The sequence below is a fragment of the Engraulis encrasicolus genome, chromosome 16 (genome assembly GCF_034702125.1).
Source record: "Engraulis encrasicolus isolate BLACKSEA-1 chromosome 16, IST_EnEncr_1.0, whole genome shotgun sequence".
Lineage (NCBI taxonomy): Eukaryota > Metazoa > Chordata > Actinopteri > Clupeiformes > Engraulidae > Engraulis > Engraulis encrasicolus.
In genome coordinates, this window is record NC_085872.1 from 11212637 (window position 1) to 11284177 (window position 71541).

At 45.1% G+C, this 71541-nt stretch overlaps 5 protein-coding genes across 13 annotated transcripts in view; 2 read left to right on the plus strand and 3 right to left on the minus strand.

Moving 5' to 3' along the window:
• LOC134466280 (probable inactive protein kinase DDB_G0270444) overlaps nt 1-161 on the plus strand; it is a 5102-nt gene extending 4941 nt beyond the window's left edge. For all 8 annotated transcript variants that reach the window (XR_010038260.1, XR_010038262.1, XR_010038257.1 and 5 more), the window contains one exon: nt 1-161. This exon is cut by the window's left edge and continues 154 nt beyond it. The gene's annotated coding sequence lies outside the window, so the exon portion shown is untranslated.
• A 7238-nt stretch (nt 162-7399) lies between these two features.
• dhrs12lb (dehydrogenase/reductase (SDR family) member 12-like b) lies at nt 7400-17427 on the minus strand. The gene is made up of 10 exons (XM_063220182.1): nt 17349-17427; nt 15771-15904; nt 15411-15493; nt 14976-15071; nt 14253-14334; nt 14056-14117; nt 11846-11950; nt 11057-11147; nt 10074-10211; nt 7400-8867 (listed from the first exon to the last, which is right to left on the minus strand). The coding sequence occupies exons 1-10, from the start codon at nt 17402-17404 to the stop codon at nt 8671-8673; spliced, it is 1044 nt and encodes a 347-aa protein (XP_063076252.1). The 5' UTR covers nt 17405-17427; the 3' UTR covers nt 7400-8670.
• Nucleotides 17428-18158: 731 nt separating this feature from the next.
• ap1s3b (adaptor related protein complex 1 subunit sigma 3b) lies at nt 18159-38865 on the plus strand. Its single transcript, XM_063220184.1, has 5 exons — nt 18159-18290; nt 21657-21835; nt 23977-24085; nt 25756-25893; nt 37918-38865. Exons 1-5 carry the CDS (start codon nt 18288-18290, stop codon nt 37951-37953), a joined length of 465 nt encoding a protein of 154 aa, XP_063076254.1. The 5' UTR covers nt 18159-18287; the 3' UTR covers nt 37954-38865.
• A 568-nt stretch (nt 38866-39433) lies between these two features.
• Nucleotides 39434-42028, minus strand: scg2b (secretogranin II b). Of its 2 annotated transcripts, none has more exons than XM_063220185.1 (2): nt 41933-42028; nt 39434-41315 (listed from the first exon to the last, which is right to left on the minus strand). In XM_063220185.1, the coding sequence occupies exon 2, from the start codon at nt 41308-41310 to the stop codon at nt 39619-39621; it is 1692 nt and encodes a 563-aa protein (XP_063076255.1). In that variant the 5' UTR covers nt 41311-41315; nt 41933-42028; the 3' UTR covers nt 39434-39618. The 2 variants fall into 2 exon arrangements, with proteins under 2 accessions (XP_063076255.1, XP_063076256.1); XM_063220186.1 differs by lacking the exon at nt 41933-42028 and adding an exon at nt 41498-41592.
• A 24417-nt stretch (nt 42029-66445) lies between these two features.
• Nucleotides 66446-71541, minus strand: part of acsl3b (acyl-CoA synthetase long chain family member 3b) — a 34184-nt gene continuing 29088 nt past the window's right edge. The window contains exons 13-15 of the mRNA XM_063218587.1: nt 70938-71052; nt 70536-70693; nt 66446-68228 (exon numbers count right to left, since the gene is read on the minus strand). Of these exons, the coding sequence (XP_063074657.1) occupies nt 68071-68228; nt 70536-70693; nt 70938-71052 (431 nt within the window). The 3' untranslated portion in view covers nt 66446-68070. The remainder of the gene's footprint in view (nt 68229-70535; nt 70694-70937; nt 71053-71541) is intronic.

A 71541-nucleotide genomic window follows, 5' to 3' on the forward strand; every position in this document is an offset into this window, starting at 1 on the left:
TTGTGCCTTTATGAGCCATTTGAGGATTTTTTTGTTTGTTTGTTTGTTTGTTTGTTTTGGTAACCTACCCAAAGAAAATGGTCAAAGTGCACTTGTCAAAACTCTATGTAGCAGGGTTAACCAAGAATATTGAAATTGCAGTAAACATTAACATACTGATACATGAATGTAGTTCTCTCTGACTCAATCGCTGGCTAAAGAGTACCACTTTATAAAGATTAGTATCAGCTGGAAAACCCAAGATATTAAGTCACAACCTCTACCAATCAATACTTCCATCTACAAGTAGGAAAAAGTTGTGCCAAGTGTACAATCCGGATCCAGGATTAAAAAAAAAAGATTTTTCACCATTGCGGGAGAGGGCGAATTTTGTTCATAGTTCTGTTCCAGTTCATAACTCCACAAAAACAAGGCAGAAAGACAAGACAAGACGTGCGTGTATGCATGTGTGCACGTATGTGTTCATCTTAGACTAATGGACACAGCAGTGTAAGAGATGTGAATTCCCAAGGGGTTATGTGGAGTTCACCTTTACAATCTCTGTATCAGGGAATAAAGAGAAGAGGAACTACACAGTAGAGAATAGTTCTACCATGAAATACTCACTAGACCAAATGAAATATAAGGTATTTATTGACAACACCGAAGTATGCAGTAGTGATTCTCTTAGGCTCCCGCTTGCTTTGAATAATTCTAATGAAGAGCGCGCATATCCTGCCGATAGATGAGGGAGGGGGTGAGAGCCTACCCCCCCTAGAGATGGCCTATCCACCACAGACTACAGAGTGAACCATCGACCCAGACCTCGATGACTGGAGCAGACAACCGCCGCATTACTCGTGGTGTCAAGGCAAGAGAGAAGATGTCGAACGGCGTTTGAAGCAGTTGAGTCCCATCGCATCGCCTCCTCAAGGGGAATGGATCTACAGGCAATGGAGGCTGAAGGGGAGGAAGTGGGGACGTTGACACCAGCGTACACTAGTCAGCAGAAGAGCAGAGATAGACAGAAGGTCTTTGAGCGTGCAGGCATCCTATTTTCTATCGGTAAATGAATGATAATGTGAGAGAGCCAGTATGCCTGAGAACTAGAGCAGTGATTGGTTAGTTAATGCAAGTGAGTAATCGAGCTAAATACCGTCTCATCTTCCTGGAAGAACTTAACGCCATAGCTTACATTGGGTCACCAACAGTGCAGATCAGAAACGTCTATGATCCTGCAAAAACGCATTCAAAAATAAATTTCATATTATATATCAGTGTGAACCGGTTACAGGGCAGTCATGGGTAAGCGGTTAGGATGTCAGACTTGTAGCCCAAAGGTTGCCGGTTTGGTGTGTGTGTGTGTGTGTGTGTGTGTGGGGTGTGTGTGTGGGGGGGGTTGAATAATTAACCAAAGCTCTTCCCCATGACTGAGATACCCTGAACATGGTACCATCCAGTCTCACAGCTCCTTTGGGGCATCATTAGGTGCAGCCCCCTTGCATGGGTGAGGTCCATGCAATTACATTGTGTGCAGTGAGCACTGTGTGCTGTGTCTAGGGTTAGGGTTAGGCTTGTGCAGTTGGAGTTTCAGATGGGGTTTCACTTCAAGTGTGCAGTCTCTGATTGTTGTTTTTGCATGTGAAGTTCCTGTTCTGTGCATGGGAAGTTGCTGTTCTGTGCAGAAAGCATAAAGACAGAAGACAGAAGCGAACACGAGGCCTTCACTTCATACTGTAGTTAGTTCAAAGGGATGTCATTGTTTCATGTTTCATAACACCTACATCCCATGTGTGTGTAGGATGGGTATGTTTTTTTTTATTAGTCATCTAAATCATCCTCCTCTCTAGTTTCTAAAGACGCATTTTGCACACCCCCCCCCCCCACACACACACACACACACAAACACTATCCACTCCATTGACACACACACAGGCACGAGCGCATGCACGCACACGTACACGCACACCATCCACTCTAGGTCTTGACATGACTTGAGTCTTAACACACACACAGGCACAAACGCGTGCACACACACACACACACACACACCATCTTCTCCAGGCCTTGACACACAAGTCATGTCAAGTGCGTCTTGACTGATTCTGATTCCCACTTACAAATGAAACAATTTTCTGCTCGAGTGGCCTAAAGACTTGTCGCAAGGTGGCAGATTTCTTAACCAAGCTGAATTGTAAATGAGACATTTTGTGTCACCTACTGGGTGCATAATCCTGTCGGCGGAACAGGCTCATTATCTGTGAGTGTTGTCATCGAATTATGTGAGAACACGCTGCTCTGTTGTCCACTGTGCCCCTTTGCAGATAACAGTACAGTACTGTCAGGCTTATATTACAGTTAACACTAGCTGAAGGCTGATACTGGCTCTAGTAACTCAACAGGGGTTTTATCATTGATTACCGACTCTGTGTGTGTGTGTGTGTGTGTGTGTGTGTGCATGCGTGTGTGTGTGTGTGTGTGTGTGTGTGTGTGTGTGTGTGTGTGTGTGTGCATGCGTGTGTGTGTGTGTGTGTGTGTGTGGTGGCAAGTGGTCGTGTGTGTGGTGGCAAGTGGCCGTGTGTGTGTGTGGTGGCAAGTGGTCGTGTGTGTGTGTGTGTTTGTGGTGGCAAGTGGCCGTGTGTGTGTGTGGGTGGGTGGTGTGTGTGGCAAGTGTGTGTGTGTGTGTGTGTGTGTGTGTGTGTGTGTGTGTTTGTGGTGGCAAGTGGCCGTGTGTGTGTGTGTGCACGCGTGTGCCTCCTAATGAGATGTTCACTCCATTGCACACCAGATGGTGCTGTATGGCAGTGTCTTATTCTCCACCAACCCTATTGAACCGTAAAACAAATCTGTAAAATCTGTAATAATTGGGAAGTCATGGCAAAGCGGTTAGGGCATCAGACTTGTTGCCCAAAGTTTGGCGGTCCGACTCCAGACCCACCGGGTTGGTGGGAGGAGTAGGCCTAATGACTGACAATGTGTGCTGTGGAGTGCTGTGTCACAATGACAATGGGAGTTGGAATTTCCCAGGCTTTTTTTCACGTTTATGATCTTATTTTAGTGCTGGGGCAGTAGAGGTTTAAGATCCAAAAACAAGGGTACAAAGGCGGGGAACCGTGAACTGGCCTACTCAGAATTCTATCAAAGTCTGTATTACAAGAGGACCCAAAATAAGAAGACAATGCAAGGCAAGAAAGCTGTCTTAATTCCATCTTGCTTTAACTTAGTTTGTGAAACGCACTATCAGCACACTATCAAATCCTTCACTAAGGATGAAGTGTATTAGGGTGGCTGCGGTGGCACTTGCGGCAGGATGTGATGGATGGCTGAGTTTGGTGTGAGCTCTACATTAATGAGTATGGGAGACGGGGCTAATTTATCACAGATTAAATGAAAGGTCAGAGCCGTCACCCTGGGGGCGCGGGCTGCAGGGTACCCCATGGCCCACCTAACATCAACCATGATTAAACTCCTTCTCTTCTCTTCTCTTCTCTTCTCTTCTCTTCTCTTCTCTTCTCTTCTCTTCTCTTCTCTTCTCTTCTCTTCTCTTCTCTCCCTTTCAGTCTGTACAGTATCACCATCTCTCTCTAACCTCCACTCTTCTCTTCTTTCTCTCTCTCTCTCTCCATGCTCTTTTAGTCTGTACTGTATCACTAGCTGCAACATGATCTCCAAAAATTCAGTGCTCCTGGACACGGATGTTAAGGACACAAAATCCGTGTCCAGGAACACGGATTTTGCCCAAATTCCGTGCTCCTGGACACGGAATTGTTTTCCGTGCTCCTGGACACGGAATTCTTTTCCGTGCTCCTGGACACGGAATTGTTTTCTATAGGCCATTTCCACAGTCTTGTGTTTTCTCAGGATTTTTCTAATTTCAAATATTTTGTCTAAAAAAAACATTTCTTACTGACAATTTAGGGTTAGGGATTGTTTTGGTCTGGGCACAGCTAGTTTTCTTTCATTCATTGTATGAGTTTGATAGCCTAGCAACCAACAGGAAAAGGTATTTCTCAAAAATATGTCTTGAATGACAGGTTAAGGTTAGGGAATGTTTTGGTCAGGGCACAACTTAAATTGCTATAGCATTATTTTGTTTAGGATTAGCATTTGGTATGTATTTTCTAATGAGTTAACACAGTGCTGTGGTAATAGCCTATAGAAAGCACTTACGTGTGCCCATTACGGAAAACAATTCCATGTCCAGGAGCACGGAAAACAATTCCGTGTCCAGGAACACGGAATTTTGGCAAAATCCGTGCTCCTGGACACGGATTTCGTGTCCTTAACATCCGTGTCCAGGAGCACGGAATTTTTGGAGATCAGGCTGCTCTCTCTCTCTAACCTCATACCAATCAATCTCTTTCCATCTCAATTTTTACTTCTCTGTCCTGTTCCCTCTCTGTCTCTGTTGCTCTTTTCTCTCCTATTTCCCATTCTCCACTCTCACTGCTCCACTCTCTTAAGTCAATTCAACTCAATTCAATTCAATTATGCTTTATTGGCACGACGAATAAGACATCCATATTGCCAAAGCAGTCATACAAATCATTAGAAGAATCAAAAAAAGAACAGAAAGAAGCCATAGATAGGGCTGAGCATACAAATTATCATACAGTATACATCATCAATGATGGGAGCTTAGGGACTTGAAAGATGATAGTTCTGCAGGTCTAGATAATGTGTACAACAGATCAAACAAAACCAACAACACTCTGTACTGTGAACATTTCTGTGATTTGAACAAAGTATTTGTCCAACAGATGGCAGGTCTCTTGGCCTCATCTCACCTACACCTCACCCTGTCACACTTTCTCTCCCCTCCTCTATCTCCCATTTCTCCCTCACACACATGTTCATGCTCACACAACACACTCTATCTGTCTATCTGACTCCACCTCCGCTGTCTCTCTTACTATTCAAGCTCTCACTCATTTGGTTGCTCACTTTAATATAGGCCTATCTCTAGAGTACAAGTACCTCTCTTTAGGTGTGTGTGTGTGTGTGTGTGTGTGTGTGTGTGTGTGTGTGTGTGTGTGTGTGTGTGTGTGTGTGTGTGTGTGTGTGGTTGGCTGCTAGACGGTTTGAGTATTTCATCAGATGGGCCTTGCTCAAACCCCAAGCACCGCACCCTGATTATCAAGGAGACAGTGAGGAAAGAGGTATGGATCAACTCAGAGATGACACCGGCCCAGGACTGAGCCTGCTTCTCTACAAAGTTATCCGCCCTCTCTCTCTCTCTCTCTCTCCCTCACTCTGTCTCTGTTTCTCGCTTTCTCGCCTACTTTGTCTTTCTATCCCTCTCTCTACTACCATCTTTATCTAGCTCTCTCTTTCTCATTCCCTCCTGCCTTCTTACAGTTTCTCTCTCTCTCTCTCTCTCTCTCTCTCTCTCTCTCTCTCTCTCTCTCTCTCCTTCACTTTCTCTCTCGCTCTCTCTCCCTCTCTCTCTCTCTCTCTCTCTCTCTCTCTCTCTCTCTCTCTCTCTCTGGGCTGAGGCGTGCTGTTTGTTTGGATGGCATCCTCTCCTGCACGTCACGACTGCTCTGCTGCCCCCTACTGGGAGAGCGATGAAGTCCATATGGCAGCTCCTCAAGGGGGGCCTCACAGCAGCTGGCTGGACTGGACTGCCTGAGGTGTGTGTGTGTGTGTGTGTGTGTGTGTGTGTGTGTGTGTGTGCGCGCGCCCGTGTGTGCGTGCGTGTGCGTGTGAATGCGCGTGTGTGTACACATGCGTGCGTGCGCGTGTGATGCGTGCATGTAGGTGTGTGCGCCCGTGTGAGTGTGCGTGTGTGTGCGCGCGTGCGAATGCGCGTGTCTGTACACATGCACGCGTGTGCGCGTGTGATGCGTGCGTGTAGGTGTGTGTGTGTGTGAGTGAGAGTTGTATCTGAGAGTTGTATCTGAGAGTTGTATCTGAGGCTGTATTAAAACTTGTATAAACATTAGCAGTGTACATAACACAAGAGGAGGTATTGCTACTGTACATTCCCTTCCGAATGTGACCATACCAGAACCTTGAAAGTCACCTTGCCGTTTCCATTTCTCACCCCTCTCCTTTTGTCACACAGTATTGACCTTCTTTTAACTAACTTTGAGAACTCCAGTGTCCTGGAATACTTGCTATGCTCGTGCAGTCGTGCAGTGCAGGGATTCTTGTGTTAGTTGAATCAATTCAGTTGTATTGGTTGATCAGTTCGTGTCTTGGTGTACCAAACCCTTCTCATAACAGAGAAGAGTATGGTACATTTAAAGAAGTTTAAGACACAGACAGACAGACAGACAGACACACACACACACACACACACACACACACAAATGAGCTATTAGTGGCTCTCCATTGATGTCCTGTCCTGTAAGCAGTGCTCTCTTGGAGCGGCTTCATTAACTGATGAATGGCCAGCTGGGGCAACCCAGCTCTCACTCTCCATGTAGAGCAGTCGTCATACGGGACATATTGAGAGCAGCATTTGAGGCGTAATATTTTAGGCCACCTACTGAAGTGTAGATGGGAAGTGACTAATTGTTGTCTTTGATTCTTGGCAGGTTACCCAGCGGAGGTTGGCCAGCCCCCAGCCGGCTGTGGGTGTGTGCATGCGTCCCCAGTCTCCGGGGGTACAGAGGAATATATTTAAAGATGGTTAGTGATGGAATGCATGCAAGGTAGGCCCACATGTACCTATGTGAGAATAACAAAGTGAATGCTTATTGATCATAGCATACTGGACGCAATGGAGGGTAAAGCAGGAATGAGTTATAATCCAACTAACATTAAATTGTACGGTAATAATACACCTAATATTAGAAATATATTTAAAATGTGTTTTTTTCCCCTCGTGTGCCCCTCTTCTCCCGTGTGTGTGTACATGAGTGTGAGTGTATTCCTTTGTGTCTGGGAACAAGATCATTGTGGCACAACAGCCACATTTACAAAAAATGCTCAATAGCACATCGTATTTCCTGTTTGCCTTGCCTAAGCTACTATAATTATCAGTGTCAAGAGAAAACTGGGTGGGTGTACCAACAGATGACGACAGTCATGATGGGCGTGTTATTCCTCAGTGGTTAAATATATTACAAAAAAGACAACATCTCTTACAAGCCATGGGTGTAGCTGAGTCAGTCATGTAGAAATAGAGAATAATAATTTGTTGCAAGACTCGTCTTCTCTTCAGAGGGAACCGTTTTGCATAACCAAATTAACTCTACTCAACCGTAACCCTCTGACTATAACACTGTGCACTTACTTTGACCTGCTTGCACTCAGTAGATCCTCCACAATTGATATATTGCTGCACTTTGTTTGTTCTACATTACTTATATACTGCTATACTCTGTATTCACTCACACTGTGTACTTAATTAACTCTGGACGATGAGAGAGTGTGATTACGCAGGAAATATGTCAACAGTCAACACAATAGACAGGAGGTGGAGTGGTCAGTTGTCTTTATTGGAAGAAATGAGTCAATCAGTGATGAAGGTCATTATAATTGCAGTACTATAAGCAGCTATGTCCAGGTCAATGGGTCAGCTTATGGCCTTCAATATAAAACGTGTTGAAATGAATAAATAAATATATAAATAAATACATAAATACATAAGTAGCCTGGAAAATTCCGGAAATATGTCCAAATAGTGTCGAAACAGTGTTGTCCTTGCTCTCTGTAGTGGTATAACTTAAAAGTCAGAAATTAGCAGACATGTTAACATTTTGTAACTACTGGATGTTTTTGTAGGCCCCCGGTTATGCTAACATTGGCATCCTTATGTCATATTATAATGGAACTGTAACTTTGTTAACTTCAATGACGACAGTTATCCATAGGCACACATATAAAACCTATAGTCTCTCTGAATTGGCCAGCATATGTGCAGCGATAGCTTTGCTACAGAGGCATAAGTCATCATCTGTGTGTGAATAAAAGTGCTATTATTACATTATTAGTACATTGCATATTATTGCATATATACTGATGCTGCCAATCCACCTTATTATCACGCCCACTAACCTCACCCATTCTAATGTTTTTCGTGCTACCACAACATTTCCAGTCTGCTCATTCCTGTTACGCTGCCCTTGGCCCCTCTGACTGATTTAGCACTAGCCAATGCTACCCAATTAGTAATGGTGCCTCCCTTTTAAACATGCGTAATAAGGTGGATACTGTATCTGTCAGAGTTGTATGAAGTAGAAGTAGACATACTCTTATAGAGGTAATTAAACATGGTTTGTACTTTGTAATATCACTAGGGATGCACCGATACCACTTTTTTGAAAACCAATACAAGTACGAGTACATTCATGTGTGTACTTGCCGATACCGAGTACCGATACCGATACCTTTTACCACAAAAATACAATGAAAATAAATGCATGGCCTTGTTTTTTTCCACCTGTGATATTTTTATTGTCCATTTCCATGTAGATTTAAATGTTAGTATATGTATGAGGTGGCACTTTTTTCCATGCTGATTTCAAGTCCACAGAACATGACAAGATTTTGCATTGTTTAATTGAGTAATAGTTGTACTCATAGCTGGTATCGGCAAGAGCTTGACGAGTACGAGTACGAGTATGATGAGCAGTATCGGTATCGGTGCATCCCTAAATATCACACCACTAGTGTTGTTATTACATCTGTTAGAGTACTTCTACTGCTACTTTATACAACTCTGGTATCTATAATACAGACTCAGACAGGCCTCCTCCCGCCGCCCTGGGGGATCCCGGTGAGTTCCACGGTGACAATGGGGCTGTTGAGTTGAGAGCGCCCTCCACTGGGCTGGAGTTGTTTCACCAGTGCCTCCAGGCGGGACATCAGGGCCCGGGACTTCTCCCGCGAGTAATGCGTCCAGGCCAGGGGCAGGTGCACAGGCACCACTTTCCGGTCTGCAGACAAGAGAACCATTATGGGGCACAGAAAGACCAGGGTGATTAACCTACACTGCCCTACAAAGGCAAAGTGCATTATTAACTACATATTTTGTCAGAATTGAGTTAAGACTGAAAATGGTCTTCATTACACCTCTTTTATCATGTGACAAAGGCTTATGGTTCAAATGTGCCCCTTTTAAAAGATATTGCTATGTCAAATTAGTAATTACGATATACTGTACAACCTAGTACCTAGTTGAGATTTTTTTTCTTATCTTAATGTTGAAGTAGTAACTGAACTTTGCCTTTGTAACAGACACTGTACATTAGAGAGGTCTGCAGAAATTACTTTTCCGTTCCAAAACAGACATGCAGGATTTTCTCGTTTTTGTCAGACATAGACCGTTTATTCATCCACTTCTACTGTGGACAGTAGCGGTGTATTTTGCTTAGATGTTTTGATACTAGTGAACAAACAGTATTATAAGGAAGGGATGTTTTCATATAGTGAAGTTATTTGAGTTTATGCTAAAATTTAGCATGTAGGGGTTATTTCATATCTAAATCAGGAAATGAGTGGGGAGAGAGAGATGGGGAAGGATCGGCAAGGGACCTCAGGTCTGAATCAAACCGGGGTTGCCGGCGTAATGGTACGACATCTTACTGTAGCACTGAGACACCACACCTCCTAATATCAAAACGTAATGATTTGGATCAGTGAGTCAGTTGATAAAATGAGACACCATTATCGAGTAAACAGAACAGGATCTGTATGTACATTACGTTGAGCAGCTGTTCTGCAAGAATGCCAGACAAGCCTCCTGCTGGCCTCCCCTAACGTCAGAGCTCAGCAGTGCAGACCCTTTCTTTCTGTGTGTGTGTGTGTGTGTGTGTGTGTGTGTGTGTGTGTGTGTGTGTGTGTGTGTGTGTGTGTGTGTGTGTTTGTGTGTTGTGTGTGTGTGTGTGTGTGTGTGTGTGTGTGTGTGTGTGTGTGTGTGTGTGTGTGTGTGTGTGTCAGCTCACATGCTCGTGTGTGTTTGTGTGCGCGCGCACACACCCGCTCACGTTTGTGTGTGTGCGTGTGTGTGTGTGTGTGTGTGTGTGCACATGCGTGTGTGTGTTACAATGAGCTATAGTACAGCAGAGCAGAGTGAAGTATCGTATCGGCTCTGCATTACAAAATGAATGCTCTGGCCTGTCAGCGGCCCTAACATTACCCACCCTGGAAGAACCTGCCGCTGGGCATGCGGGCGGCGACGGGGGAGACGGCCAGCCAGATGACGGTGTCAGCACCTTGTTCTGGAGTTCGCAGCCGAGACCGCAGCGTCTCATACAGCTGGGGCAGCGCCATGGCGACCGCTAAAGAAAACAGAACCCCAGCAAGCAATCATCATCAACCAATCAGTGAAGATTGTGGGTGGCTTGTGATGATGTCATTAGGGCAGTAAAATGAGTGATTGAGGGAATGTGGTGGCGGTTTTGAGAGAATTGTGTTTGGGTAAACACTGATGTGTCACTGATTGCGGCACCAATAGCTCATTTCCCCCTCGTGTGCAATTTAACGATAATGCATCCACTGCAATTAGGAGTTCTATTTCCGTCCTAATTTATAATGCTGACGCATAATCATAATGTCACGATTTCACATTGGTCACTATTTCAGCGAATGCATGTACACGTATATAGTAGGACAGGGATGGGCAACTGGAGGCCCGGGGGCCACATGCGGCCTCCCTACTCACTCAGTGTGGCCCATAGACAAACAATCATTTTTAAAAAGACATTTTTTTTTAAACCACTACCGAATCAATCCATTGTAATTATGCTGTTGGTTCATATAGAACACTCCTATTACTTCCGTACAATATCGACAGTCAATGAGCAACAAACTGTCCTTCAAACTCTCAGTTGCAGTCCAATCTGTGGTGATGTGGAACCTCTGATGGTGGCAATGAAAAAATGAGGCCCTCCTTATCACAGATGAATGAAGGAAGTGAAGGACAGCAATCTTCAGATTTTTCTCCGTTTATTCACAAAAAGCTGAAGAGTGCTGTCCTTCGCTTCCTTCAACCATCTGTGTTTTATGTGGGATTCAGCACCCAGTTATAATCTGTATGTATCAGTAGGAGATAGTGTGAGCATCTCCTTCACTCCTGATCATGAAAGTTGCCCATCCCTGTAGAAGGAAGTGATGTAATGCAGACCTGGGGTGTCCGCCCATCCTGGGTGCATGACAGAGAAGTGGATTCTGGGATGTGCACGCGCCCACTCTTCTGTCATCACCACCTGCTGTCTCTGAAAGGACAATAAAACGAAACGCCATCATATGTCGACAGGAGAAAGTTGCAGTGTGGTGTGTGAACCTACACAGCGCACGCAGCTCGCTCAAAAACACGCATGCACACATCTTCGCTGATACGGACGCATTTAAACACACACACACACACACACACACACACACACACACACACACACACACACACACACACACACACACACACACACACACACACACACACACACATGCAAAGACACTCACACAAGAATGGCTAAAGACAAGGCTTCCTGACAGAGCATTCGTAGAATCTCTCATACTAGAACCTCTCAGCATAGTACAGTGTGCACGGCTGTATGTACAGGTACAGGTATGACGTTAAACATAGGTATTGCAATATGCTGCTCATTGGAACTGTGCTGCCTATTGCCAAATTTGATCTTTTGTAAATATTTACTTAACAATAAACCTATATTCACTAGTATGGCCAAGTTTTGCAACTAAAAACGTTTATTTCAGGAAATTCGAAATGGGACAGGGGGAGAAGATCCCCCTTTTTAAGTATGAGAAGTGCAATTTTCCCAGTCATAATGAATGTTTAGAATTTGATGGCTGTGGGTAAGTATTCATGAACAAGGTAACATTTGTGAATGGGCATCATGAATTCTTTAAAGAAATTCCTAAAAAATATATTACACAGTACAGTATCTTTAAATACCTTATTTTGTGCATAGAGCATGTTGCTGTCAAAAGATCTCTTCTCTGTCTGCAGGTCGACAACACGAAGCTTCTGAACCAGCATGCCACCAGAGGACACTGTGATCTGCGAGGACATGGCACAGGGGACATTATTCATCAAGGGGGGTAACAACACAGCAAGAATACCAGCTCATGGACAGGGCCGGATTATGGCTGCAGCCAAGGCCCCCCACCAGCCAGGGGGCCCCTGATTGGCCAAAAGTGGAAAAATTGCAGAATTGTGACAAGATGGAATTTTGAAAAATTCATCTGTCGTGTTGAGTGCAGTTGGTAGACCTGTTATCCTTAATTCCTTGCTTGTAAGTTAACAATGTCACTGTCTACGTACATTTGTCGCGAAATTTGCCTAGGGGGGCCCACAGCAACCTGTAGCCTAGGGGTCCCAGAACATCTTAATCCGGCCCTGGACAGGGCACATGGGACATTTTTCATCAGCGGGGTAACAACACAACACAGCAGGAGCATCAGCTCATGGGACATTACTCATCAGGGGACGCACAGTAGGGAAGATCATCTCTGGCTGAGGCAGTGGAACCGTCCCATGGGGACGCTGTGTCCTGAAGACAGTGGAGCAGGTACACGTATGGTGTGACAAACGGGGTCAGACAGTAATGTTTTGCTGGGGACAGGGCAGCTGACAGCTTTGATCAGGCCTGGGACAAAATCGTCTGGAAGGGCCCCTCTCTCAACACATATAATGTAATGGCATCCCAATTCTGCAACCCCCCCCCCTCCCTGGGCCCGGGACAACTGTCCCGTTTGTCCTCCCCCGTTGGCTTTCCTGGCTGGGCACAGTGCAAGCCAAGGGCACGTCACAGCAATCAGATGTGACAGCCACTGTACTGACAAACACATTGAGACATTTGCCAAGCCTGACATGCTTCCATGCTTCCTGTGACACTATATAAAATCCTGTGTCCAATTTCACAAGTCTGATAGCCAGGCAAGGGATGACTGTGAATATCCCCACACCAGTTCAGCCCATAGGCCTCCCATAGGACGAATATTAGGGCTGTAACGATATTGTATCAAACTGAGAAATTGTGATTGTGACGCAGAGTCACGATGCTGTAGGCTATAGTGATGCAAGAAGGCTGTATCGAGATACGACTTTGACATTTTGAAACTTTAAAAAAAATATTTGTAGCCTCTTGGAACCTATTCTACCTATAAACAATCATCAAAAAGACACTTTTTTAAAAATAAATCATGGGATGTATCAAACCGTAGGACAAAAATCGTGATACAAACCCAATAGTTACAAACCCCATATAGTACATATATCACTTATATGGTACATGCTATAACAGTGGCCCAATTACTCCTTTTCCTCATGAAGTAAAGTATAAATACAATAATGTACTGCAACCAATGACTGCAACAGTATATGCATTACATGTTCTACAACATGCAAACATTGCATATGAGTTCTTACTCATATGGCCTATTTTACTCATTTTTTCACATATAAGATTTGTATGCAAAATATTTATATTTTTCCAATGTGTTGTAGTTGTCTTGTCACCATCCAGTTTTTCAAGCCAGACAGAAGAAATTCATTGCAGTGTGAAGTTTCCAGTTTTGTGCTTGCGTGCTTGCGTGCGTGCTTGCGTGCGTGCGTGCGTGCATGCGTGCGTGCATACATGATTGCACGCACGCCCGCATGTGTGGTCCCCAGCTGGTTGGATGTATGAGTTTAATTATGCATGTGTTCCCTAGAGCTGTGTGAGATTGTTTGAGAAAGGAGACTCATTTGTACACCCTCCCATTAAAGCTGAGTAGCATCCTCTCAAATACTGCACCACCATCACCATATAAAGTACAATATGCAGGGGGGGAGGGGAGGGGGGGGGTGCTATTGAAATGCAAAAAGGGCATTATGAGAATACTGGGTAGCCAAGTATGTTCTTTCATTTGTGTAAATGAAAGTAATATGATGCAAAGAGGAAGAATCATGTGTTGATAGAGAAATGTGTGTGTGTGTGTGTGTGTGAGAGAGAGAGAGAGAGAGAGAGAGAGAGAGAGAGAGAGAGAGAGAGAGAGAGAGAGAGAGAGAGAGAGAGAGAGAGAGAGACAGACAGACAGGCAGGCAGGCAGGCAGGCAGGCAGGCAGTCCGTGACACAGAATGCCCATGCTTAATTGCATTGTATTGTGCTCTGTGAACTCACCACTCTTGGTTCTTTGCTGCTCTCCAGCAGAGGTATCAGACCCTTGGTGAGAATGTACACTCCTATTACATGGGGGTGGGTGGGGGGGTGTGGGGGGGTAGAGCAAGAGAGAGGGGGAGAATGATCAGAGGATGTCTGCCTGTACACTGCAGCATCATGAACATGTGTCTTGCAGAAATCCCTCACGGGCTTCTCACCGAGGGTGTTAATTGCAAAGTTCTTCTCCATGCCTTCAGAATTCACTTCTCGCTTCTTCACCATGCTCCCTGCATTGTTGATCTAGAGATGATCACAATGAGAAGACATAATGCCCATGTTTACATGATGATGCTTTTAATTCCGAATTAAAGGTACACTTTGTGAGATTTTTTTAGTTGTTTATTTCCAGAATCCATGCTACCCATTCACTAATGTTACCTTTTTCATGAACATTTTCCACCACCACCAAATTCAAAGTCTTCATTATGACTGGAAAAATTGCACTCTTCATACATGAAAAGGGGGATCTTCTCCATGGTCCACCATTTTGAATTTCCAGAAATAGCCATTTTTAGCTGCAAAAATGACTGTACTTGGGCCATACTAGAAAATATTAGTTTATTACTTAGTAAACTTTCATGATAAGATCCAATTTGGCAATAGGCAGCCCAGTTTCAATGAGCAGCATAGTTGCAGTATCTTTTTTGACCATTTCCTGCACAGTGTACCTTTAATAATTAAGAATTCAAAACTTTTGGCGAATTTACATTGCACTGTCATTTAATTCTGAATTGTTACATGTTTACATGAATTCAATTGAGTTAATTCTGTATTAAATGCATCATGTAAACGAGGTCACTGTGTGTGTAATTAGATGGTGTTCTATACAAACATTATATGACAGATAGAATGTAGCGGAATGTAAGATATGTGTGGTTTACCAGAACATTGAGGGATGAATGTTTGCCCTTGAAATCCTCTGCGAATTCCCAGACCTTGCGTGATTCTGTCAGGTCCAGAATGTGGACGTGTATGTTCTGCGGCAAGAGAGCATCGTTAGCCGAGTCAGCAGGGCTTCTGAACAACATGCGCATGTTGTTGATTTAACTAATGAGAGGCAGGTCACGACCACGGCTGGACTGGCCATCTGGCTTCCCGGGCATTTCCCAGTGGGCCCTGCACCCTCGAGGGCCCCTATTTTCAGAAATGCAAATATATTTGCATTTCTGAAAATAGGGGCCAACGAGGGTGCTGGGCCCACCGGTGAGTCAGTTCTGCGCCGCTAATTATGAGGGGCCCCTTTAAGCCAAAAGTGCCCGGGCCCTATGTCTCTCCCAGTTCAGCCCTGGTCACGACACAAACAAACAGAGACTCACTGGGTTGCCAGACTCCTTCACAATGTCTTCTCTCGCACACTCAGCCTTGTCCCTGTTCCTGCACACCATGTGCACCGTGCCACCTGGGACACACACACACACACACACACACACACACACACACACACACACACACACACACACACACACACACACACACACACACACACACAAACACAGACAGACAACACTTGGTACAGACATGGACACATGCTGCTGCCTCAACTGGAACTGAGACAGGTGCCTTTGAATCAAGACAGGTATAGAGGCACTGCTCTCTCCACGTGCCCCCTGCCCTCCCTTGAGCACCTGCCCCCCAATATGTCTGTGCACGCCACTGGTACAGTATCACTCACTCACCCCTCTTCGCAATGGCCATCGCGGTTGCCTTCCCGATCCCGCTGTTGGCACCGGTGATCATAAAGGACCGTCCTTCCAGATTGGCACTGAGGTCTCTGGCCACAAACTCTCTTGACGCGGCTTCATATCCTGTCCTAAGGGGGGGTTAAAATGACTTTTGATTAGGTTGAGGATTAGGCTACCAACTGACCTGCTCCATCCAATATTATCCTCCACACTATCGTATGTAGGCTATTTGTCATATGCATACACTGTTAAACATTGCAAGCCTTAAAGGAGCACTCCTGCCAATTTCCATATGCTGTTGTATTGGTCACCCTACCCTTGACTTGTCAGTACGCGGTGATGCTGCATTTTTTGGCTCAGCCCTTTCCGAGATATGAGCTATTCTAATGGGGGCAGCTTTTGTTTACATATTAAAAAATCTTAACATAGGCATACTCCAAATATTTTCCCAAAAGGTATCGCTGTTTGCTAGTTGTCTGCTGATGTTGCATAACCTTTTGGATGTTTTTAGGAATAAATCAAGATTTTTTTTTAAATGTAAACAAACACCTGCCCCCATTACAATGACCAGTAAGAAAAGGCTGAAGAAAAAGACAAAAGTCTCAGGTACCGACAAGTCCATGGTAGTGTAAGCATTACAACTGCATGTTGAAATTGGCTGAAGTTACCCTTTAAAAAAGTTGTTACCCTGCTGCCTTAAGTTTGTAATTTAACTCAACTTGAGGCTAAAGTCTATTTGAGGCTTTCTCAAGTTGAGTTAACTTACATACTGAAGGTAGCAGGGCAACTTACTTTTTTACATTTAACTGGCAGCAATGTTTTACAGTGTACATGAAAACAAACAAACAAACAAACAACACTTTCCAAAACAATGTAAACTATCTAAATTCACAGGCATTTCACCGGGTGCTTGCCTGTGTTTCTGAGGACAGACATTTGACAATTGCTTATTGAGGAGACAACATCTTCCAGTCAAAGACCAATTGTCAGCACATCCAACAATTGATGACCAGGCACTGCAGCTGACCAAAACAGATGTCAACAAAGGCTTTGTGTGCGGGTGCTCAGAGGGTGGCATAAGGGCACAGGGAGACAGCATATACTGTGTGCTATGGTCAAGGCCGCTGACAGCTTTTGCTGGGCCTAGGACAACATAATCTGAAAGGGCCCCCTACCCAATAGTCTACATATAATGTAAAGGGGACCCAATTCTGGGCCCCCTATCTCACTGGGCCCGGGATAACATACCCCTTTGTCCCCCTATGTCGGCGGGCCTGGCTATGGTGACATCACATGCTGATCAAGACTTTGGGATTTTAAGATAATATCATTACAGCTTTTAGAGTAGCATAAAGGGGAAAAAGGCATTTGTTGCTGAGTCTTTCATGATAAGGATATCAATACAGATGTTTTTAATTCTTGTTGGTGTGGCTGATCCAAATATGCAAGAAAATGAAAGTTTGCACAAGCAGCACAGCAGAACTAAATGCTCCTCACTACAGAAAAATGCTCAGTGACAAAGTGTTAAGAAATGCATTTAAGCAGACCAATGAAGCGCTCGCAGTACTTTACCTTGTGTATTGCCGCATTGCTTTCAGAAACCATACAATGTTCCGGTAACTTGACATGGCTGCAGAGCGTTTGGGTTGCTTTGAGCTCTTCCATCGGTCTGTTGCTTTGTTTGTTTGGCAGCCCATCTTTATGTATAAGACCAGCCCCATTACAATGCGTGGATACCCCCTACTGGCGCATGTTCCAGCTTGACGCACAAAACTATACAATTGCCAAGTAGGCTAATAGCTTACAGCTTAGTAATAACTGATTTATGCACACCGTTGTCACGGAAACCTTGTGGGTTGCCTTTAAATATGAAATGTGCTGCAATGTAACTGATTAATTGGCATACATCGTATTTATAAACTGCCAATGGTTGCCAGTCTGGAGTTAAAATAGGCAACATCATGAGCATCTTTTCTAAAAGCGTCTTTCCAAACAAGCTGTTCGTTCTTTGAGGGCTCATTTTTAATTCTGGAGGGAATGTATGGGTAGTGCCAAGTTTTGGTTTAGAAGGCACTGTACTGTAGGTAGACTGTGAGATATTTTGAATAAAGATGTGGTGCGTCATTGGGGATGTTTTAAAAAGAGGAACTATTCCGTTACGTTCTGTTAGACATAATATGGTAGGCCTATGTGGCAATGCTCTCTCGGGTTGTTCATGGTCCATCGTCGCACGCCCGTTCTGTGGGCCCAGGTGTATGGCAGCGCCACACCTTGCTGTGCAACAGGTGCATAGCCCCAGCCAATCGCGTATCGAGTTAATGGTGACGCGGGGTATTCCACTCCGCCGCGAGTTTTCTGCAAGGGGAGGGCTTCCGTGACTTTCTGTTTCGAGGGATTGTGGGAAAGACAACTATGAGAGTGCGTCTGTGCAGTGTCCAGCAGTGCGCGAGAAAACAGAAAAACTGACCGAAGGGAAATTCAGAGGCCGTTTGGACATTTACTTGTTTCAATATGGTAAGTTGGGCACATTGTCATAAACGCGGCATTACCGTGTGAAGTTCTAGGTGAACTAGAACTACATCCTATTCTCACCAGCTGAGATCCAAGTCGTCGTTGCACCTGTTGTGTTACCGAAACATCATTCCTCATTTATGGTACATTAATGAATTCAGCATCGAAATGTCAGTTATCTTCTTTCCATCTTGGGTCACCCCAGGTAGATGTAACACCAGGCATGGTGGCTGGGGCGATTTTACCGTCGGTGTGTTCTCATTTATGCGCAGGTGACCCTTGGAACAATTTCGTGTGGTGTTAGGTGTAGTAGGCTACCAGTTCCTTAGCACCTGCCCATTGTTGTCTTGCGGAACAGGTTCCGTCATTCAAATCCCCAGTTTCGCCATTAAAGTAGAACTATCAGCTTTGTAAGAACTGTCAAGTTATGTGGGTATTGCCACAACACCATTAGTTTTGCTCCCAGGGAAGAACAATGTTTATTTACTGGCACAAGCAACTGGAATGCGCTTTGGCATAAACACCGCGGGGAGCAGCTTTTTACTTGATTTTTAGCAAGTTGCCCATTCATTTTGGTAATCTCCAAGTTGACAGTGGCCATACCCGATATTTTTGGCTCTCATTGTTGGGGCTACAGTATTTGCGCAGTCTTTGTGTTCGTCATTAAAATATAAAGCAATAACATTATTCAAGAATTGCTGAGGGGAACAAAATAGACGCTCTGCTTGGCGACATCACAGACCGACACTGGCGCACACTAAGCCTCTGTAAGGATATTGTGTAGCCTACCGCCATTTGAACAATTGGAGGAAGATACGATCCAGGACAGGACTGAAAGCTCTCAAATAATTCCTAGCGAAAAACAAAACAAGGAAACTCCTCTGGAAGTCCCCCTAAACATTAGGCCTACTCCTCTCGTGATTGATTCTAACACCATGTGACGGGGAACCTTGAAGGTGGCCCGTTTCTTAGGTTTGTTATGCTTGTGTTTTCCTGTTGCCTCTCATATACCTCTGTCATCTTCTGACTCATCCCGATCTTAATATCCTCCACTTACACCATTGCAGCCAAGGCAGTGAGTGGCTACAGGCCCACAGCTCACAGACCTAACACACATCCGGGAAATGAAAGAATGAAATCATAAAGTTAAAAAAAAAACATGCAAGTGCCTCACACACTCCACAAAATCTTTTATTGTTTCTGAAAGCCTAGCCAATAAACAATATCCAGTGTTTCGCACCATACTTCCTGGCGTGTGGCCTGTGTGTGCGCCCAGGCTTCAGAAAAGTTATTGTTTCATCTGTTCTGTCAATAATAGGTGGTGTGCTGTGCTGTTCAACCCTTTAGGGAAGGCTTGTGAAGGAGAGCTTCCACTTTTATCGTGAACAGCCATAGCATCATCATGGCAATGTGTCACACCGGGCCGGTGACCGCTTTGGCTGGGCCTGAGACAAACTCAATACATTACATTGCATTACATTGCATTAGGCAGGCGCTTTATAACCAAAGCGACGTACAAACGAAGACATAATCATAGCCAGCATCACTAGCAGATACAAAGTGCACAGGAAATATACAGAACAACAAGTGCAAAACAATACATACAATGGTAACCCGGTTCTGACCCCCTACCGCTCACTGGGCCCAGGTTAACTGACCCCTTCCCTGGTGTAAAAGCATCATCTTGTGCTTTTGTGTCAGATGGACACACACTGGACCCTGATTGTTGTTTTTATGTGTCTGGAATACAGACATGTACTCTACTGTAGTTGTCATGCATTTCTGGGGCAGAATGATGTTCAAAGTTAAAGGATATTTGAAAGGTACTCAGAAATGGCATGGAGACTGGTACCTTATGCTATTGGATACAGCATTTTAGAGTCAAGATACTGAAGAGTACATTTTATATGGGAAGATGTATTGCATTAAGGCACTTGGGTGTTTTTGTAGGGTTTTATTCCCAAACTGTGATCCAGTATTAACCATGTAGAGAGAAGTAGCCGAGTTGCACCTGTGGGGTAGTCGCATAAAAATCTTCAGGTGGGCATTCAAAATGTGAGATCAAGAGGGTCCGAGACACTCTGAAGTCCATTCAAAATAAAGTCTGTTTCAATAAAGGACTTTTGAATGGACTTCAGAGTGCCTCTGCCCCTCTTGTGATCCAGCATTGTCGTTGTAATAGGCCTTAACTGGCCTCGCGCACCATCCTACGTACTTCCATCAATGGATTGGCTCCACTACTAGACTGGCCCCTGTTTTCTGTGGAGCAATGTTGAGCGGTACGATCTGGTCGGCTAACCCTCCCCAGAAAACAGCCAATAAGCGAAGAGACACGTTGGTGGGGGCGAAAGGGGGAGGGTGCTCGTGACGATAACGTAAACGCCTGAGTTATGTTGTTGTTGAGTAACTGTCGGTGACTGGGTGAGAGCTGTCCAATCATTTCAAACCAGACCTGAGTGCACACTTCCCACTTCCTGCAATCGCATCAGATCAAACAACCTCCAGACCATGAATACGAAATGAAATGGTAGTATTATGGCATGGTTAGGACCAGGCTAGGCCTTCACCTGCCTGGAGAATCGTGTCTGTGCTCTGCTGCGCCAAGTCATCTTTCCTCCCCATTCCGTCAGTATGACAAACTCTTGTGTTTGTTGTTTAGGCGGAGTTTACTTCCAGTCTCTTGTGTCATTCATAACAATATTTTTTCTATGAGTCATTCTGTAACCTTAACAAACTTAATTGTACTGCATGCTTAACACTACAAAAATAGCAAGACCCTCATTCTGTTCAGTTGATTTAACACAAGTAATCCTTTTCGTGAGATGAGATATAAAGGTCAAAGATAAAAATATGCACGAGTTGTACCCATTGGGTTCCTTGTAATATCCAAACTCCCCTCCTTCCTTGCTCACTTGCCTGCTTGTGGCCTTGTGATAATGTCACTGACGACAGAAGTGTATTTCAATATCTCGGAAAGGCTGAATTCTAATGTCATTTTCCATTTGCAATTGGGATGGTGAATAAAGAATAATCCCCCAAAAATGGTTGTGGCTAGACTGACAGCGAGGAAACTTAATTGTTTTCTCCACGGAGGCGGGATGTCAGCGAAACATAAGGCCACAAGCACAGGTAGAGGATGGGAGTCTGCATATTGGAAATAACCCATTGGCCGCGTTCATGATAGCGCATTGCTGCTCTTGCTATGCATGCATCGTGCGTGCACACTTTGCCATTTCAATGCATTCTGGTTAGAAATGTGCTGCACAGCAAAAGCAGCAATGTGCCATCAGGCACCCGGCCATAGTCTCCCTCAAACCAAAACCCTTCACCTCATCTCATGGCATTGCGTCACTTCCTGTCTGCCTGCAGATGCGTTTCCTGTTGCTGTTCAGCCGGCAGGGCAAGGTGCGCCTGCAGAAGTGGTACGCGCCCATCACGGAGCGCGAGAAGAAGAAGGTGCTGCGGGACATGACCACGCTGGTGCTCGCACGCAAACCACGCACCTGCAACTTCATCACCTGGAGGGACCTGAAGATCGTATACAAGAGGTGACCAGGAGTTAGGGGTGGAGGATGGAGGGAGGGATGATGGAGGGAGGGAGAGAGAGAAGGGAAGAGGTGAGGTGAAGGGGTGGATGATGGAGAGAGAGAGAGGAAGAGAGGGAAGGGAAGGAGGGTCCTGAAGATTGTATACAAGAGGTGCCGAGGAGGGGGGTGGAGGGGTGGATGATGGAGAGAGAGAGGAAGAAAGAGAGAGAGAGAGAGAGAGAGAGAGAGAGAGAGAGAGAGAGAGAGGAGAGGGGGGACAAAGGTATGCATGGACCTGCAACCTCATCACCTGGAGGGACCTGAAGATCGTATACAAGAGGTGACCAGGAGGAGGGGTGGAGGATGGATGGATGGATGGATGGATGGAGAGAGAGAGAGAGAGAGAAAGAGAGAGAGAGAGAAAGAGAGAGAGAAGGGTAGGAGGGATGAGGGAGATGGATAGAGCGAGATAAGGGAAGAGACAGAAGGATGAGGGAGGGAGAGCAGGAGGGAGGGATAGAAAGTAAGGAGGGATGAGGGAAGGTGGGATAGAAGGGAAAGGAGGGATGAGAGAGAGGAAGGGGGGCACAGAAAGAGAGAGAGAGAGAATGGAAGGAGGGATGATGGGGAAAGGGAGAAGGGAAGTAGGGGGAGGAATGATAAAATGGCTGTCACTGCTTGCTGAGTTGTGCACAGAGTACGTCTCTGTCTGTGCCTGTCTCCCTCTCCCTCCCTCCCTACCTACTTCTCTCTCTCGCTCTCTCTCTCTCTCCCTCCTCTCTCCTCTCTCTCTCTCTCTTCCTCGCTCTCTTCTCTCTCTCTCTCTCTCTCTCTCTTCCTCGCTCTCTTCTCTCTCTCTCTCTCTCTCTCCTTTCTTCCTTTCTCTCTCTCTCTCCTTTTTTCTCTCTTTCTTTGTTTCTTTGTATCTTTCTTTCCTTCTCTCTCTCTCTCAGACTCTCTCTCTCCCTCTCTTTCCCTCTCTCCCTCTCTCCCTCTCTCTATCTCTCTCTTCACCCTGTTTCTCTCTCCTCCTCTCCCTTGGGAGGTCTTGAGGCCCTCCGTCACTGCTGTACAGTAGCTCCTCTCATCCCTGGTCTCCATATAACTGAGTCATAGGGAGAGAGAGAGAGAGAGCATGGCCGTCTATATCCCCACTCATCACGGCCATCTGGCCCTGAGATGGATGGCCACTCTTATGTAACACACACACACACACACACACACACACACACACACACACACACACACACACACACACACACACACACACACACACACACACACACACACACACACACACACTTGGACTCTCTGTCCGCAGTCTTTCCCTGACTGTCCACAGGCGGCCCACTGTAAATCCTCCTGAGATGCCAAGGGAGAGGATCGTCTGCTCTCTGTTCAGATCAGCAGCTGCTGTCATGGACCTGCTGTCACTGCCCAAACACTGATGATTGAGAACGACTAATTGTTAATAATTTGATGAAGGACCGCATTTGTGTGTGCGTGAGAGTGCTTTTCTGTCTGTCTGTGTCTCTGTTACTGTTTTCAGGCCAACCAGAAACGGTGCTGGTGCCCATGCCCACACCAGTTATGTTCGCTTACCTGCGAACCACTTTCGTTCGAACCAGGCTCTGAACTTTTCCACTTGTGACTGTGTTTTTGGTTGGCCCAACTTTCCGGCTCGCGGACGTTAAGATCTGTGTGATCCAGTGGGGCACTCACGGGCGTTGCGGCTGACCCGGGTTCGGTTCCTGGCCCGGGTCCTTTGCCGACCCCTCCCGTCTCTCTCACAATTGGTTTTCTGTCCACCTCCCGTCAAATAAAGTCGAAAAAGACACACAAAAAAATCTAAGATCTGCGGAGTGAACGTGCCGGACGCTTCGCGATTAGGTGCGGGAATGGGCACCAGTCGGCCTGAACGTGTTCATGTTTGTGTGTGTTTTAATCTCCATTTACATGTACTGTATATCCAGGTATGCAAGCCTTTACTTCTGCTGCCATTTACAGTTGCTGTCATGAACCTGTTGTCACTGCTTAAACACTGATGATTGACAACGAGTAATTGTTTTTAATTTGAATAAGGGTTGCTTTTGTGAATGCATGCCTGTCATTGTCTGTGTGTCTGTGTTTGCGTTTAAATCTCTATTTGCATGTGTGTCCAGGTATGCCAGCCTTTACTTCTGCTGTGGCCTTGAAGAGCAAGATAATGAGCTGCTGGCTCTGGAGGTGTTGCATCGGTATGTGGAGCTGCTGGACCAATATTTTGGAAATGTAAGGAATTCGCCATCTCTTTTATTTGTCTTTCATTCTCTCTCTCTCTGTCTCTCTCTATCTCGCTCTCTCTCTCTCACTTATTACCCACTGAGTGTAGACTCAGTGCCTCTTTCTGTCTGTCTGTATGGAAATTATTAGCAAAGTGACACAGATGTCTCTCTCTCTCTCTCTCTCTCTCTCTCTCTCTCTCTCTCTCTCTCTCTCTCTCTCTCTCTCTCTCTCTCTCTCTCTCTCTCTCTCTCTCTCTCTCTCTCTCATAAAGTAATTGGGGATGACTGCTTAAGCTGTCCGGTATTCGGCCCATCATTACCCTGCAGCACATTAATGTCTGCCTGGAGAGCAGGCCCTTGCATTTTTTGACCTGCAGGGCTACATGTCTTCATCCTCCACACTGTTCCTCATCTAATGGCATACCTGAACTGCCACAGCGCACCACTAACCTGTGTGATGGTTACTACTAGGGCTGCACGATATCAGAAAAAAAAACGATACTCGATAACAGCATGCAATACCTCGATAACGATATTTAAACGATATTTAGAAATATAGCTGAGTGTTTTTCTTGTCACTAATTTGTCGGTCTGTGTGGGGGGCGTGGCTTTGGTCATGGTGGGCTTTTTGTGCATTCGTTGATATTCAGCTAGTGATACTACACAGAAATGTTTTATTTGTTAGCAATGATGAATTCATTTTCGCGATACGCATATCACCACTCTTGATATTGCAATATCGATACATTTTGGATATAATGTGCAGCCCTAGTTAGTACAGTCTGACAGCAGAGGCACGCCATCTGCCAGGCCCCGTAGAGGTGGAACAACAGGCAGAGGTAGCCAAAGTAAAAGCGGATGTGAAAAACAAAACCGGTTGTTTCCTTCCTTGTAACTTCACTGAGTAACTGGCCTACAGATACCTGATTATATGCTGGTTGGATTAAATTTGGTGGTGATCCTTTTATGTTTTTATTTTAGTTCTACAACATTTAGCCACCTCATTAGGTGCAATGGAATAACTGCTATAACCGCTATTGGCCCATTGTTTCTGGGTTCAGGGGAGGGGGGGGGATCCCCCTTTAGGCAGACCTAGGCAGACCTAAGGACTGTTCTATTCAATGCTAGGAGCATTATGACATGCTCCTTTAGGCAGACCGGAACCTGGTCATGTTAGGTGCCCATAGCAACCTATTACATTGGCATATCTCTATATACTTAAAGAATCTCAGGTAATATCATGTGCTAGTGTTGTACTTACATCATAAATTTACCACTACTTTCACTTTGGCCACTTCTGAAAACGGCTCATAGTTAACTTCACTACCCTAGAGTCGCCCCTGTATAGCGGTAGACCGCGTTGCCTATAAGCTAATGGGTGGCGGTTATTCATTATTGGTGTAACTGGTCAGCAAGTAACTATGAGATTACTTCAGTGTCCACTTAAGTCGTACACTCACAGCAGCTGCATTCTTATATCTTTGCCTTGTGTCTCCTGGCCCTTCGTGTGTGAGTCAGACAGACAACGTATTCAATTTACATGATCAGATTTTATTGCATGTCTTTGGACATTTGTGAGGAGGTGCTTTTTGTTACATAATCACGAGTTATTACATTGTAATGAAATGATTACATTATCAGCTTCTTATTTCTTTGTGTCTTATCTCCCGGCCCTAGGTGTGCGAGTTAGACATCATATTTAATTTCGAGAAGGCCTACTTCATCCTGGACGAGTTCCTCATAGGCGGAGAGATACTCGAGACGTCCAAGAAATCCGTCTCCAAGGCGATAGAGGCCTCCGACATGCTTCAGGAGGTGAGTAGTATTATGGGCTGTCCGTCAGTGGCAGCAGAGCCGCCGTGTCTGTTCCCCGCAGTAATCCGCTCAAATCCATTCAAGTGGTGACTTCTCATCCGTGCTCTCTGGCACTACTGTTGATGTGCTATGCTATGCTGTTGACTGGAGACGGCCCTGACAGACACAGAGAGGGGAGCACATGCAGAGATAGGGGTTCAAACTGGCAGGTTCACAGAAGGTTTGTGAAGGCTGCAATGGCTCCATAGCAGTGATTCTCAAATGCCTTTTTTCCACTGCCGATTTTCTGGTAGGCCTACAGCTCGACACAGCACGACTCGGTCGACACTTTTTGCTTTACGATTGAGCTGTGTCGTGCCTATTCAAAAAGCAAATAGTGGCGGCCGAGTCACGCTTTGTCGAGCTGAAGACCTACCAGAAAACTGGCAGTGGAAAAGAGGCAAAAGAGTGGTCTGCAACAGAGCTCAGGTGGTCCACGAGGGGATTTCTACTAAGACAAGCTAACAGTAAGCTACAGTATATTTGTAACATTATTACAGAGCTCATTTTGCTAAACATAGCCTAAGTCATATTTTCACCACAATAAGACTTCCTCACCACATAAATCTTGTAAAGAAGTGAATAAAAAGTAAGTGATCTGCATGGAAATTAGCTGTGTCAATTCAGTTGACGGATGGTTACATTCTATTAAAGAATGTTACAATAATGCATGATTCTAACATTCCATGTTTGTGAATTCTGTGTACTGTAGTTCTATTTAGAACTTTCATTGTCTGCTGTACATGGACATGAAGGCTTGTGTACATCTGTATTCTACATAGCCTTCAAATGCTGTCTTCTGTGGCTGATACTTCTTAGTGTTGTTAACGGTAACACTTTATTTTAGGGATACATCTATTAGCACTAATACATACAATGTGCCTGTATAAGTAAGGCATGTACAAAGCAAAATCAAACATTTGTTAGGCATGTATTCGAAAATGTCTTGTTCATGCACAATAAGGGATTTATTACCAATTTAACCTTAGTAAGGACCTAGTAGGCCTTAGCGTTTGCTTAGTACATGCCTTACAAGTTACTTATGCAGGAATTAACATTGTATGTATTAGTGCTAATAGATGTATCCCTAAAATAAAGTGTTACCTTGTTAACATATCCAAATGTCAGTACGGACACATTGCAGTCCCCTCAGCAGATTATACAAAAAAATGGTGCATATCACTTAGACGTGAACTCTTAACTTGTAACTCTTCTGAGACCATGTTGGACAACGCTGTCAGAGAACAGAGTTTAGCGAAGATAAGTTGCAATGATAGAAAATTTAGATACAGTGCCCTCCATAATTATTGGCACCCCTGGTTGAGATGTGTTAAAAGCCTTAAAATAAATTCAGTGTTTATTGCAGAAGAATACTGTCACACTGAAAATTGTAGGAAAATGTAGCCTTCAACTCAAATGAATTGTAAGAAAATAAAAAAATCCCTGACTAAAAAATAATTATTTTTCATTAAATCACCTGTTCCACAATTATTGGCACCCTTAACAATTCCCAGGAAATAAATATAATTGAAGCATTTCTGTCATTTCTACAGTAGTTTTTAAAGTATACCAGAGTATGTAGGAACATTTAATTAGTAATTCATCACTTCCTGTTTCCCTGGGGTATAAATATGACGTGACACCGAGGCCATTTCTCTTATCCACTCTTAAACATGGGAAAGACAAAGGAACACAGCATACAAGTGAGGCAGATGTGCGTCGACCTTCACAGGTCAGGCAGAGGCTACAAGAAGATTGCCACTCAACTGCAGCTGCCCATATCCACTGTGAGAGGAATAATTAAGAAGTTCAAAACAACTGGAACAGTGGTAAACAAGCCTGGACGAGGACCCAAGTTTATTTTGCCACCACGCACAGTGAGGAGGATGGTACGAGAAATCAAAAGATCTCCAAAGCTCACTGTTACAGAATTGCACCAAATGGTAGCATCCTGGGGTCACAAAGTCTCCAAATCAACCATCAGGCGCTGTCTACACGCCAACAAGCTGTTTGGGAGGCATGCACGGAGAAAACCTTTCCTCACTCACAATCATAAACGCAAGCGTCTGGAGTTCGCCAAGCGGTATTGGGGCTTCAACTGGGACCGTGTGCTTTGGTCAGATGAGACCAAGATTGAGCTTTTTGGCAACAAACACTCTAAGTGGGTCTGGCGTACCACGAAAGATGCGCATGCTGAAAAGCACCTCATACCCACTGTGAAGTATGGGGGTGGGTCAGTGATGCTGTGGGGCTGTTTCGCTTCCAAAGGCCCTGGGAACCTTGTTAGGGTGCATGGCATCATGAATGCTTTGAAATACCAGGACATTTTAAATCAAAATCTGTTGCCCTCTGCCCGAAAGCTGAAGCTGGGTCGTCACTGGGTCTTTCAGCAAGACAATGACCCTAAACATATGGCCAAATCTACACAGAAATGGTTCACCAGACACAAAATCAAGCTCCTCCCATGGCCATCTCAGTCCCCTGACCTCAACCCCATTGAGAACCTGTGGGGTGAGCTGAAGAGGAGAGTACAGAGGAGAGGACCCAGGTCTCTGGATGATTTAGAGAGATTCTGCAAAGAGGAATGGCTGAAGATCCCTCTTTCTGTCTTTTCCCATCTTGTGAAACATTATAGGAGAAGATTAGGTGCTGTTTTGTTGGCAAAAGGGGGTTGTACAAAATATTAACACCAGGGGTGCTAATAATTGTGACACACATTATTTGATGTCAAATAATTATTTCTTTATGTGGGATTTTTTCCCCACTGAATAAATGCACTTGTATTGAAGGTTGGATTTTTCTCTTTTTTTTCCATTAAGGTCCCATATTATTTAGAAAAAAAATAAAATATTTGGAAGCTAAAAAACACATCTCAACCAGGGGTGCCAATAATTATGGAGGGCACTGTATAGTAGAGATAGTTGATTTATCTCAAAGGAAATATTGAAACCACAAATACTGTATGTGTGCACTGAGATGAGCTTAGATGCTGATCTCCCCCAGTACACACAAACTGCCCCATCGGTGATATCGCTAGGGCAGTAATGGTCAACAGATAAGGAGCTTTTACGCAGGAATTTTATGTACTGAGTCACAGGGTGGGCACCACATTACTCTTGCGCTCCTGATAACCACCTCTGTAAATCTTCTGAAGACACTAGCATGCGTGTGTGTGCGTGTCTGTGTGCATCTGTGTCTGTGTGTGTGTGTGTGTGTGTGTGTGTGTGTGTGTGTGTGTGTGTGTGTGTGTCACGGAGTGAGCCGTGACGCTTACGCCCAATCACTTTTCACCTGTTTACTCACGCAAGCGCATAGGCGCATAGGCAGCTATCTGCCGGCATATTCGAACATCAGCTGTCCTAGTGCAGTGAGTAGCATTTCATTCCATTACCGTTTTCTGTTTTGGTTTACCCGGTTTAAGCATTCCACATCTCACCGTTTGCCATAGCATCTTAGTAGCATTTGTTACACAGTGTGCAGGGAGGCCTACCTCCATTATGTAGCATTTGTTTGTTTCACACCATTGTCACTACTCACGTTTGCAACACGCGTCATGTATCTAAACATCCATTCATCTGTTAAAACATTGTACCGGTAACCGTAACAAACCACACTGACACACATACCCGTTTTTGCAATTTAATGTTTTTAGCCATCATTACAAACGCAGTTTTCTGTACACTCACCACCTGACGCAAAACACTTCCTTCATCCTCGGGCGAAACCGAGGGACTGATCCAAGGGGTAATTATTGGGGGGGCTCACGTGCTCTGAATGGCGCATACTATTTTAGCGGGGGTGTTTTACTGGTTATGGGGAAAATATATTTTTATAATGTGTAGAGGGAATTTTGGTTACTGAAAATTATTTTGGGTGTTTATGTATTTTGTGTTCATTCTTTTCAGTTGTTATTTTCCATTTAGATTTTTGTTATTTTGTTAATTGATTTGTTTTGGCAACTGGGCTCATCTGTGGGGAGGGGCTACGAGTATAGAAACTCTGTAGAGGCCTCAGAGCTTCAGTTGAGGTGTAGACGTCTTGGCAAAAGGTACTGTGACTTGGCTGCAGTGTAGTTGTGCTCAGGGTCATTTATTTTGATTTAGCCTGGCAAACTCAAAGCCTGTTTATTTTGCATTTCTGATATTTGGTTTTGATTAGTTTATGTTCTGCATTTTTCAACTTTATTTTTGTACACTGTAAATAATTGCACCTGAAGAAAAGTTTTAGAAAAGAAGAAAAAATAAAAAGAGCTCTATTTTTGGAAACAAGTTTCGTTCATCTCTCTCTCCACTCCACCGCCGACCAGTCCTGCAACATGTGGTGTCAGAAGTGAGGACTTTGGAGTGGCAGAGTTGAAGACAAAGATGTCGACCACCAGGAAGCAAGCAAGCAAAGCCAATGAAGAGGCAGCAGCAGTCGGGGGTGATGCAGAGGCGACAGCAGTAACCACAGCCACAGCCAACACAGAGAGAGGAGATGAGTCATCCCTGGACCGGCTGGCAAGAATGTTCGAGTCCTTCATGGAGGTGCAGCGAGCCAGAGATGTGAAGCTGGAGAAGGAGTCTGCCCGGCAAGCCCAGCAGTATTCCGTCCTTAAGCATCAGATGAACCAACTCCAGCTGGATGTGGAGAACGTGAGAGAGAGGGGGGGCACGCCAGTTCCCTCTCGCACTTCGACACCCGAACCGGCCGCAGACGCCACCAGAGGGAGCAAGACCCCATACAAGCTGAAGATGCCAAAGCTGGAAGAGACCGACAACATCGACCACTACCTGACAACGTTTGAGAAGCTGGCAGCAGCCTGTGAGTGGCCAAAGGAGGATTGGGCAATCCACCTAATACCACTTTTAACGGGCAAAGCCAGGAGTGCCTTCATTGCAATGGACCCTGAAAACAACATGAACTTTGACAAACTGAAAGAAGCAATTCTGAAGAAATATGAAATAAACGCCGAGACATATCGCTCACAGTTCCGAGCAATGGACACCAACCAAGACGAAACACCACAAGAACTGTACATACGCCTTAAAGACCTGTTTTCTAAATGGGTGAAGTACGACACATGCAGCAAAGAAGCCCTCATGGAGACCATGGTGCTGGAGCAATACCTGCGCGTTCTCTATCCAGAGGTGAGGACCTGGGTCAAAGAACGCAACCCGACGACAGCAGCAGAGGCCGCCACCCTCGTGGAGAACTTCGTCGCCGCACACAAAGGCTCCAAGAGGTACCGCTACGCCGGAGTGCTGGACCGCCAACCCTGGGGTAAGTCTGATGGTGTTGGTAGTGGACGTGGTTCTGGTGCGCCCCCAAACTACAGTAGGAACACTCCACCCCCACCCCATAGCAGTGTTAAGCCCCAAGGTGTTTCATGCTTTAACTGTGGTAGGGAAGGTCACAAGAGCCCCGCTTGCCCCCTCAGAAAGCCCAAGCATTCCCACCTATGCTATGTACCCAACCCTAGCCCACCCATTATGACTCAGCAGAGTAGAGACCCCATCATTAATGTACAACTTAATGGTAAACCCACCACGGCCCTAGTCGACACAGGATGCACACAGACATTGGTTCAGGCAGATTTAGTCCCCCTTGAGTGCAGAGATGAAAATGAAAAGTTGACTATCTGTTGTGTTCATGGTGATACAAGTGAGCATAGCACAGCAGAGGTGTATGTTGGCATATGTGGTCAGACATATTTGCTCAAGGTGGGGCTGGTCCCCAAACTGCCATACCCAATACTGTTGGGCCAAGACCTCCCTGTGTTGCCAGACCTGGTAGGGAAGACTGTTTTAAGCTGTGTAGCAACAAGAGCTATGGCGAAGGCTAAACCACTTGACATGGCTGATTTCCCTTTTTATGGTGAGGATGTCCCAGTTGAGCCAGCATGCACCCGTGAGGAGAGATGTGCCAAGCGCAGAGAGACAGTGCTAGACATCGTAGAGCAGTCAGGCCTACAGAGTGACTCAGATGTAGAACCCCCTAGCCTGTCTGATGCTGATGTACATTTTAATGGTGATGTTGCTGTACTGCAACGTGCAGACCCAACGCTAGCCAAACTGTTTAAGGAGGCAGAGGAAGGTTCTTGTTTTGTCCCAGCCCTTGGAAATGAGGTTTTTACCCTGCAAAATAACATTCTGTACCGACAAAGTGAAGATGGTTTGCAGCTTGTAGTGCCAGAGCAGTACAGACAGCAAGTTTTGGAGCTAGGCCACACAATCCCTTGGGCAGGTCACCTAGCACATATGAAGACACTACAACGCATTAGCAGACGCTTTTACTGGCCAGGAATGTTTGTTCGAGTGAGAGACTACTGCCGATCATGTCCCAAATGTCAGCTAACAGGAGGGAAAGGTTTTGCACGAGCCCCATTAGTGCCACTCCCTGTAGTTGACACCCCTTTTGAGCGAATTGCAGTAGATGTAGTAGGTCCCCTGGAACAGAGTAGGTCAGGGAACCGCTTCATTTTAGTAATATGTGACTATGCTACCAGGTACCCTGAGGCCTTCCCCCTAAAAGTTGTCACTGCTAAACAAGTTGCCTCCTGCCTACTTCAGCTCTTCTCCAGAGTAGGAATTCCCCGTGAGGTGTTAACAGACCAAGGCCCAAATTTCATGAGCAAAACCCTTAAGCAAGTTTATGACCTGTTAGGGATAAAGCGCATCAGAACCACTCCCTATCACCCACAGACTGATGGACTCGTCGAGCGGTTCAATCAGACCCTGCTGAACATGCTCAGACGGTTTGTGGATGACAGCGGCAAAGAGTGGGACCAGTGGATACCCTACCTGTTGTTCGCGTACAGAGAGGTTCCCCAAGAATCAACGGGGTTCTCTCCCTTCGAACTGCTGTATGGACATCAGGTACGGGGACCACTGGACGTGCTGAAGGAGACCTGGGAGGGAGAGACATCGGAGCAGACGGACATCATCTCCTACGTCTTGAAGATGAGGGAGAAGCTGACTGCTGTGACTGCCATGGCTCAAGACAACCTCCGCAAGTCCCAACAACGACAGAAGGCATGGTATGACCGGTCTGCCCGCACGCGCAGCTTCCAGCCTGGTGACCGGGTCCTGCTGTTGTTGCCCAGCTCAGACAACAAGCTGTTGGCGAAATGGCAGGGGCCCTACACCGTGACGCGCAAGATGGGAAAGGTGACGTACGAGATCAACATGCCAGACCGTCGAAAGAAACATCAAGTCTTCCATGTCAACATGTTGAAGCGGTGGATGGAGCGGGCGGAGCCAGAACTGCAGTCAGAGCCACAGCAGGCGGCGTCAGCGCTGTTCATCCGAGCAGTGGAAGAGGAGGAAGAATACAGCGAGCAGTATCTGCCGGGCCGAGAGGAGGAGAGCCAGCTAGACCTCAGCCATCTGTCGGAGGAGCGCCAGCGTGACCTCTGCAACATCCTGCCAGAGGGCCTCTTCACTCAGCGACCCGGGCGGACGGAGCTGGTGGAGCACCGGGTGGTGCTTAAGGACGACAACCCAGTGCGGCAGCCTTGCTACAGGGTGCCGGAGCGTTTGCTGCCGGTCATGAAAGAGGAGCTGGACATGATGCTTGAGCTGGGGGTCATCGAGCCGTCCTTCAGCGAGTGGAGTAGTCCAGTGATCCTGATACCCAAGAAAGATGGCAGCCTGAGATTCTGCTTGGACTTTCGCAAGGTCAACATGCAAGCAAAGTTTGACCCATACCCCATGCCAAGGGTCGACGACCTCGTTGAACGCCTGGGCAAGGCCAAATACCTAAGCACACTCGACTTGTGCAAAGGTTATTGGCAGGTGCCACTGGCAGAGGGCAGCAAAGAGCTCACTGCCTTCAGAACACCATTCGGGCACTTCCAGTTCACAGTTCTACCCTTCGGCCTGCATGGGGCGCCAGCAAGCTTCCAGCGATTGATGGACAGGATCCTCAGGGGGGCGGAGGGCTTTGCCGCCGCCTACCTTGATGACATCGTGATCTACAGCGCCACCTGGGGGGAGCACCTCCAACATCTGCAGCAGATCCTCTCCTTGGTTAAGGAGGCGGGTCTCACCATCCACCCAGACAAGTGTGCCTTGGCCAGGGAGGAAACATCCTACCTGGGCTATGTTCTGGGCAGAGGGGTCATCCGTCCTCAGGTGGGGAAGGTGGAGGCGATCAAGTCTGCGGAGCGGCCAACCACCAAGAAGCAGGTACGCTCGTTCTTGGGTCTTGTGGGTTGGTACAGGCGCTTCATTCAGAACTTTTCAGAGAAAGCGGCTGTACTGACTGAACTAACCCGCAAGAACCAACCCAACATTGTCCAGTGGTCTGAGGAGTGCGAGAGCGCATTCCAGGACTTAAAGGACTCTTTGTGTCAAGAGCCTGTGCTCCTCAGTCCAGACTTCGAGAGACCGTTCACTGTGCAGACCGATGCGTCTGACCGAGGCCTGGGTGCTGTCCTCTTGCAGGGGGATGAAGGACAATTGCGGCCTGTGGCTTACATTAGCCGTAAGCTGCTACCCAGAGAGCAAAACTACTCGACAGTAGAAAAAGAATGCCTTGCCATAAAATGGGCACTGGACTCTTTTAAATACTATTTGTTGGGGCGTAAATTTGTGTTGGAAACCGACCACAGAGCGTTGTCCTGGTTAGGGAGTATGCGGGACACCAATTCCAGGATCACCAGGTGGTTCTTGGCGATCCAGCCTTTTGATTTTGATGTGTTGTACAGGGCGGGGAAATTTAATTGTACAGCTGACTTCCTGTCTAGGCCTGAGTAAATTGACTTGAATGCCACAGGGGGCATTTTCAGAAGGGGGGGGAAATGTCACGGAGTGAGCCGTGACGCTTACGCCCAATCACTTTTCACCTGTTTACTCACGCAAGCGCATAGGCGCATAGGCAGCTATCTGCCGGCATATTCGAACATCAGCTGTCCTAGTGCAGTGAGTAGCATTTCATTCCATTACCGTTTTCTGTTTTGGTTTACCCGGTTTAAGCATTCCACATCTCACCGTTTGCCATAGCATCTTAGTAGCATTTGTTACACAGTGTGCAGGGAGGCCTACCTCCATTATGTAGCATTTGTTTGTTTCACACCATTGTCACTACTCACGTTTGCAACACGCGTCATGTATCTAAACATCCATTCATCTGTTAAAACATTGTACCGGTAACCGTAACAAACCACACTGACACACATACCCGTTTTTGCAATTTAATGTTTTTAGCCATCATTACAAACGCAGTTTTCTGTACACTCACCACCTGACGCAAAACACTTCCTTCATCCTCGGGCGAAACCGAGGGACTGATCCAAGGGGTAATTATTGGGGGGGCTCACGTGCTCTGAATGGCGCATACTATTTTAGCGGGGGTGTTTTACTGGTTATGGGGAAAATATATTTTTATAATGTGTAGAGGGAATTTTGGTTACTGAAAATTATTTTGGGTGTTTATGTATTTTGTGTTCATTCTTTTCAGTTGTTATTTTCCATTTAGATTTTTGTTATTTTGTTAATTGATTTGTTTTGGCAACTGGGCTCATCTGTGGGGAGGGGCTACGAGTATAGAAACTCTGTAGAGGCCTCAGAGCTTCAGTTGAGGTGTAGACGTCTTGGCAAAAGGTACTGTGACTTGGCTGCAGTGTAGTTGTGCTCAGGGTCATTTATTTTGATTTAGCCTGGCAAACTCAAAGCCTGTTTATTTTGCATTTCTGATATTTGGTTTTGATTAGTTTATGTTCTGCATTTTTCAACTTTATTTTTGTACACTGTAAATAATTGCACCTGAAGAAAAGTTTTAGAAAAGAAGAAAAAATAAAAAGAGCTCTATTTTTGGAAACAAGTTTCGTTCATCTCTCTCTCCACTCCACCGCCGACCAGTCCTGCAACAGTCTGTATGTGTCTGTGTTTATCTGTGTGTCTGAAACTAAGGCCCAGACACTTCTCTAAGATATTTGTAACTCCAGAGTTGATCTGAAAGCGTCTCCAAGCAGCATGCTTCACTACCAGGGGAATCTAGATTAACAGCTCGCAAGAGATGAACATGGCAGAAACAGAACATTATTAATTAAAGAAATCCAGTTGCTTACAACTAAACTCTATTGACCAACAAAAACGAACTATTCACTCACTTATTTTTTATTCAGATTTCCTTTTTTTACTAACATTTTTATTAATTCTTTACATCTACGTAGATACAAGGTTACAAGCATAAAAAAGAGACGAACAACAAAATAATACTAAAACAAAGTTTCAAAGCAGAAGCTCTTTGCGGTTCTGTATGTTCACGGGGAAAGAGTTCTTTCACTTTTGGTAATGGGCAGTGTCACTTCCTCAAGCGTCCGCAGTTCCCTCAAGGGTGTTTTCTTATTTTCTACCAACGGCTGGCAGATAGGGCTGTAACGCTATTGAATCGAACCGAGAAGGCGATAGGCAGAGTGACAACACTATCGCAGTGCAAGAAGGCAGTATCATGATAGACCCTTTCAAAGTTGTTACACTTCATTACAGAATTGTTGATTCATAATTTTGTTTTATAATGTTGGCAAATGTGAAAATAGCAAATTAATAAATGAAAAAAAAAACATTTGAAAAATCATGGGATGAATCGAACTACAGGTCAAATGACACAAACCAAATCATGACTTGAGTGTATCGTTACAGCCCTACTCGCAGATGGGGGAAAAAAAGACAGTGCAGTCTGGAATCTGTGATGTGGGACTGCTATTATGTGGCCGGCCCGGCGGTGCCGTTTCCTCCGACCACAGTGTATTAGTCCCTCCGTGCACTGCAATTGCAGACACTGAAACGGCCTCAGACAGGGCTTTTAAGAGTTTGGAGATGATAAATAGTGGAGGTGACAGTTACAGCCTAAAGATGAGGCTTTTTATTTTGTGGAAAGCTCTCAAACTACTGTTGACTGATTGCCCTGCTGTAAAAAACAAAAAAAAACAAGTCTGGCAGCAGAAACAGAACGATTTTTCGGATGTTGGTGTTGTTGATGATGATGTTGTACACCAGGGGTGGGAAACCTTTTTCATTCGAGGGCCACTTTAAATTTTAGAAAGTCCTCCGAGGGATTTCCCCCTGCACTTTAGGCCTATAATTGAAGGCGGCCACCTTTACAACAGACCCCATCTTCACTAGGTCACCTGAAAATATAACTTAATTGTATTGCAAATGTAGTTTCTAACATTTCTTTACAAAACATGTCATATTTCATATGAAACTGAATAACATTAAAATTAGGCGGCCGGATAAGATATAGTATAGGTTGCCCACCCCTGTTGTACACGTTGCCGTCCACAACCCCGTGCTCCACTGCTAACACGCGCACACACACACACATACACGCACAAACGCACAAAATCCTCTGCATTCTTGACTGGCATTCAGGTTTTGCCAGGGCCTCAAGAATGTTGTCATGTTGTCATGGCGGCTGGATGACGTGAGGGACAGAATCAGTTGACAGTTAATCTCTGCGTCAGCACTGCAGCAAGAATTTCAGTCATTTTGAATTATGTCACATTATGACAGCAGAATACGCACAACACAGGGGTGTTTGCAGCGCTTGTGTGAGTGTGCCGTGCTCCCTGAAATGGATTTTAACTTGTTTCACACTGTGTGTGATTTATGATGCGTGTCTGACTTTATGACTATGTGTCTTGCATTTCACTACCTCTTTTTAATATAGGGTGAATTCAGGTAGATTGGGCCACTTTTTCCATTCACTTATATGCACAGAAAAATGGCCCAATTTACCTTAATTCACTCTATGTTCTATGTACAATATGTCTGCTGTTGCCTAGTCTTGCACTTTATATGGGTATTGTGTAGGTACTCTATGTGTAATGTATGTATACATTATTTATGTATAATTGTCTATGTCCACACCTAGAGTCTAGAGTCTATGTCTGTCTGCATGGGAAAGTAAGAAACGTAATTTCAATTCTTTGTATGACCAGCGCATGTAAAGAAATTGACAATAAAACCGACTTGACTTGATGTGTGTCTTGCATTTCAGACCATGGAGGAGTATATGGCCAAGCCTGCTTTCTAGACCACAGAGGAGAACTGGGAGAACTGAGAGACAGAATGCGATATGGAACCTGGAGTGTCTGTGAGGGAGAGAGGAAGACGTACAGTGGTGTAGTCTACATAGAACGCAGGTATACGCAGTATACCCACCTCAAAATTTCAGGAATTTCATTATACCCACTTCAAATTGATCGATCCATTATTTGGAATAGCACAAAATACAGTATACTGTATACAGTATACCCAACTCATAAATGATCAAATATACGGTATACCCACCACAAAAAAGTAGACAACACCACTGAAGACATAGGACTTATACGGGACCACATCCCCCCTCCTCCTCTGCCTTGGGCCAGTCACTGCCTTGCTTGTCCATGTTTGCTGTAAGAGTTAGTCATAGGCCTCCTTCTGAACCTCCCCTCTACTGAACACACGGCTCAGGCCTGTTGAGCAAGATAACCACAAGCTGTCATTTCAAAAAGGGATTTACATTAAAGCACGTACGTGCGTACACACATTACGAATGCTAGCCATACAATGACGTCACCGCTGCCGATTGTCATGTCAGGATAGAAAGTGACAGTCGTAAGCCGACTGACTGTAATCATGTCTGGCCGCTGTCTCAGTCCTGTTTTATTATTATTGTTGTTATTATTTTTATTATTATATTATTATGGTAATCATGTATTTAAAAGAAATTATATCGAACTATTACTAAGTGCCTTTTTATGTGTATGTATGTCACTTTATGATGAATATTTGAGATTTTACTGAGCCTTCTCCAGTGCCTCAGGGACTAGTTGGTGATAATTACAAGGAATGACTTTGTTTGTTTTGTTTTGTGGGTGGTGGTGATAATAAATTCTGTATTTTACAGCACTAAAGATTTTTTTCATGAACACTGTACAATAAACTTTAATATTTTGATAAATATGCTGGTTGGGAGGCAATTTCTTATGAAAAGCATAACATTGCACACCTTCTGTAGTGAAAGGTGTTGTTGCTATAAAAGCTACCCATCTCATCTGCTGGTAATCTGGAATCCAGTGGGAGCTCTACGATCACTGCCCAGTCTAGTGTGAAATTATATTAATATTTTACTCACTACGGTGAATAGGCCACAGGTGGATATGATTTGGAAAAGCTGAACGAGGCATTTTTACAAGGTACAGTTTTGTGAACCCACCCAGAGCACTGCCAGAGTCCAAACATAATGCAATAATTTAACACAACACCACAAGAAGAAAATAATGGTAATGCTTTATTTATCTTTAAGTCTTTGCACATCTTCCAACACGTACAAAATGGTTTAAAAATGAGTAAGACACCAACTTGTTCACTCTAATATTTAAATATAGGCCATTTTATTGGTAAAGGATTGCAGCAAGCCAGTTAGAGAGTTAGGCTATTGAAGAGTATGAATAGGGGGCATGTCCTATTCTCCTGTCCAACTGAACATAATATAGGTAACAATAAAAACCACAAGTCCAGAGACCACGACAAAATAGGATGACTTTAATTCTCTCGAACACTGGATTATGTTGTATTTACAATAGATATATTTTAAAATTCCATGTAAAACTATAGCACTTCCACCAGACTGGTTATTTTCAGTGATCAAATACGCAGCTATCTGCTATCCCGCAGACATTTGTTGTTGCTGTTATCAGCTCCTCCTCTGTTGTCACATTCCTGACACTATTTTTGCGAGGTGCTCCTTCTCCTCCTGGGCTGCCTCTGGCTGCAGTTCATCCAGTGGCTCTGAGGACGCGTCGTCGCTCATCTTTTTCGCCTCAGCTTCTTCTTTGGCCTCAGTATCTCGTTTCACTGGGCCACTTTTACCGGTATCTACCTGGTCAAGATAGTCCTTCATTGCCTCTTCGTACAATTCATAGGGAAATTGCTCTTGCGCTTCGACGGCGCGTTTGGAATTCTCCCCGTCGGGATACTCGGTCAGTACTTTAGCCGCAAGGAACGTCAACTCGTCCTCGTCCACAGAGTCGTCGTAATCGTCTTTTCTCTTGTTGGGAGCTTTATTCATCTCTGACATGACCAGGCTCCCGCGGTGACCACTTGGCGTCACAAATCTTGATACAGTGGTCTTATAAGGCCGCTGTTTCTGGTAGTATTTCTGATTCCTCAGGTTATCCAGGATATTTAGAATGTCCTCGGCCTTGAAGTTAGGGGTGATGTAGTTGGAATATTTCTCAGGCAGACGCCTGTTGTAATAATTGCCGATTCTGCCCTTGTAGCGAGGCACGGGTTTCCTCTCAAGCCCTGCCACGGGGCGCTCTTGTTTTCTGACTTCCCCTGTTATCAGCATCTCGATGAGCTCATCGGGTGGGATTTGCATTTTCAGCGATATGGCTTTCAGCTTGTTGATGGCTTGCGGGTCGATGAGAGACGGCCGGATGTACCTCTTCCTGTTGTCTTGGAGGCCAGCCTCTCGCTTGGCCTCCTGGTCACTCATCTCCAACACCTTCAAAATGTAGTAATCCTCAAGCTTTGTGTCGTCGTCGGCGTCTTGAGCTGCTGCACGGCGCTCGATGGTCTCCACATCCTCCGCGCTGTCCCCTAAACCGCGCTCGTACTCCTCATGGCTCCCCCTCACCAGCTCCTCGGTCTCCACCTGCTCTTCCAGCGGTACCCAGTCCTCACCACCCGCGACATCCTCGTAGGCGAGATTCCTCTCCTTCATGTACATGTCGTCATCATCATCCTCCTCTTCCTCCTCGTCGTCGTTACTGTAGAACTTCTGGGCGGCGCGCTTCTGGGCCTCTTTGGCTGATGATAGTTTTCCGAGCTCCTCGAAGATGGAGCGCATGTTGGCCAAGCTTTGCGGGGTGTACTGCTCATTCAGGTCTTCCGTGGCGCGCTTGGAGGAGCTGCCCCTGGCTTTCTCGTCGTCCTCGAACATCAGGGGAAAGCTCTTGTGCTCTTTCACCATGCCACCGTAGTCCCCCACAGCAGCTCCGTCCGAGCCCGCTGGCCTTTGCCTGATTTTAGACGCACGGCTCGGCTGGTCCAGCGCTCGCAACAGCTCTCGCGCCCACTGCGGCGTCTTGCTTCCCATCCAGCCGCCATCCCCGCGCACTGGCTGCGGCGCGCTCTCGTCTTGAAGGGACGCCAGCTGCACCAGGACGCGGAACTTTTCCACCTCGTCGTAGTCAACCGTGGGTCTCTCTAGTCCGTCTGTTCGCTCCTTCATACTACTCTCAAGGTACTCCAGTGCTTTGACCATGTTGGAGCTGGGGGCCAAGTATGAGCCCGTGTCGCGATAGTGCCGGAACGGCGCGCCCTGCACCGCGCAGGCATGGAGAACTGCGAGCAAGACAGCCACTCCTCCTATAGCATGCTTGGGAGGTAACAGCAGCATAGTCCCTGGAAAGCAGAATCATCACATAGTTGGAATTAGAGCAAAGCAAACAAAGCACTCATTATGAAAATATGCAACATGACAACTTCTAAAATCCCGCTTACAAATATGCCACCTTTTGTAGACTATTGACTTTGTTTTGAAAATGAACATATATATTTTCCCATCATAGCCTACAGAAAATTACCGAATGAAAAGGTGCAATGCTTGTTGTGTGGTCCTGAATTAATACGGGCTGGGCTTTGTTACAACACCTTTTTAAGAGACTAGCCTACCCCATCGCATGAGTCACCATCCGTTGTCAAGGTAACCTTTTCACTTGTGGCTATCGCCTCAAATAATAGGCAAGCTATTCGTCTGAAATCTCATCATAATGCGCGTGAATGGTAGATTTCCTTTAAATCTCCATCATATCCCGTGCCGTGGACCACCAACCAGGTAAACAACGGTATCGCTGCAAAGAATGAATTCACCCCAGTGAAAGATGCCAGTGAATGCCGAGAAACAACATCCGTAGATACACCAGCAAGACAATATCATGACAACACAAGGCTGTAAAATGCAGCGAGGACTTAAAAAAACGCACAAATGGATTAATGCCAATCTAAAATATGCTCTTTACCTTTTGCAAACGGCTCAGATGACAGTCGTAAACATGTATAGCATCTCCCCTGCCTATGGGAACGAGTGCTGCTGTGTGATTTTCAGCACCAGGACAGCTCCCTCCGCTATATGAGGCAACACCTGACTAGTGCGTCACCGAAACACACGCAACAACCGGCGCTTACATATTCATAGGCCTATTAATGATTTAGGCTATGCCTGTGATAGCCTATGTCACGAAAAGGAAACCAATTCTATTTGAGCTGGGTATTTGAACCACTTGCCTGGTGGTCTAGCCTACATCCTTTTTTGTTCATGCGTGCCTAGAAAGATTTCATTAAGGCTAAATCTCTGTATTTTCATTTTGGAGTGAAAATTGTAGATTGAGAGATAAATGAAATATTTGTCTGTCCTTTCTGTTGGCTAAAGCTTTTTTTTTCAATCAACATATTAGGCTACACCATTTTTTTCATTGTGCAACCTAAGCTGCCTGTGAGCGCCTCGGTGTTCTTTGCGAACAACGAACGACATAGCCTACTATTTCAAGCGTTGTTATTAAACGCCAGGCTATTTCATAACAGTTAATCATATCACATTCAAAAAAAGGAACAGCAGCCATCGCCAGCGGGCAGCATAGAGTTAAACTTGGCGGTGATGACTCACACGCTAAATCCGCACAGTGGGACAGAATCGCTGTCGCAGATCTTTCCTCTGCATAGAGATAGAGAGAGAGAGAGATGCCATTGATAAACGCCCTTGTGTGACGGCCGCCCGCGGCTCTCAAGTCCTCACTGAGCGCCTCACGACGCTGGCGGGCATCGATCTCGCTGAGAGTTCGCCAATAGGTTACCACGCTGGTGCAACTGCGGGGGTCAAGTCTTAAGTTGTTTGGAGGCACCGCAGTGCATAATATGCAGATCCTTGTCTGATGAAGTTTTTTTGTGTGTGAAAACAAACTACTAAAACTAAATCTAGCCTCTATTTCAGAGACACATAGTTTATCCTATTTTAAATTAATGAATGTGTACCCATACTTTTCTCCTCCTCCCCCTCCCCCCCCCCCACACACACAATTTCCCTGTCCCCCTAAATCTTATTTTTACAAAATATCACACAATGCACAAAAATTCACAGGCTTTAATACAGTAGTCAGGGTCGTAGTGGTCATATCGAAAGTGGCAAGAGGGTTTTTGCATTTTGATTAGACCCTTACATGGCCCTTACATGACATGCCCAGCCTTAGGATAGGATGTGAGCACATTGATCACATGCAGGCATGGGTTGTGCTTAGGTGCGTGCGTGTGTGTGTGTGTGTGTGTGTGTGTGTGTGTGTGTGTGTGTGTGTGTGTGTGTGTGTGTGTGTGTGTGTGTGTGTGTGTGTGTGTGTGTGTGTGTGTGTGTGTGTGTGTGTGTGTGTGTACATGCGTGTGCAGTGGATGGGGGATGGGACTTACGAGAGAACACTTCAGTGCTTTGCTCATTCCTCTCTCTCTCTCTCTCTCTCTCTCTCTCTCTCTCTCTCTCTCTCTCTCTCTCTCTCTCTCTCTCTCTCTCTCTCTCTCTCTCTCTCTCTCTCTCTCTGTGTCTCTTTGGCTTCTGCTTGTTTTTCTCTTGCACGCATGCATGGGCGCGCACATGCACACAGACACACAGAGAGAGAGATTCACACATACACACACAGCCACACACGCATACCCTGTCACTCACTCTGTCAGTCATGCTTGTTAACTCTCTGACACACACACGCACAGGCAGCACAGGGGCAAGTGGGGGCGATAGCTGTCTCTACATGTGTTCATTTCATTCATAAAAATATCTCAGCTGACTGACTTGATTGGGCGGTAGTGATGACATCACGAGGACAGGTCACTGTTGTCCTCCTCACATTTCTTAGCAACAGTATTTTTTTCCCTGTTCTTCTCTTCTTTTTTCCTATTTTTGTCTCTTCTTCTCCGTGATTTAACACATGAACAGAAATAGAGTTCACACAAATGTGTCAAGCCTAAAGATCTATGAGTTGGCACATTATACAGACTAGATTGAAATAGCCTACTGTGCATTTGAACAATTGAAATGTCATTTGCAGAGTTATTTTTTTTTTATTTATTACGTTTATTGGCTAGAGTGGTCCTGGTCCTACTATTCGGCAGTCTGCTTGGAAACAGATGCACCCCCTTATTCTTTTTGTGCATTTAGAAATTGGCATCTGTAAACATAAGATCGTATATCTAATCAAGCACATCTACTACCCAGCCTGGTAACCCAGGTACATGCTACTGCATATACTGAGTCTCCACGATTTTTTTTTTTATATTATCGTTGCCAATATGAAGTTTCATTTCACTTGACATTCAAATTTTATGGGACTTCTATTCTATTCTATTCTATGTTCTGTTCTGTTCTGTTCTCTTCTCTTCTCTTCTCTTCTATTCTATTCTATTCTATTCTATTCTATTCTTTGTTCTGTTTTATTCTATTCTATTCTATTCTATTCTATTCTATTCTATTCTATTCTATTCTATTCCATTCTATTTTATTCTACAAACATGTAGAGGGTCATCTCATGAAGATCCAGGTTGATTGAAACGTTGCTTTTTTTTTGCATATTGGCAGTGTGCAGACCTATCTCCTTCAACAAACGGGAAAGCTGCATTGAGACACACCTCTGCTGCACCCGCCGCTACCCTCTCAGTGTCTTCACAGCTTTTGTTCTTCCTTGTATCATTTCATCAGACAATACCAGAGCTTCTCTGGATCACAGCATATCATTATCGAGGGTATACATCATCAGTCTGCATTTAACAGGGACCTGTAATGATGAATGTTACCTCAGCGGATTCTCCTTGATGGGAGCAACGATTAGGACCTGTGTGTGTGTGTGTGTGCGTGCGTGCGTGAGAAAGAGAGAGGGAGAGAAAAATTGTGTGACTGACTGTGTAGATATATTTCGGTGTGCACCGTAAGTATATGTGTATGTACTGTATGTATGTGTTGTCTGTCAACCCCATAGGCTAAAAATATCCTGGCTTGACTGCTGGGGGTTGGCTGGCTGGCTGACTGACTGGTTGGGAGAGAGGGAGTTGTTTGGTGTGATGTGACTGGCTGGGGGAGAGAGGGAGTTGGTGGGTGTGATGTGACTGGCTGGGGGAGAGAGGGAGTTGGTGGGTGTGATGTGACTGGCTGGGGGAGAGAGGGAGTTGGTGGGTGTGATGTGTTTGTTGACTGTAACAGATGCGCCTGGTAGGGGACTGAGTGTGGGCGGATGCTCTTGACAATGAGTGGTGAGGGGCGGGCGAAGGTGGAGGTGGAGGTGGGTGTTGGAGTGGCATTTTGTGTGTGTGTGTGTGTGTGTGTGTGTGTGAGAGAGAGGGAGCATTAGGATGCAGAATGCATACGTATGGATATGCAATTAATGGTGGAACTGTGATCGGTGGGGCGGTAGTTGGTTTCCCATTGTGTGTGCGTGTGCGTGTGCGCGTGTGTGTGTGTGTGTGATAAAGGGGACTCCTGGCACAGTGTCAGTGTGTGAGCAGTGTGAGGGTGTGTGCGTGTGTATGCAGAGTGTGCTGTAGAGGTTGTTTGCATGTGAATCCTGGCACAGATATGTTATTGGTATGTTTGTTTATATTGTATGCGTGCGTGTGTATTGGTCGTTTGGCACCACTGAGAAGCATGTTGTGGACTCACTGTTAATTTTGTGTCTGTGTCTGTGTTTGTGTGTGTCGTGATATTTTCATGTCTCATGTCTGCAGAGTGGTGAAATTTTGGCATGGTTGTGGTGGGGGATGCAAAGAGATTAGGGCTGTAAGCCTCCCAAAACCACCCTCACGTGCACACACACTCACACTCACATGCTTGTGTGCACGCACACACACACACACACACACACACACACACACACACACACACACACACACACACACACACACACACACACACACACACACACACACACACACACACACACACACACACACAAAGCATCAGTCTCTCTCTCTCTCTCTCTCTCTCTCTCTCTCTCTCTCTCTCTCTCTCTCTCTCTCTCTCTCTCTCTCTCTCTCTCTCTCTTTCTCTCTCTCTCTCTCATCACTCAGCTGCCTCCTCTTCTCAGCGACGTTCGACAGCTTGACAGGCCAGATTACATGCTTGGCCCGGTCTCGAGGACGAGCTGATTTGATTAAACTCCTCCAAAAACATCAATTATCCCACGAGGAGCGCAGCGCAGAGGAGGGCAGCGCAGCACGGCATACTTCCGCTTCAGCAGGGGCTCACTGGAGAGAGAGAGATGGAGGGGAAAGGGATGCCTGGCACTGTGTGTGTGCGTGTGTGTGTGCGTGTGTGTGTGTGTGTGTGTGTGTGTGTGTGTGTGTGTGTGTGTGTGTGTGTGTGAGTGTGTGTGTGTGTGTGTGCTGTGAGTGTGTGTGTGCTGTGAGTGTGTGCTGTGAGTGTGTGCTGTGAGTGTGTGAGAGAGAGAGAGATGGGTATGTGCGTGATTGTGTTTGTGTTTGCGTTGTCTGCAGATTGCTGTGTGTTTGTTTTACTGTTTGTGTGTATGTGTGTGTGCGTGTGTTTGCATGTGTGTGTGTTTGTGTGTGTGTGTGTCTAGATGCAAATGAGCAGTTAATGAACAACTTGTCAACTTCCTGAGCATAAAATAAATAAAGCCACGCCTCTTCACTCCATCACCATTCTCAGGGCATTTGTTTCTGGTTCTGTTATTCCCTCTCTGTGGTGCAAGCCGCTATAACCAGGACCGGACTAATGCACAGGCTAGATATGACTGCAGCCTAGGGGCCCCCACCACAGGTTAGATATGGCTGAAGCCTAGGGGCCCCCACCCCAGGCTTTATGGCTGCAGCCTAGGGGCCCCCACCAGCCAGAGGGACCCCTGATTGGGCGGAAGTGAAAGTGAAAAAGTGAAAAATTGCAGAATTGTGACAAGCTACAACGTTGAAAATGTATCTTGTTGTGTTCAGTACAGTTGATAGACATGTTATCCTTGCTTAATTATGACACTGTCTATGTAAATTAGTTGCAATATTTGCCTTCCAGGTGGGGCGCACAGCAACCTGTAGCCTAGGGGCCCCAGCCCATCTTAATCCGGCCCTGCCTATAACATTGCTCCTTTTGTTTCAATACTACAGTGCACCGCGCTAAGCCCTCCCCAATAAATCTCTGCATAGATTCAAGTAAACGTATGGCATCAGACGTATGACAGTGTCATGACACCCAAAACAGTGTCATGACAAGAATACACAAACATGACATTCAAAACAGTGTCATGACACAGAACAGACAAACATGACACCCAAAACAGTGTCATGATTCAGCCATTGAGTTGTTCTGCCGCAAGGGTTTGTTAGCCAGGCCCACATTCTAGGGCCAGGCCACACCCTCTTTATGACGCGACACCTTCGGCATTCCTTCTAGTCAGGCCCCGGGCAATATAGATCATGTTTCTGAGCTTTGGAGAAATCAGGAGCTCCACAGGCATGGTTTGTCTAGTTTACAAGCATTGTGTGTTTGTCTCTTGTGTCTGCTTTTCATTCTTTTGTTTCATAACTCGCTTGTTCCCAAGAGGCTGATTGTGTGTGGAGATGAATTGTTGAAGCAAAAACATTTCACAGTTTATTGAATCCTCTTTCATGTATTTGCTGCACAAGTGCACATGGAGATTTTTGCATTTTATTATTGGAAATGACTGTCGTCCTGTCATCTGTGTGAATTCTTGCTCTTCAAATGTTTTGAGAACTTATGTTTTAAACCTATATATAAAATGCATTTTATATGTCTTGGGAGTCCAAGGCACTCTTCTGGTCCAATATGTTTTAAAGCCTTTATTTAAATATGGCTATTTATGAATTAAAAATGATCTGGCAGACACAAACACCACAGCAACACCAGACACCTCTTCATATGTCTAGTAAACATCCATCCCGAAGCCTCAATACAGTGCGATGGCGTTGGGCTATCGGACAGGCCCATTAGCTCAGCGGTCTCGTACTGTGCCTCCCATTGCCGAACCGATGCGTTGACGAGGGTGGTGAGTTCTCGGCCCCGAAGGGGATAAACTGCGCGGGAACACCTCCGTCACATATGTCAAAAACATCCAAGTACAAGTAGATATGGTGCAAGATGTTGAAAACATAGACTTCTTAAATTGATGGTCACAAGTTACTTACTAACACTGAGTTTAAAGAAAGTAGCAGTGGTGGCTAAATTCACTCCATCTGAGCTGAGAAATGTGACTGATGGAAGTCATAAGAGCAGGGATCAGCCAAGACCATGCCAGCCAGTGTATTCTGGATCCAAGTGGACGGCAGCCAGTGTACAAGTATTCTGGATCTGCAACACTACCCACTCACAGGGCTCTGCACGTCAGCTCAGATCACGGGCTGTCAGACCTTAGTCATCTCTCACTGCTGGGACAATATAAAGAGATGCTAAAAAAGGAAGGAAGAAAGAAAGAAAGAAAGAAAGAAAGAAACAAGCAAAATAACAAACAAACAAGCAAACAATATTCATTAGGAAATAGATAGATAGATAGATAGATAGATAGATAGATAGATAGATACAGTGCCCTCCATAATTATTGGCACCCCTGGTTGAGATGTGTTAAAAGCCTTAAAATAAATTCAGTGTTTATTGCAGAAGAATGCTGTCACACTGAACATTTTAGGAAAATGTAGCCTTCAACTCAAATGAATTGTAGGAAAATAAAAAAAATCCCTGACTAAAAAATAATTATTTCTCATTAAATCACCTCTTCCACAATTATTGGCACCCTTAACAATTCCCAGGAAATAAATATAATTGAAGCATTTCTGTCATTTCTACAGTAGTTTACAAAGTTTACCAGAGTATGTAGGAACATTTAATTAGTAATTCATCACTTCCTGTTTCCCTGGGGTATAAATATGACGTGACACCGAGGCCATTTCTCTTATCCACTCTTAAACATGGGAAAGATAAAGGAACACAGCATACAAGTGAGGCAGATGTGCGTCGACCTTCACAGGTCAGGCAGAGGCTACAAGAAGATTGCCACTCAACTGCAGCTGCCCATATCTACTGTGAGAGGAATAATTAAGAAGTTCAAAACAACTGGAACAGTGGTAAACAAGCCTGGACGAGGACCCAAGTTTATTTTGCCACCACGCACAGTGAGGAGGATGGTAAGAGAAATCAAAATATCTCCAAAGCTCACTGTTACAGAATTACAACAAATGGTAGCATCCTGGGGTCACAAAGTCTCCAAATCAACCATCAGGCGCTGTCTACACGCCAACAAGCTGTTTGGGAGGTATGCACGGAGAAAACCTTTCCTCACCCACAATCATAAACGCAAACGTCTGGAGTTCGCCCAGCGGTATTGGGGCTTCAACTGGGACCGTGTGCTTTGGTCAGATGAGACCAAGATTGAGCTTTTTGGCAACAAACACTCTAAGTGGGTCTGGCGTGCCACGAAAGATGCGCATGCTGAAAAGCACCTCATACCCACTGTGAAGTATGGGGTTGGGTCAGTGATGCTGTGGGGCTGTTTCGCTTCCAAAGGCCCTGGGAAGCTTGTTAGGGTGCATGGCATCATGAATGCTTTGAAATACCAGGACATTTTAAATCAAAATCTGTTGCCCTCTACCAAAAAGCTGAAGATGGGTCGTCACTGGGTCTTTCAGCAAGACAATGACCCTAAACATATGGCCAAATCTACACAGAAATGGTTAACCAGACACAAAATCAAGCTCCTCACATGGCCATCTCAGTCCCCAGACCTCAACCCCATTGAGAACCTGTGGGGTGAGCTGAAGAGGAGAGTACAGAGGAAAGGACCCAGGTCTCTGGATGATTTAGAGAGATTCTGCAAAGAGGAATGGCTGAAGATCCCTCTTTCTGTCTTTTCCCATCTTGTGAAACATTATAGGAGAAGATTAGGTGTTGTTTTGTTGGCAAAAGGGGGTTGTACAAAATATTAACAACAGGGGTGCTAATAATTGTGACACACATTATTTGATGTCAAATAATTATTTCTTTATGTGGGATTTTTTTCCCCACTGAATAAATGCACTTGTATTGAAGGTTGGATTTTTCTCTTTTTTTCCATTAAAGTCCCATGTTATTTAGAGAAAAATAATAATAATTGGAAGCTAAAAAACACATCTCAACCAGGGGTGCCAATAATAATGGAGGGCACTGTAGATAGATAGATAGATAGATAGATAGATAGATAGATAGATAGATAGATAGATAGATAGATAGATAGATAGATAGATAGATAGATAGATAGATAGATAGATAGATAGATAGATAGATCCCTCCCTTCCCTCTCTCCAACAGTGTGAATGGAGAGCCATAGAGAAACACACTATGAGTGTCGGGTAGCAAGTCTGCTCTGTGCTTGCAATGGCTCAAGTGGAGGGGAATGTATTGCGCTTAGCGTAACCTGCCTTTTAGCAGTATAGGCAAATGACAAAAATATTATGAAAGATATCATGAAATTTGATATTGTATGAAAACAATATTGATATCACGATATAAATGCGATATATTGCACAGCCCTAATAAATAAATAGATAGATAGATAGATAGATAGATAGATAGATAGATAGATAGATAGATAGATAGATAGATAGATAGATAGATAGATAGATAGATAGATAGATAGATAGATAGATAGATAGATAGATAGATGCCCTGGCACTGACACCTCTCTGTGCTGGTGAGGCAGCTGAGGTTCCATTCTTAGCCCACCTGCCTGTGGAGACCTCCAGGCCAGCCTCAAGCACTGATGAGCAGAGGGGGAGGAGGAGGGGGAAGAGGAAGAGGTTAGGCCACTCGCACACATTTAGGAGAAATGATCCACTCTCAACGTCAATGTCAGTCAGCCCACACACACACACACACACACACACACACACACACACACACACACACACACACACACACACACACACACACACACACACACACACACACACACACACACACACACACACACACACACACACACACACACACACACACACACACACACACACACCTCTGGAGAGCTGTAACCTCCTCAATTCTCTTTCTCACCATCAAACACACACACACACACACACACACACACACACACACACACACACACACACACACACACACACACACACACACACACACACACACACACACACACACACACACACACACACACACACACATTTTCAGTTTTTTTACACACTTTTTAACAGCCCACCACTGACTCACCCGCTGCTGCTTCGCCACACTCCAGAGCGCCAGCTCGCTGTTGTCATGGCGCAGCATCTTTTTCAGCCCTGGTCGCCATGGTGATCCATCCACCTCTCCCCCTTGCACTTCCTCTCTCTCAAGAAGGGGAGATGATCAGAGCGCTGCCACAGGTGTCTGGATAATGAGAGGGAGGCTGCTAATAGCACAGCGTTATGGGCAGCTCTACTTCCGCTCTCTCCCTCTCTCTCTCTCTCTCTCTCTCTCTCTCTCTCCGTTTTTCTTTTCTCTCTCCCTCTTTGTATCTCTGCCTTTTCTTTTCTTTCTTCATGTTGTCAACCTCTTTATTTACACCCTCCATCCTCTACCACTTGTTCCCCCACATCTTACTTACCTAATTATCTTCAGTTGTTCTCATCAGTTATTGCATGCTGATGTCCAGGTTTCCTGGAAAGGACGGATGAGAAGAGAAGACAGGAGAGGAAATGAGAAGACAGGAGAGGAGAAGTGACATAAGAAAAGAGAAGTGAGGAGAAGGAAATGGGGGTGAGGGAGAGGAGAGGAGGTAAGGGAAAAGCGCAGGAGAGGTGAAGAGAAAATAAGCGAGAGTATGGCATAAGAGGAGAAGGGGGGAAGGGACAGGAGAGGGGAGGAAAGGAGCGAAGGGGAGGTAAGGGGAGAGGAGAGGAGAAGAGAGGGGGGGAGGGGAGGAGAAAAGAGGAGGTACGGGGGAGGAGAGGCGAGCAGGTAGAAGAGAGGAAAGGAGATGAGAGGAGAGGAGAAGAGGAGAGGAGAGGGCAGAGAAGAAGAGGTAAGGGGACAGGAGAGGAGATGAGGTGAGAGGAGAGGAGAGGAGAGGAGCAGAGCAGGAGAGGAGATGAGGTGAGAGGAGCAGGAGAGGAGAGGAGAGGAGAGGAGAGGAGACATGACAGCCTACTCTGGAGATTCCCTGGCACATTAGAGTGCTCATTAAGAAGAACAAATATGGAGACTTGTTAGAGCCTCCGCTCATCGCACCGCCATCACCACCGGCATCATGCTCTCCTCTCCTCTCCTCTCTTCTCTTCTTCTCTCCCCTCACCAGCCTCTACTCTCTTCTCCCGTTACCTCCTCTCCTCTCCTCTCCTCCCCTCTACCTTCCTCTCTTCTCTTCTCCTCTCCTCTCTTCTTCTCTCCCCTCACCGCCTCTCCTCTCTTCTCCCATTGCCTCCTCTCCTCCCCTCTTCCTTCCTCTCTTCTCTTCTCTTCTCCTCTCCTCTTCTCTTCTCTCCCTCACCGCCTCTTCTCTCTTCTCCCATTACCTCCTCTCCTCTCCTCCCCTCTTCCTTCCTCTCTTCTCTTCTCCTCTCCTCTCCTCTTCTCTTCTCTCCCCTCACCGCCTCTTCTCTCTTCTCCCATTACCTCCTCTCCTCTCCTCCCCTCTTCCTTCCTCTATTCTCTTCTCCTCTCCTCCTCTCTTATTATACCATACTCTCTTCTTCTTTTCTCTTCTCCTCTCTTCCAGTACCTCCTCCTCTCCTCTATTTAACCCCCCATTTCTTACCTTCTCTTCCTCACTTCTATTTTCTTATTCTCAGCCAGTGTTATTCTCATCCGGCGTCTCATCCTCTTCTACCTTCTTCTCTTCCCTCCCTCCTCCAGCTCTGTCTCAGCCCCTGCTTCTTCTCCATCTGTTTCTGTGTCTCCTCTTGCTCTTGCTCTTGTCTTTCCGTCTCTTCCTCTCCGTGATGCATGTGGTGTCTCTTAGCAGTTGGTGTTAGCATCTTCTGTTGTAAAAAAAAAAAGCAGCCGAACTCTCAATTGCAATACTTGTTCTTTCATGTTAGCATGACTCACAGACAGACGTCTTAGCATCTTGGGTCGAAACATCATGCTAGCACACTAAATAAAAGAGCAAGTAATATGGTTGAGTGCAGCTTTTCAACAACAAATGTACCGATCCAGTTGCTCACACCAAAAAAACATAAAGAAATACATTTTAAAAACACAGTTGGAAATTGAGCGCACATCCTAAAAAATGTATTAGCATGTTTCAAATACTGTCCCTCCTTGAAGTGCTGCTTTCCTCCTGTGTGTTGCTCCCCTCAGTCACAGGGTCACTCCTGTGTCTTGTTTTACTCACACACAGGGCTGGCCTGGGGGAAAAATAGGGCCCGGGCACTTTTGGCTTAAAGGGGCCCCTCATGATTAGTGGTGCAGAACTGACTCACCGTTTTTTTTTTTCTTTCTGAAAAATAGGGGCCCACGAGGGTGCGGGGCCCACCTGGAAATGCCTGTTATGCTAGATGGACAGTCCAGCCCTGCCCACACTTCTTGTATGCCTTCCATAGTCCTGCCCCTGTGTTCCTCTGCTGTCCCCTACTCTTTCTTTCTTCTCCTCCTGCCAAGCCCCTACTCCATCCCTTTCTTTCCTGCACAGTTCTACCCAACCCCTCATTCTCTCCATTCACCTCCTCCCCTTTTCTTCTGTTTGTGTGGTGTTTTTTGTCTTCTCTCCTACGACTCTTGTCTGTCTCGCGAGCCATTCTTACATTCGCCTACTGTTCACCTTGGCTCTGAGTGACTCATCTACACTCCTATGAATGACGCATTCTCTTGCGTCTCTGTGTAAGGCGGTGAAGACCAACCAAGCCAGCACCACCACCATGTTTTCTTCTACTTCTCTACATGCATCTTTAATAGTTTGGGCCGGATTAATGCAGGTCTGGATTAAGATAGCCTGGGGCCCCAAGGCTACAGGTTTCTATGGGCCCCTGCCAAAAGGCGAATTTACATTTACATTTTACAGTGTCATCATTACGAGCTAGGAATTAAGGATAACATGTCTACTAACTGTGCTCAACACAAGCAGATGTTTTTCTTTTCAGTATTGCATATTGTCACAATTATGCAATTTTTCACTTTCACAAATGTATATTTTGAACTTCGGCTTTTTTCGCACACCTCAGCTGGCAGGTGCGTCGGAGATGGCACCATGGGTCACTCAGCAATAGATTGCCTGATGAAGGTCTAGTACCGAAACGTCGTTTATTAAAGAAAGAACAGCGAAATGGTCAGTGTGCGGGAGTTTCTTTAAACAAATGTATATTTGCCCTATCTATTGGCAATTTTGGGAGAAACAAGTCAGGGGCCCTTTACCCAGAGGGGCATTTGAACCCCACGCTACCCTACCACACATCATGCATGTTCAAGAACTTTATTTTCTTCCTTTCCACTCCTTTTTTTGTACTGTACAAGAATTCTCAAATGTTTTGAAACATATTTTTAAAGCCAGCATCACTGGAATTAGACTTCTTGTGGTTGGGAGATGCATGAGCTAACCTGCTCATTACTGTTAAATGTATGGTGGGCACCCAGCGTGACCCACAATTAGCACCGGCCAGCCGTGCGGCTACAGGCTTGGCTCCCACGTGAGGTGGAGGAGTGGAAGGCAGGCGGCAGGGCGGCTAATGAGAGAAAGCGTGGGACTTGCCAAGTTCTCTCTCTCTCTCTCTCTCTCTCTCTCTCTCTCTCTCTCTCTCTCTTCCTTGCCTCTTTCTCCGTCTCTCTCCCATGACCACATTAGTGTGTGTGTGTGTGTGTGTGTGTGTGTGTGTATGTGCCAACCCCCCCCCCTTCTCTCTCTCTCTCTCTCTCTCTCTCTCTCCTGCCTCGCTCGTTCTCCGTGTCTCTCCCACAACCACATTAGTGTGTGTGTGTGTGTGTGTGTGTGTGTGTGTGTGTGTGTGTGTGTGTGTGTGTGTGTGTGTGTGTGTGTGTGTGTGTGTTTGTGTGTGTGTGTGCACGCTGGCATGGTGTGCTGCGTTTGGTGTAGGGGCTGGCGAGGCGAGCGGAGCGGGTATCAGAGAGAGACAGATGAAAGTGACCTTTGCCTGCTTGGCTGTCTACACCCTGTGGGAGGCTTGGTGGTCATTAAAACCCAGCAGACCCATACAGTAGGCGTGGGCAGGGCTGGACTGGGGGGAAATAGGGCCCGGCACTTTTGGCTTAAAGGGGCCCCTCATAATTAAATATTTTTGGGGGGCTTTTTATTGCCTTTATTTGACAGGATAGTGAAGGTAGTGACAGGAAGTGAATGGGCAGAGAGGGATGGGGAAGAGTCGGCAAAGGACCCGGTCGGAAGTCGAAGCTCATACATAAGACACTGTCTATGTAAATTTGTCATGGAATTTGCCCTCTGGGAGGGCCCCACAGCAACCTATAGCCTAGGGGCCCCAGGCCAACTTAATCCGGCCCTGGACGTGGGCATGCTGTTGCCAACCACACAATGGCAGAGAAACACTAGAGAGAGAGAGAGAGAGAGAGAGAGAGAGAGAGAGAGAGAGAGAGAGAGAGAGAGAGAGAGGGAGGGAGAGAGAGAGAGAGACAGGGGGGTGGATGTGGAGGGACTGAGAGAGAGAGAGAGAGAGAGAGAGAGAGAGAGAGAGAGAGAGAGAGAGAGAGAGAGAGAGAGAGAGTATGTGTGTGAGAGAGAATGTATGGTAACGAGAGAACAGAAGATGTGAAGGTGAAGAAATGGGCAAGGTAAATAAGATAAGATAAGATAAACTTCAATTGTCTGTTTGCACAGAAATTTGCAATATGAATACAGTACAATACAATACAATGCAATAGGAATACAAAATGGGCAACAAAACCCGGAGAGAATAGAGGAGTGGAAGGAGGGTAGATACCCAGGAAGATAAAGATAGAGAGAGGCATTAGGAGACACACTCAAAGTGGGGAAAGCAGTACGGTCAACAGAGTGATGAGCTGGAGAAATGAGACTCCAGATCATTGATGTTACACTCTGGAGAGTAAAAACATGATAGGAAGAAAATACAGAGGTGTGTGCGTGTGCGTGTGCGTGTGTGTGTGTGTGTGTGTGTGTGCGTGTGGCGTGCGTGTGCGTGTGCGTGTGCGTGCGTGCGTGCGTGCGTGCGTGCGTGCGCGCGTGCCTGTGCCTGTGCCTGTGCCTGTGCCTGTGCCTGTGCCTGTGCATGTGCATGTTGAGGAAGGAGAGGAGGAGGAGGATGACAGGGGGAAAGGTGGAGCAGAATGAAAAGGAGACGGGATGAAAAGACAGATGCAGAAAACAAATGGGCCATGTGTGTTTGCCAGGTTTGGCTTTAACACATCCAGCCTCTCTCAAACACACACATACACGAACGCTTGCACGCACACACACACACACACACACACACACACACACACACACACACACACACACACACACACATGCATGCGTGTGCACCAGGGCTTGACATTAACTTTTTCACTTGTCGGCCACCATGGCTAGTGGTTTCCCTGAGTCACTAGCCATTCAGTTATTCTACCAGTCACAAACGTGGTATTGTTTTATTTCTTTATCATGAGTCATGACGCTGTACATCTAACCTCAGAAGATGAGGTGCTAAAGCAGGAAGAAGATGAGTGCACAGCTTTCTACATTGAATCAAACAATCTAATCAAACAAAGAGAAACTTAGTAACTGAGCTTTTTCTTGAACTTCAATACAAACAATTGATACACACGGGGCAAAGTGCAGAATATAAGCTATTCTGATATGTTATACCAGAGAATAAGCTACCTGCCAAATTGGCTAGTGACACTGAAATTATTCCTAGCCACAGCCAAGTTTTACCAGCATTTGGCCGGTTGGCAGGTGCCAGTGTCAAGCCCTGGTGTGCATAGACACACACACACACACACACACACACACACACACACACACACACACACACACACACACACACAGACACACACTGCACTGCAAACACCTCCATATTGGGAGAGGACAGGAGGTCAGATGTGGAAATGGGATGGGTGCAGGGCAATACACACACACACACACACACAGGTGCGCACCCAAACACACACCACCAGGCTCCGACGCACGCATGCCCACACACACACACACACACACACACACACACACACACACACACACACACACACACACACACACACACACACACACACACACACACACACACACACACACACACACACACACACCAGTTTTCAGCACTAGGTCTAACTGTAGGAGATAAAAATGGCACAGTGAGACACCAGGATATTGGAGCAGTCACATCACTATTTCAGTGTTTTATTCACACCCATTCTCTCACCTCTACACCCACCGCCATCTCTCTCGCTCTCTCTCTCTGTCACGCACACACACACACACACACACACACACACACACACACACACACACACACACACACACACACACACACACACACACACACACACACACACACACACACACACACACACACACACACACAAACACAAACACAGAGCACAAGTTGGAGATATACCTCAGAGATACCTCAGAGACAAGACGCACAAATGAATTCCTATCAACAGTAATTAAGCGCATGTCTTGAATTACTTCCATACGCAGTACAAACACTGCATCTATAACACATACTGTACATAGTCCAGTTCTTCAGTTCATCATCGGACACACCCATGCTACGGTAGAGTGGACAAGTTTCCAGCTTGTGTATCTGCTTCTGCTTGTTATTTTCCCCCCACTGCCCTCCTCCACCACCCCTTTTGGTCTAATTTTAGCCTTGTCTCTCCTCCTCCTCCTCTTCCTCCTCCTCCCTCCTGCCTTCTATTTCTCCTCTCACTTTCTTCTCCCTGCATCTTTCCTCTCTTCGCGGTGGTCTCACATATTTATTTCTCTGTTGTTTTCTCCTCCCTCTCTTTCTCTCTCTCTCTCTCTCTCTCTCTCTCTCTCTCTCTCTCTCTCTCTCCATCCCTCGCTCTCTGTAGTGACGTGGTTAGTGTACATGCCGGCTGGCTGGCTGGCTCCCAAAGCACTTGCCCCTGTGCATGCTCCTCCCTCTCCATCTCCCCCTCCCCCGCTCCCCTCCGCTCCGCTCCCACCCAGCTAAAAATACCCACGGCCGGTGAGTCACCAGACAGACGTATCAATCGCTCTCTCTCTCTCTCTCTTTCTCTCTCATATTCTCCTTTTCTCTTTTTCTCCCCTCTCCACCTCCCTCTCACCGTTCATCTTCCTCTTGCCGTGGCTTCATTATTTTCTCCTCTCTCTATCTTTGATTCACTTGCTCCCTCTCCCTCCTCACGCCTCACTTCCTCTCTCTGCCTCTTACGCACATGCTCATACGCACATGCACGGACTCCTCCATTCTTTCAAACACTCCTCCTGCATTCCTGGCATCATCAGACTGTCTTTCTGTAATTCCTCCTGACACTGTCCATTTTCATCCACCCTCTCTTCCTTCATCCTTTCTTTCTTTCTTGTTCTCTCTCTTGTTCCTCTCATCTCCATCCATCCTTTCTCTCCCACCATCCACCTCTTACCTCTTGTAATCTGTCTTTGTCTTTGCTGTCTCTGTCACCCTCTCCTCACCCTTTCTTTCTTTCTTTCTTGCTCTCGTTTGTTCCTCTCCTCTCCATCCTTCCTTTCTCTCCCATCATCTCCTCTTATCTCTTGTAATCTCTCTTTGTCTCTCTTTCTTTGTTGTCTCTGTCGCCATCTTGACCTTTCTCTCACTCATTTTCATATCTCTTCACCATCTCTGTCCATCCTTCTCTCTCTCTCTCTCTCTCTCTCTCTGTACCCCCCCCTAACTCTCTGTCTCTGTCTGTCTGTCTCTCTCAAAACTACACCAACACAACCGTAACAAAATTGAAGAATATTTCAATACTTTGACCCCAGGAAGAACAGTGCTACTGTAAAGGGGAAGCTGATGTGATGGCATCAATAATCAATCAATCAACACTTATCAATTCTGGGAGGTGTTGAATGGTTTGAGTAAAACAACCCCAGATTTGCCCATCTGAAATCTCTCTCTCTCTCTCGGTCTCTCTCTCTCTCTCTCTCTCTCTCTCTCTCTCTCTCTCTCTCTCTCTCTCTACATGGCCTTCTGCCTCATTTCATATTTCACACCTCTCTCCTGGCTCTCTGCTCTCTTCACCTCCATCCTCTCAGCAACTCAGCGCAGCAGGGGAGGAAGGTGAACCTCAAAACACATGCACACATACACACGAAGAAACAAACGCGCACACGCACACATAAACACGCTCATGCACACACACACATACCGTAAACATGCGCGCACACACACACACACACACACACACACACATACACAAACACACACGCACGCACACACGCGCATACACACACAAACACAAACACACACACACACACACTTACTCACTGCAGGCACAAACTGTGTGGTGCCCATAGAGCTACCCGGGTGGAGCTGTGCGAAACTACACAGGTCTGTTGAGAGACACATAATGACATTACTTGTACAGCCGCGGAAAAAAAACAAGAAACCACCGCAAAATTATCAGTTTTTCTGATTTAACCATCATGCGTTTGCTAGCCCAAACTCCAGGCCCGAGCCCCATTGAAAATCTCTGGAATGTGACCAAGTGCAAGATGGATGGTCACAAGTCATCAACCCAAGCTTGTTTTAAAGTGAATAGCCTTTGTAGGTCTGAAGACATTTCTGTTCTTTGTTCTACCCATCTGGTCAATTTCTGCAAATAAAAGCATCAAATGACAATATTTTAATTCGATATTCGGAGGAAATGTTGTCAGCACTTTATAGAAAGAAACAACAATGTTCAATTTACTCAAACACACGCCTACTAACCTCAGAAAGACTGATAGTTTCAAAGTGGTCTCTTATCTTGTTTCTGCGGCTGTATACACTCACTGGCCACTTTATTAGGAACACCTCTCTAGTGCTGGGTTGGACCTCTTTTGCCTTCAGAACTGCCTGCAACAATACTCGGGTAGGCTGTGGCATTCCAACAAAGATAAGATAAATTGATACTAAAAGTCCCAAATTGTGCTTAGAAAATGTTCTTATGCCATTATATCTCCAGCCTGAAACGTATTCTCTTATGCATACCTCGGTTGTAATGAGTGTTTTTTTACTTAATGTTGCCTTTGTATCAGCTCAAACCAGTCTGGCTATTCTCCTCTGACCTCTGCCATCAACAAGACATTTTTTACCCACAGAGTGAGTAAGAGTGGAGTTGGAGTGGAGGTCCAAAGTTATTCCTTCGAGGGGCCCCACAATTACAGCTGTCTTGTGCTTTTCTTTAATGTTTAACTTCATCATTTGTGGTAATCTAAGATGTTGTTTCCCCTTTCTCACTCAAAAGTTCCTTAGGCAAGAGTGTGTCTGAGGTAGGCCTTGGTTTGGCTGGCAGAACCGCAGTGCAGAAGCTATCGTCGGGGATAACGGCATTCTTTTCTGGAACATTCCAGAACATGACGGTGTGAGTCATATTTTTTTGTTTTGTTAGCCACAGCCAAGGACGGTCGGGCACTAGAGGCCTCTGTCTTGTGCTCTGAAGCTGCGCTCCACAGCTCACATAAGGTGCCACCATCAGCCCATTGACAAACTTCAGCCGCCTCTGTCATGGCCTTCGTTGCCATGGCGACATTTGCGCTGAGCAAAGAGAGAGAGACAGAGAGAGAAAAAATTGATTGACTTCATCGCGCCTTGTTGTGAACGATGGTATTGACAGGCGCCTAGGCAACAGGGACCACATAGACGGCATTTCTTAAATTATTTCTATGATGGGACCGACCTCGCTCCTGGGGTTGACAGATTCCAATGAGCAGGAAGTGTCTGTGTGCACACTGTACATGCATACAACTTCCTGTGTCACAAGTAGCCTGTTCACCCCCCATCACGGTGTGAGGGGGTATATGATATGCCTTGATCACCTCTACTAATGGTTTTTCTTTAAATCTATATCTAGTTATTTAGATGAAGATTATGGAGTGTTGGCTCTTTTGTTCTGACAGCTGAGCAACACTGCCCCCATCTGGGCTGATGGTAGACTAACAGAATTAAATGTAAAATGTTTTGTCTCGTCCCCTCACCCTCCATAGAAGGCAATTCATAAGCCAGTGTTTCTCAAAGGAGGACCACTTTGCCCCCCCAAAAATGTTCAGTGACCACCTGAATTAATTTGACGCTGCTAATTTCCATGCAGATCATTTAATTTTTATTCACATTACAAGCCTGTCGTAATAATTGTGGTGAAAATATGACTTCAGCTATGTTTAGCTTTGTAATAATGTTACAAATTTAGCCTTCTGCTAGCTTGTCTGGGAAAAGTAGAAATCCCCAAGCAGATCACCTGAGCTCTGTCATGGACTACCATTGGTCCCCGGACCACGATATGAGAATCACTATCATAGGCATATAAAAATGAGTGCAAATGTGGTCTAGACTAGCGGTTAGGGAAGTGGTCTTACGATCAGAGGGTTGCCAGTTCGAATCCTTGACTGAAGTGCCACTGAGCAAGGCACCCAACCCCACATTGCTCCAAGGACTGTAACCAACACCCTGTAAAGAATAACTGTAGGTCACTTCGGATGAAAGTGTCAGCTAAGTGTGAAGTAGCGGATGACATTTTTCAGGAATTCCTGTGGGTCCCGCTGGTCCCGTGGGATGGGAGTCAAAATTCATAAAGATGAACGGGAGCGGGCAGGAGCGGGAATAAAGATGAATGGGAGCGGGCAGGAGCTGGAATAAAAATGAACAGGAGCGGGAATGCCGCTTATTTTTTCTTTAAAAAACAAACCAAAAAAGCCTCATTTTTTTGACAAAATGGGAGTGGGGGTTTGAGTGGGAGTGGGCAGGATTGAGAGACATTCTTATCAGGAGTGGACGGGATGGGATTTGTTTCTTTTACTCCAGTCCGGGATGGGACGGGATGGGATTTTTTTTTCTGGGACCGGGATGGGACGGGAGTGAAAATCCACTCCCGTGTCATGCTCTAGTGTGAAGCAATGTAATGATGTAAAATTTTTTTTCGCTCAGCCACACTGCATTTCAATACATTAAAAGTACATATAATAATGCATCTACAGTAGATTGAAATAAATAAACCAGTAGTCATACGTTTTTCTTAACAGTCACAAACTTTAATTTTCATGACACAAAGTTCAAGGCCAAATTACAAATAAATAAAGTAGCAAGAGCCTGTATCACAAGGCAGTCAATAACCACATGAAACATAAAAGTACAGACCCAAAAACTGGTCAATAAACAAAACAAACAAAGAAAAAAGGATTAAATAGTTTCAAAAGAGGTATTATACATGTACATCATCAGGTATCTGCAAATTGATCATTCACCCCTGAAAAAAATATTTACAATAGTGAAGAAAAGGATACCAACCCTGGAGTGAAAAAAAAACAAAAAAAAACGACTCTGCCCCCAGAGCAGCAGGTTTGGTTGTGTCCAACAGGAAGAGTCTACTAGCCGTCATGCATAACGCCATACACAGACAGGCAGACACACGGGGCTAGAGGAGCTAATCCAAGAACACGGCCAATTTAACCTACAGGAAGTGCTAAACCTGCTAATAGATAGCCCATATGAGTGATTCGGTTAAGAAAATGACTACTACAGGCTCTTGTACTAGATGATTTACCACTAACTCAAGGTTTAACTTAACCTGGTTTACTACTAAGCCGTGTTTTTGGAATTAACCCCCTGGTCCAAAACAGTCACTCATACGCTACACAGCCTACTATACATAAGGAGGGAGTTCCATTGCTCTTGTTCCCTACACAGACAGTGCACCATGTAGTGACCAAGTGAATATTTCGGTTAGGAACTGTTCGTTATTTACTGTCGGGGACACCGGAGGAAAATAGGGAAGGGTCATTCCATTTTTTTCTTTGTTGAGGGGAGGGTCAGCCAACATTCTTTAATGTAAAGGGAAGGGTCATTTAAAAAAACAAAAAAACAAAAACAAATTAAAAGTACCTTGTTTGCAGATGTTTCGATTTAACATAATCCTCAGAAACGCCTCCCCTTTAGCGAAAAATTGATCAAAATACCCCCCCCCCCTTCTTCCGAAGACCCCGAGAATGAATAACTAACAGTCCCTTAGAGACACAGGCAGACAGGCAGGCAGGTAATGTACAGATTCTTATGAAACCTCAGCTCAGTTTAGAAGGTTTTAGGGTGACACTTTATAATAATGGATGCATAAAAAAACATTATAAAAAATTAGTGAATAATTAACTAATGATGAAAAAAAATATTTGCATTGTTTTTGTAAATGGTAGGGAAATGTGTTAATATTTTATAGGCAAGTTTTTTTATCAAACATTTACAATTTCTTAATAAACGAATAAAAAATACTCTGTTAAAGGGTTTGTAAAATCTTGAACATATTTGTAGATACTTTATAAAGGATGAAAAAACCTAGTAAATAACAAAACATTTTGTTAAATGTTGTTCATCATTAGTTAATTATTTACTATTTCTTTATAATGCTTTTTATGCATGGATTATTATAAAAGTGTTACTGGTTTTAGAAGACAAGGCAACGTCCCATGCCCTTGAGCACTTCTGCAGAGGAGCAGAGAACAGAAATGAAGAGGACAAAGAGAGAAAAGTGATGTTGAAAAATGAAAAAAAAAAAAAGAATGTGACCCAGTAAGTGTACTTGTTATCTAATTACAATTACTGTCCATCCCACACCCAAAAGTTTAAAGCGTTAACAGGAAGGGGGACAAAAAAAAAAAAAAATCACCGTTTAAAAAAGTGGAGGAATAAAAACACCAACAGTTTAACACCCCTAAAGGATAGAGTCCAACACCACGCACCATATCCCGCATTGGTCAGTAGAAAGTAGGTAACATTAGTGCGCCCACCTCTCACCATGGCCTTCAGATCAGGAGGGCAAATGAACACAAACGAGCAGAAAAAGCCAGAACAACATCGCGTCTGGCAGCTGGCTCCCCCGACACCGGCACACAACTTATACCCGGAAGGCTCTTCCACGCCACGGAACAAGGGATCAAAGCCACAACCAAACCCATAACAGACACGATTACTGCCGTTCTCGCTCAGATGCGGCAGCTAATGTTCTAGGTTCTGGTTCTGTTGAGCTTAGGGAATGTTTGAACAACAACAAAAACAAAATAAACAAACAAAAACAGAAGCAAATCCATTTCACAGTTGGTGACCAGAGGGGTATACTAAGAAGCTGGTTCAGGAGTAAACCAGCTGAAGTTAACAGGTATGTGAATCATCTCATTTTCTTGGAGGACTCAAGGCTCTTCTATAAGATGATTTACCTCTTAAATTAACCTGGAGGACGCCAGGCTCTTCTATTAGATGATTTACCTCTTAACTAACCGTAACCTGGTTTACTCCTGAACCAGCTTCTTCGTATAGGCCCCAGAGAAGACGGCTCGGACTATATCAGTTCCTGTTCTCCTTCACTTTGGGAGTGTGTGTGTGACCAGCACCAGACCCGTTTCACACTCGACTACGCCGAGAGTGACCAGGGCAACGAGACAAGACTCCATTTCCCTTTCGACTAATATGTGTGTGTGAGTGGGTGGGTCAGGGGTGCCTTTCTCGAAAGTGTAGTTGTTAGCAGTTAGCAACTTGGGTAGTTGCCAATGGGAAATTGCACTGCAACCAACAAAGTAGCTAACGTAGTAAGTTAGCAACTATGGTTTCAAGAAATGCACCTCAGATCAGTTGAGACTACGCTTTTAATGTTTCACCTGGAGTTACATCAATATACAATATATCAGCTTTATATGAAGTATTTCTTTAAATCTATTAAATGTAATAAAAAAAATATACAAAGCCAGTGAGATGGAGAGAAGATATGGAACAACTATATATTTTAAGAGGCTTGTAAAACAAGCTTTAGTGTGCAATATTTTCCAATTTTATGCCCAACCTCTGGCACATAGGACACTTAATAAATGTGATACATCCAACTAAAATGTTTCTCTCACAAGTTCTACCAAAAAAAAATTTGCCAATAGACCTACATACCAACCGGATCATTTGCTATTCTAAAATCACCAACACTGCACAGCTTTGGTATTGGTTGACAGCTTTTTGTAGTCAATTTCATATCCATTTTTATTTAAACCATGCACAAAAACAAAATGATAAACCATAGTAGTATTAAATAATAAACAATAATATAAAAAAACAGAGGCCCACAAACATCTTGACACCACTTTCCACACCCCAGTACAGACATAAAAAGGCTACACTATCAAGTCAGAGAAGTGCCGTACACCCGCTTTTCATTGTGTAACATATTCTTCCTTTCAAAAGCACTCCAGACATTCATGTCTTGTAGTGGGGATACATGTGCGTTTCTGTTACACAATTCAGTATAAGAGTAAATATATATATATGGAATATATATATTTATATTTGTATTGCACATTCAAATTACACTTCTGTATTTGTGGATGGTAGCTGTTTGTAGACAAACACGAGCCATAGTTGTTAGAGAATTGACTTCATGGCTGTTAAACCATATCTAGGGAATTCACTCTGTACTGTACATACAGGTCATCCTTAAGAACTGATCTCTAGTACTGACAAAAACAATGTCTATCATTTTATTCTACAACAGTTTGTTCCCTTGCAAACATCCATGCAATACATTGGTCACTGGTATCAGAGTACATGGCATTATGTTCAGAAATACATCTATTGTAAAAGGCTCTGTTACGAACAGATGTTTTAAGATGTTTAAAGCAAAGTTTAAAGCAAAACTGAGTGTTTATTTATAGTTTTTTACATGTTTTTATATGCTAATATGTGTAACCATTTTGGGTGCAGGCCCCTCTTGAAGAACACGGGGAGGGTGAGAAGATCTGGCTTATGTGACAACAACTGCATACAACACGCACGCACGGACACACACACACACACACACACACACACACACACACACACACACACACACACACACACAAACTACGGTGAGTGGGTCTATGCACCCATCTATAAACAAACACACCTTATAATGAACTTCAATTAGTGTCTCAAATATCTTAACACACACGCACACACACACACACACACGACACAGTGTTTAATAAGAACATTTGAACAACATGGTGGCAAAGGGGGTGGTGTGGGGGTGGTATGAGCTTGCTTTTCTGCTGGTTGGTTTTAAGTAATCTCCACAAAGCTCTCCGTCTTTCACCTGAGTTCAGGCACAACAGAGCCTGCTGACCTGGGCTTATACTACAAGGCTGGTTCAGGAGTATACCAGGTTAAGTGAGGAGGTAAATCATCTAATAGAAGAGCCCAGAGTCCTTAGAAAATGAGGACTTCAGGCTCTTCTATTAGATGATTTACCTCTCAGCTTAACCTGGTTTACTCCTGAACCAGCTTTGTAGTACAGACCCCTGCTGTTGCCACGGCAACCTCATGGTCGTTTGTCCCTAGTGAGTTCCCTGTTCCTCCAGGCACATAAAACCCCTTCATATGCAACATACAAGAGCCAGGAGGCGACATGTCATTGTACAGCAACTTAGCGTATTATTACTTTATCTGAACAGTCAGTAAACAGTAACTCGTGGAATAAAAAAGGAAGCAAAATGAAACAAAACAAAAAGAAAAGCATAATCCGTTTCTGGGAGGGCATACACATAACAGACTAAAGAGATAAAGAGAGAGCATGAAAGAGGGGAGGAACAAGCTGAAGTGTTTCTAAGCACACTCTTTACAAAAGCGTAGGCCTCCAATTTCCCTGGGCAAGCAAGCACTAAAGCCCAAAGCTGACCTTATGAGCACAGGCTCCGCCCCCCCCAGAGTAGCCACAGGTCGGGCTGCAGGGGTCAACACCTGACACCCTAGAAAGAACAGGAAGTGCCACTACGGGTAAAGCAGATATCTTCCAGTATCGCAGAGTAGTAAATAAACAAAACAACATATCAGGACAAAAAAAAACAAATAAAGGAACACTCACTCTAAAAAACAAACAAAAAACAAAAAAAGCATAACTGTCAAAACACAGAAATCAAGATGAATATTTTTCCCCTGCATCTGCTGCAGAGAGGAGGCAGAGTTGGGCCGTCACCAGGCCCTGGCAACAAAGCCTTCATGTCGTGCAGCAATGAGTCTCCTTCACATTACCTCTGGGCTTCACACACACGCACGCACACACACACACACACACACACACACACACACACAAACGCACATGCACACGTGCACACAAGGAAACAACAGGGTGAGGCAGAGTGGGAGTGTGAGAGCATAGTTAGGCAGGAGTCAGAATGGGTTACAGGCTATTGCAGACACAACACCACCACCCTTTTTTTTATAACAAGTAGAAAACATAAAGCAAAATAAATTTAAAGAAGAAAGGTAAAAAAAGAAAATAAGACAGAGAGAGGGAGAAAGAAAGCAAGTACAGTAGGAGGCCCAAAAGGACATGTGTGTGTGTCCCATCATGTCAGGGGTAAGACGCGCAGACGTCTAAAAGTCGTCTAAAAGACGTCCGCGAGAGCGACAAGCAATGCGCTCGAAGCCACTTTAGGGAGACGATTGGAGTGTGAGGACCCGGATGCAGCTTCACTCTCTCTGCGATCTTCTGTCCGTCCGTCCGTCCATCTGTCCCGTCTCTCTCTGTCACTCTTTCATTCACTTTCTCTCTCTCTCTCTATCGCGTCTTCATCCATCCCTCACTCTCTCTTCATTTTGTCTCTTGGTCCTTATATCAGTAACTGCATTCTCAGTCCAGGAACTCCTTTTTGCCGCCCCCTTCCTCTGTGTGGTCACTGGCCCTGGCCAAGTCCGAGAAGTAAGGAGCAGGAGGGACACGTGTGTGTGTGTGTGTGTGTGTGTGTGTGTGTGTGTGTGTGTGTGTGTGTGTGTGTGTGTGTGTGTGTCTGTGTACACATATGAGTATGAGTATGAGTGTGTGTGTGTTTTTTTATGTGTTAGTGTGTATTTGTTTTTATGTGTTAACATGTGTGTGTAAGTGTTTTTATGTATTCATGTGTGTGGATGTGTCTTTATGTGTTAATGTGTGTGTGTTGGTGTGTGTACGGGTACATGTGTGGCTTCTTACGTCAGGGTGGTGGGCAGGAGGAGCTGCGTGGGAAGGGCGCCCCCTACGGGCAGCCGGCGGGCGTCACTTGCCGCCGTACATGCGCTCGATGTCGTCCTGGTAGTGCGACTTGAGCTCCTTGCGCTTCAGCTTGAAGGCGTCCGTCACCAGGCCCGTCTCCGGCGTCCAGGGCTCCGCGCTCAGACGAATCTTCTTGGGGATCTCGAAGCGCTCCAGGTTGGCTGAGGGGGACACAAGATAGACGGATGGATCACCGTTACTCAGTTGTTATTTATTGCTTCATCACTTTATTGTCATGGGTCCATCATGTTACTTGTTCTGTCTCAGCCTTTAATGTCAGTCTGTAAATGTCAGTCTGTGATTTCAATAGCCTTGTATGACCTGTGAATATGAAGAATGGACTGCATTTATATGGCGCCTTTCTATTGTCAAGAAACTGACAATAAAAGCAGACTTGACGAGAGAGAGAGAGAGAGAGAGAGAGAGAGAGAGAGAGAGAGAGAGAGAGAGAGAGAGAAAGAGAGAGAGAAAGAGAGAGAGAAAGAGAGAGAGAAAGAGAGAGAGAGAGAGAAAGAAAGAAAGAAAGAAAGAAAGAAAGAAAGAAAGAAAGAAAGAAAGAAAGAAAGAAAGAAAGAAAGAAAGAAAGAAAGAGACAGTCAGACCAATAGGGACATGGTCACTACAGTGGCCTTAACTAACATGGGGGATAACATTGATTACATCGATGTGTACTTATTGGCTTATTACTATTACTGTATGTCTATACTGCCATGTTAGTGTTCACTGTAGGCATATAAAGCAGTGTGCATCCTGTGTATAAAGCAGATTGTGGTTTGGAGGAGAGTGTTATATTGGGTTATCCGTGGATTTTCACTTTTTCATTCTTATTGTTCTGCTGTGTGTTTTTCACATCACAAAGGTCGATTTAAAAGTGTATTATTACCGTGTTCATGTGTCTGTATTTGTGTAATGTATTGCAACCTTCCAAGTGTCAGCCACTCTATTTTCTTGCCTGGAGCTTGTGACTTATTTGAAGCTTGTGAATAATAATAGACTCCTAAAAGGCATTCCTCTGCTGACACACTGCTGCCCTGATTAGTGCAACTCATGCGGCTTGTTTTTGTGGCTAAACTCCTAGCATAATGCAGACATGAAAATCAAACACTTTGAATTAAACAATGCCATGCACAGGCAAGGTACGTGTTTGATATTGACAGCAAGCAAGAGAAATTGCAAAAAAATATCATAAATTCTGCCTGGGTACACTACGTATGAGTGATGGTATGAGCACAACTGTATATGAAGCCAAGTGATTAAGTGAGCCAAAGAGACCCCTGAAGTATGCTTGGGGTCTGCAGAGAAGTTGCACCTTCCATTCCAAGATATGAACAAGATATGCTCACCGGCCACTGTGGCGAGTGGTGTTCCCCAGTCACTAGCCATTTAGCCTTTCTGCAAGTTTTGATGTCCTTTTTTGTAATAGTCTTGCATTTCAATACAACCAATTCATGCAACTACTGCGATGTCACACCAAAGAATTGGTTACCTGTCAAAGTGGCTACTGAGACTGAAATTGGTACTAGTCACAGCCAAGTTTTACCAGCATTTGGCCGGTTGGCAGGTGCCAATGTTACCACATAACGGCTCTTTAATGTGATATTAACTGACTTAAGTCCTGAAATTCACCCAGTGAGCAAGAGACCCCAGAAGAGAAGTGCACATTGTCAACCTTGGACATTCCGAGATATGAACATTCCAATTCCAATATCTTTTCATCACAGCCCTTTCCATAATATTAACTGACTTTTAAGTCCTGAAATTTGCTTTGTCCAGGGTTCCCACAATTCAGAAATAAAATTCCATGATTTTCCATAACTTTCCAGACCCCAAAAACGGAATTTCCATGACCACTTCGGTAAAAAGAAATGATGTTAAAAAGTTTTTTAAAGTGTGAAAAATTCAGATTATATTCACCCATAGAGCCGACACCTACCCATCGCCAGACTTCAGTGGGTTCAATGCATTCTAGAATGTTGCATATTACAGCATGAAATCAAACCGTCTCTTGCAAAGCATTGTAGTATAACCAGTAAGAAACACTGTTATACACCAAACATAAGTTTTTGCTTTTACCCAACCCAACAAAATTCCATGCAAAATTATGAAATTCCATGACTTTCCATGACTAGAAAATCTTTTATGAAATTCCACGATATTCCAGAAATTCCATGAGCCGTGGGAACCCTGTTGGTCGCTCAGTTCACCGACCCTCCACGGAGAAAGAATGACTTCCATACCTGCTTTTGGTCATTTTTGGTGTACATGTCTGTCAGCCACAGAGCTTGGGATCTGCCGCAGTGTTGTGCAGTGCATGCTGGGTAGGGTAGTTTACCTGTGACGGCGGCCTCAGTGATGACCCGTAGCAGTGTTGTGCAGTGCATGCTGGGTAGTGTAGTTTACCTGTGACGGCGGCCTCAGTGATGACCCGTAGCAGTGTTGTGCAGTGCATGCTGGGTAGTGTAGTTTACCTGTGACGGCGGCCTCGGTGATGACCCGTAGCACCTCCTTCTCCATGACGGGACTGTTGCACATCTCTTCCCACGAGCCGCGCACACCACTCTGGGTCGCCAGCACCGTCAGCTGCTTCTGATTGGGCACCACAAAACTGATGACGTATGATTGGTCACTGAGGAGGAAAGCGGCCAATCAGAGAGAGAGAGAGAGAACGTCAGGCAAGAGAAACAGGGGCAAAGAGTAAGCAGGAAAAGAGGCAGATGTATCTCAACATTGAAGTCAACATTGCAGTAGAGCGTTCAAGAGCAAAGACTGATCAGGTTTTCATTTAATGAACTGAAATGGCACACTGGATGTGTTCATAGCTGTGCATGCGTATGCAATGCATGCTGGTGTGTGTGTGTGGGTGTGTTCACCTGTTGGCATAGGCACAAATGTTGTCTATAAGAGGGCAGTTCTTCAGCACAGCCTCCACCTTCCCCAGAGATACGTACTCTCCCGCCTGCAGCTTCACCAAGTCCTTTTTCCGGTCTACACACACGCAAGCACACACACGCAAGCACACACACGCAAGCACACACACGCAAGCACACACACGCAAGCACACACACACACACACACACACACACACACACACACACACAAGCACACACACACACACAATGTAAGCAAGAACTTCAAAATTAGCTATATAGCTATAATCTGGCACAAGCCATCTTTTTACTTCTGTAATCAATGTGTATTGTGCATGGTCCCTGTTGAACTAAACTAAATAAACTAAACTAAACTAAGAACTTCAAGCGGCACTGAGATGCAGTACACAGTCATGATTCTATATTAGTCTTTATCTAACCAACAAAAGAAAGCTACTAACTGTATAATTTCAGGCACTGGGAAAGAGCCTAGTAGGGCCGCAACACAACATCCAACAATCGGCCAACAATCCACAACATTCCATCCTGCATCCTCAATTTATAGATTATCCAAGTGTAGGTTCCCGATCCCCATGATTATTATTCT

What these genes read in the sequence shown, in the direction of transcription:
- dhrs12lb (XM_063220182.1), bottom strand. Translation starts at nt 17,404, where the DNA reads ATGTCAAGTTACCGGAACATTGTATGGTTTCTGAAAGCAATGCGGCAA. An exon ending in TGCTCTATGCACAAAATAAG is followed by an intron (nt 11,148 to 11,845) that starts GTATTTAAAGAT and finishes TTGTCCTTTCAG; the next exon opens with AGACAGCAGGTGGTGATGAC. An exon ending in AGGATGGGCGGACACCCCAG is followed by an intron (nt 10,212 to 11,056) that starts GTCTGCATTACA and finishes TGTTTTCTTTAG; the next exon opens with CGGTCGCCATGGCGCTGCCC.
- ap1s3b (XM_063220184.1), top strand. An exon ending in TGGACCAATATTTTGGAAAT is followed by an intron (nt 24,086 to 25,755) that starts GTAAGGAATTCG and finishes TCCCGGCCCTAG; the next exon opens with GTGTGCGAGTTAGACATCAT. An exon ending in CCTCCGACATGCTTCAGGAG is followed by an intron (nt 25,894 to 37,917) that starts GTGAGTAGTATT and finishes CTTGCATTTCAG; the next exon opens with ACCATGGAGGAGTATATGGC.
- scg2b (XM_063220185.1), bottom strand. Translation starts at nt 41,310, where the DNA reads ATGCTGCTGTTACCTCCCAAGCATGCTATAGGAGGAGTGGCTGTCTTG.